Source organism: Ammospiza caudacuta, chromosome 15, assembly GCF_027887145.1.
Source record: "Ammospiza caudacuta isolate bAmmCau1 chromosome 15, bAmmCau1.pri, whole genome shotgun sequence".
NCBI lineage: Eukaryota > Metazoa > Chordata > Aves > Passeriformes > Passerellidae > Ammospiza > Ammospiza caudacuta.
In genome coordinates, this window is record NC_080607.1 from 3,083,270 (window position 1) to 3,152,794 (window position 69,525).

Genomic DNA, 69,525 nt, shown 5'->3' on the forward strand with positions numbered 1-69,525 from the left:
CTGCAGCGTCTTTTGTGGTCTACATCCTAGCAGAAAGCTTTTCCACTCTGTCTGGCAAGGAAAACATGCGCCAGCGCTGAAAACATCTCCCATCGTGTTCTGGACGTTGCACGGAGGTCTGCCAAGTGTTTGCATAAAGAAATGAAAAGTTGTCCAAAACAGCTTCCAATCGAATGTTCATGTGATTGGAAAAGTCAGGAAAGTGGTAAGGTACTGTTTTCTATCAGTTGGCAAGCTGGCGCACACAATCCCAGTGTTGTACAGCTTCCTTCTTCACCTTTCCGATGCTGCCGCTCTCTCCGGCTCCCGGAGCCGAAGAAGCGGCTTCTTCGCGCAAAGACGATTGTACCGCTCACAGAGCTCTCTTAGCGCCGCTTCTGCCGAATGAAGCCCGGGAGCGGCGCTTAACTCCGGAGAGCCTCGTACCATCTTCTTTAGCGTCTTTTGTGGTCTACATCCTAGCAGAAAGCTTTTCCACTCTGTCTGGCAAGGAAAACCTGCGCCAGCGCAGAAAACATCTCCCATCGTGTTCTGGACGTTGCACGGAGGTCTGCCAAGTGTTTGCATAAAGAAATGAAAAGTTGTCCAAAACAGCTTCCAATCGAATATTCATGTGATTGGAAACGTCAGGAAAGTGTAAGGTACTGTTTTCTATCAGTTGGCAAGCTGCGCACACAATCCCAGTGTTGTACAGCTTCCTTCTTCACCTTTCCGATGCTGCCGCTCTCTCCGGCTCCCGGAGCCGAAGAAGCGGCTTCTTCGCGCAAAGACGATTGTACCGCTCACAGTGCTCTCTTAGCGCGGCTTCTGCCGAAAGAAGCCCGGGAGCGGCGCTTAGCTCCGGAGAGCATCGTCCCTTCGTCTTTAGCGTCTTTTGTGGTCTACATCCTAGCAGAAAGCTTTTCCACTCTGTCTGGCAAGGAAAACATGCGCCAGCACAGAAAACATCTCCCATCGTGTTCTGGACGTTGCACGGAGGTCTGCCAAGTGTTTGAAAGAAACAAAGAAAAGTTGTCCAAAACAGCTTCCAATCGAATATTCATGTGATTGGAAACGTCAGGAAAGTGTAAGGTACTGTTTTCTATCAGTTGGAAAGCTGCGCACACAATCCCAGTGTTGTACAGCTTCCTTCTTCACCTTTCCGATGCTGCCGCTCTCTCCGGCTCCCGGAGCCGAAGAAGCGGCTTCTTCGCGCAAAGACGATTGTACCGCTCACAGTGCTCTCTTAGCGCCGCTTCTGCCGAAAGAAGCCCGGGAGCGGCGCTTAACTCCGGAGAGCATCGTCCCTTCGTCTTTAGCGTCTTTTGTGGTCGACATCCTAGCAGAAAGCTTTTCCACTCTGTCTGGCAAGGAAAACATGCGCCAGCACAGAAAACATCTCCCATCGTGTTCTGGACGTTGCACGGAGGTCTGCCAAGTGTTTGCATAAAGAAATGAAAAGTTGTCCAAAATAACTTCCTATCGAATGTTCATGTGATTGGAAAAGTCAGGAAAGTGGTAAGGTACTGTTTTCTATCAGTTGGCAAGCTGCGCACACAATCCCAGTGTTGTACAGCTTCCTTCTTCACCTTTCCGATGCTGCCGCTCTCTCCGGCTCCCGGAGCCGAAGAAGCGGCTTCTTCGCGCAAAGACGATTGTACCGCTCACAGTGCTCTCTTAGCGCGGCTTGTGCTGAAAGAAGCCCGGGAGCGGCGCTTAACTCCGGAGAGAATCGTCCCTTCGTCTTTAGCGTCTTTTGTGGTCTACATCCTAGCACAAAGCTTTTCCACTCTGTCTGGAAAGGAAAACCTGCGCCAGCACAGAAAACATCTCCCATCGTGTTCTGGACGTTGCACGGAGGTCTGCCAAGTGTTTGAAAGAAACAAAGAAAAGTTGTCCAAAACAGCTTCCAATCGAATATTCATGTGATTGGAAACGTCAGGAAAGTGTAAGGTACTGTTTTCTATCAGTTGGCAAGCTGCGCACACAATCCCAGTGTTGTACAGCTTCCTTCTTCACCTTTCCGATGCTGCCGCTCTCTCCGGCTCCCGGAGCCGAAGAAGCGGCTTCTTCGCGCAAAGACGATTGTACCGCTCACAGTGCTCTCTTAGCGCCGCTTCTGCCGAAAGAAGCCCGGGAGCGGCTCTTAGCTCCGGAGAGCCTCGTACCTTCGTCTTTAGCGTCTTTTGTGGTCTACATCCTAGCAGAAAGCTTTTCCACTCTGTCTGGCAAGGAAAACATGCGCCAGCACAGAAAACGTCTCCCATCGTGTTCTGGACGTTGCACGGAGGTCTGCCAAGTGTTTGCATAAAGAAATGAAAAGTTGTCCAAAATAACTTCCTATCGAATGTTCATGTGATTGGAAAAGTCAGGAAAGTGGTAAGGTACTGTTTTCTATCAGTTGGCAAGCTGCGCACACAATCCCAGTGTTGTACAGCTTCCTTCTTCACCTTTCCGATGCTGCCGCTCTCTCCGGCTCCCGGAGCCGAAGAAGCGGCTTCTTCGCGCAAACACGATTGTACCGCTCACAGTGCTCTCTTAGCGCGGCTTCTGCCGAAAGAAGCCCGGGAGCGGCGCTTAGCTCCGGAGAGCATCGTACCTTCGTCTTTAGCGTCTTTTGTGGTCTACATCCTAGCAGAAAGCTTTTCCACTCTGTCTGGCAAGGAAAACCTGCGCCAGCACAGAAAACATCTCCCATCGTGTTCTGGACGTTGCACGGAGGTCTGCCAAGTGTTTGCAAGAAACAAAGAAAAGTTGTCCAAAACAGCTTCCAATCGAATATTCATGTGATTGGAAAAGTCAGGAAAGTGGTAAGGTACTGTTTTCTATCAGTTGGCAAGCTGCGCACACAATCCCAGTGTTGTACAGCTTCCTTCTTCACCTTTCCGATGCTGCCGCTCTCTCCGGCTCCCGGAGCCGAAGAAGCGGCTTCTTCGCGCAAAGACGATTGTACCGCTCACAGTGCTCTCTTAGCGCGGCTTCTGCCGAAAGAAGCCCGGGAGCGGCGCTTAACTCCGGAGAGCATCGTCCCTTCGTCTTTAGCGTCTTTTGTGGTCTACATCCTAGCAGAAAGCTTTTCCACTATGTCTGGCAAGGAAAACATGCGCCAGCACAGAAAACATCTCCCATCGTGTTCTGGACGTTGTGCGGAGGTCTGCAAAGTGTTTGACAAGAAGAGAGGAAAAGTTGTCCAAAACAGCTTCCAATCGAATATTCATGTGATTGGAAAAGTCAGGAAAGTTGTAAGGTACTGTTTTCTATCAGTTGGCAAGCTGCGCACACAATCCCAGTGTTGTACAGCTTCCTTCTTCACCTTTCCGATGCTGCCGCTCTCTCCGGCTCCCGGAGCCGAAGAAGCGGCTTCTTCGCGCAAAGACGATTGTACCGCTCACAGTGCTCTCTTAGCGCGGCTTCTGCCGAAAGAAGCCCGGGAGCGGCGCTTAGCTCCGGAGAGCATCGTACCTTCGTCTTTAGCGTCTTTTGTGGTCTACATCCTAGCAGAAAGCTTTTCCACTCTGTCTGGCAAGGAAAACCTGCGCCAGCACAGAAAACATCTCCCATCGTGTTCTGGACGTTGCACGGAGGTCTGCCAAGTGTTTGCATAAAGAAAAAAAAAGTTGTCCAAAATAACTTCCTATCGAATGTTCATGTGATTGGAAAAGTCAGGAAAGTGGTAAGGTACTGTTTTCTATCAGTTGGCAAGCTGCGCACACAATCCCAGTGTTGTACAGCTTCCTTCTTCACCTTTCCGATGCTGCCGCTCTCTCCGGCTCCCGGAGCCGAAGAAGCGGCTTCTTCGCGCAAAGGCGATTGTACCACTCACAGTGCTCTCTTAGCGCGGCTTCTGCCGAAAGAAGCCCGGGAGCGGTGCTTAGCTCCGGAGAGGCTCGTACCTTCGTCTTTAGCGTCTTTTGTGGTCTACATCCTAGCAGAAAGCTTTTCCACTCTGTCTGGCAAGGAAAACATGCGCCAGCGCTGAAAACATCTCCCATCGTGTTCTGGACGTTGCACGGAGGTCTGCCAAGTGTTTGCATAAAGAAATGAAAAGTTGTCCAAAACAGCTTCCAATCGAATGTTCATGTGATTGGAAAAGTCAGGAAAGTGGTAAGGTACTGTTTTCTATCAGTTGGCAAGCTGCGCACACAATCCCAGTGTTGTACAGCTTCCTTCTTCACCTTTCCGATGCTGCCGCTCTCTCCGGCTCCCGGAGCCGAAGAAGCGGCTTCTTCGCGCAAAGACGATTGTACCGCTCACAGTGCTCTCTTAGCGCCGCTTCTGCCGAAAGAAGCCCGGGAGCGGTGCTTAGCTCCGGAGAGGCTCGTACCTTCGTCTGCAGCGTCTTTTGTGGTCTACATCCTAGCAGAAAGCTTTTCCACTCTGTCTGGCAAGGAAAACATGCGCCAGCGCTGAAAACATCTCCCATCGTGTTCTGGACGTTGTACGGAGGTCTGCCAAGTGTTTGCATAAAGAAATGAAAAGTTGTCCAAAACAGCTTCCAATCGAATGTTCATGTGATTGGAAAAGTCAGGAAAGTGGTAAGGTACTGTTTTCTATCAGTTGGCAAGCTGCGCACACAATCCCAGTGTTGTACAGCTTCCTTCTTCACCTTTCCGATGCTGCCGCTCTCTCCGGCTCCCGGAGCCGAAGAAGCGGCTTCTTCGCGCAAAGACGATTGTACCGCTCACAGTGCTCTCTTAGCGCCGCTTCTGCCGAAAGAAGCCCGGGAGCGGTGCTTAGCTCCGGAGAGCCTCGTCCCTTCGTCTTTAGTGTCTTTTGTGGTCTACATCCTAGCAGAAAGCTTTTCCACTCAGTCTGGCAAGGAAAACCTGCGCCAGCACAGAAAACATCTCCCATCGTGTTCTGGACGTTGCACGGAGGTCTGCCAAGTGTTTGCATAAAGAAATGAAAAGTTGTCCAAAATAACTTCCTATCGAATGTTCATGTGATTGGAAAAGTCAGGAAAGTGGTAAGGTACTGTTTTCTATCAGTTGGCAAGCTGCGCACACAATCCCAGTGTTGTACAGCTTCCTTCTTCACCTTTCCGATGCTGCCGCTCTCTCCGGCTCCCGGAGCCGAAGAAGCGGCTTCTTCGCGCAAAGACGATTGTACCGCTCACAGTGCTCTCTTAGCGCCGCTTCTGCCGAAAGAAGCCCGGGAGCGGCGCTTAGCTCCGGAGAGCATCGTACCTTCGTCTTTAGCGTCTTTTGTGGTCTACATCCTAGCAGAAAGCTTTTCCACTCAGTCTGGCAAGGAAAACATGCGCCAGCACAGAAAACATCTCCCATCGTGTTCTGGACGTTGCACGGAGGTCTGCCAAGTGTTTGACAAGAAGAAATGAAAAGTTGTCCAAAACAGCTTCCAATCGAATATTCATGTGATTGGAAAAGTCAGGAAAGTGGTAAGGTACTGTTTTCTATCAGTTGGCAAGCTGCGCACACAATCCCAGTGTTGTACAGCTTCCTTCTTCACCTTTCCGATGCTGCCGCTCTCTCCGGCTCCCGGAGCCGAAGAAGCGGCTTCTTCGCGCAAAGGCGATTGTACCGCTCACAGTGCTCTCTTAGCGCCGCTTCTGCCGAAAGAAGCCCGGGAGCGGCGCTTAGCTCCGGAGAGCCTCGTCCCTTCGTCTTTAGTGTCTTTTGTGGTCTACATCCTAGCAGAAAGCTTTTCCACTCAGTCTGGCAAGGAAAACCTGCGCCAGCACAGAAAACATCTCCCATCGTGTTCTGGACGTTGCACGGAGGTCTGCCAAGTGTTTGCATAAAGAAATGAAAAGTTGTCCAAAATAACTTCCTATCGAATGTTCATGTGATTGGAAAAGTCAGGAAAGTGGTAAGGTACTGTTTTCTATCAGTTGGCAAGCTGCGCACACAATCCCAGTGTTGTACAGCTTCCTTCTTCACCTTTCCGATGCTGCCGCTCTCTCCGGCTCCCGGAGCCGAAGAAGCGGCTTCTTCGCGCAAAGACGATTGTACCGCTCACAGTGCTCTCTTAGCGCCGCTTCTGCCGAAAGAAGCCCGGGAGCGGCGCTTAGCTCCGGAGAGCATCGTACCTTCGTCTTTAGCGTCTTTTGTGGTCTACATCCTAGCAGAAAGCTTTTCCACTCAGTCTGGCAAGGAAAACATGCGCCAGCACAGAAAACATCTCCCATCGTGTTCTGGACGTTGCACGGAGGTCTGCCAAGTGTTTGACAAGAAGAAATGAAAAGTTGTCCAAAACAGCTTCCAATCGAATATTCATGTGATTGGAAAAGTCAGGAAAGTGGTAAGGTACTGTTTTCTATCAGTTGGCAAGCTGCGCACACAATCCCAGTGTTGTACAGCTTCCTTCTTCACCTTTCCGATGCTGCCGCTCTCTCCGGCTCCCGGAGCCGAAGAAGCGGCTTCTTCGCGCAAAGGCGATTATACCGCTCACAGTGCTCTCTTAGCGCGGCTTCTGCCGAAAGAAGCCCGGGAGCGGTGCTTAGCTCCAGAGAGCCTCGTACCTTCGTCTTTAGCGTCTTTTGTGGTCTACATCCTAGCAGAAAGCTTTTCCACTCTGTCTGGCAAGGAAAACCTGCGCCAGCACAGAAAACATCTCCCATCGTGTTCTGGACGTTGCACGGAGGTCTGCCAAGTGTTTGCATAAAGAAATGAAAAGTTGTCCAAAATAACTTCCTATCGAATGTTCATGTGATTGGAAAAGTCAGGAAAGTGGTAAGGTACTGTTTTCTATCAGTTGGCAAGCTGCGCACACAATCCCAGTGTTGTACAGCTTCCTTCTTCACCTTTCCGATGCTGCCGCTCTCTCCGGCTCCCGGAGCCGAAGAAGCGGCTTCTTCGCGCAAAGACGATTGTACCGCTCACAGTGCTCTCTTAGCGCCGCTTCTGCCGAAAGAAGCCCGGGAGCGGCGCTTAGCTCCGGAGAGCATCGTACCTTCGTCTTTAGCGTCTTTTGTGGTCTACATCCTAGCAGAAAGCTTTTCCACTCTGTCTGGCAAGGAAAACATGCGCCAGCACAGAAAACATCTCCCATCGTGTTCTGGACGTTGTACGGAGGTCTGCCAAGTGTTTGACAAGAAGAGAGGAAAAGTTGTCCAAAACAGCTTCCAATCGAATATTCATGTGATTGGAAAAGTCAGGAAAGTTGTAAGGTACTGTTTTCTATCAGTTGGCAAGCTGCGCACACAATCCCAGTGTTGTACAGCTTCCTTCTTCACCTTTCCGATGCTGCCGCTCTCTCCGGCTCCCGGAGCCGAAGAAGCGGCTTCTTCGCGCAAAGACGATTGTACCGCTCACAGTGCTCTCTTAGCGCGGCTTCTGCCGAAAGAAGCCCGGGAGCGGCGCTTAGCTCCGGAGAGCATCGTACCTTCGTCTTTAGCGTCTTTTGTGGTCTACATCCTAGCAGAAAGCTTTTCCACTCTGTCTGGAAAGGAAAACCTGCGCCAGCACAGAAAACATCTCCCATCGTGTTCTGGACGTTGCACGGAGGTCTGCCAAGTGTTTGCATAAAGAAATGAAAAGTTGTCCAAAATAACTTCCTATCGAATGTTCATGTGATTGGAAAAGTCAGGAAAGTGGTAAGGTACTGTTTTCTATCAGTTGGCAAGCTGCGCACACAATCCCAGTGTTGTACAGCTTCCTTCTTCACCTTTCCGATGCTGCCGCTCTCTCCGGCTCCCGGAGCCGAAGAAGCGGCTTCTTCGCGCAAAGGCGATTGTACCGCTCACAGTGCTCTCTTAGCGCGGCTTCTGCCGAAAGAAGCCCGGGAGCGGTGCTTAGCTCCGGAGAGCCTCGTACCTTCGTCTTTAGCGTCTTTTGTGGTCTACATCCTAGCAGAAAGCTTTTCCACTCTGTCTGGCAAGGAAAACATGCGCCAGCACAGAAAACATCTCCCATCGTGTTCTGGACGTTGCACGGAGGTCTGCCAAGTGTTTGCATAAAGAAATGAAAAGTTGTCCAAAATAACTTCCTATCGAATGTTCATGTGATTGGAAAAGTCAGGAAAGTGGTAAGGTACTGTTTTCTATCAGTTAACAAGCTGCGCACACAATCCCAGTGTTGTACAGCTTCCTTCTTCACCTTTCCGATGCTGCCGCTCTCTCCGGCTCCCGGAGCCGAAGAAGCGGCTTCTTCGCGCAAAGACGATTGTACCGCTCACAGTGCTCTCTTAGCGCGGCTTCTGCCGAAAGAAGCCCGGGAGAGGCGCTTAGCTCCGGAGAGCATCGTCCCTTCGTCTTTAGCGTCTTTTGTGGTCTACATCCTAGCAGAAAGCTTTTCCACTCTGTCTGGCAAGGAAAACATGCGCCAGCACAGAAAACATCTCCCATCGTGTTCTGGACGTTGTACGGAGGTCTGCCAAGTGTTTGCATAAAGAAATGAAAAGTTGTCCAAAATAACTTCCTATCGAATGTTCATGTGATTGGAAAAGTCAGGAAAGTGGTAAGGTACTGTTTTCTATCAGTTGGCAAGCTGCGCACACAATCCCAGTGTTGTACAGCTTCCTTCTTCACCTTTCCGATGCTGCCGCTCTCTCCGGCTCCCGGAGCCGAAGAAGCGGCTTCTTCGCGCAAAGGCGATTGTACCGCTCACAGTGCTCTCTTAGCGCCGCTTCTGCCGAAAGAAGCCCGGGAGTGGTGCTTAGCTCCGGAGAGGCTCGTACCTTCGTCTGCAGCGTCTTTTGTGGTCTACATCCTAGCAGAAAGCTTTTCCACTCTGTCTGGCAAGGAAAACATGCGCCAGCGCTGAAAACATCTCCCATCGTGTTCTGGACGTTGCACGGAGGTCTGCCAAGTGTTTGCATAAAGAAATGAAAAGTTGTCCAAAACAGCTTCCAATCGAATGTTCATGTGATTGGAAAAGTCAGGAAAGTGGTAAGGTACTGTTTTCTATCAGTTGGCAAGCTGCGCACACAATCCCAGTGTTGTACAGCTTCCTTCTTCACCTTTCCGATGCTGCCGCTCTCTCCGGCTCCCGGAGCCGAAGAAGCGGCTTCTTCGCGCAAAGGCGATTGTACCGCTCACAGTGCTCTCTTAGCGCCGCTTCTGCCGAAAGAAGCCCGGGAGCGGCGCTTAGCTCCGGAGAGCCTCGTCCCTTCGTCTTTAGTGTCTTTTGTGGTCTACATCCTAGCAGAAAGCTTTTCCACTCAGTCTGGCAAGGAAAACATGCGCCAGCACAGAAAACATCTCCCATCGTGTTCTGGACGTTGCACGGAGGTCTGCCAAGTGTTTGCATAAAGAAATGAAAAGTTGTCCAAAATAACTTCCTATCGAATGTTCATGTGATTGGAAAAGTCAGGAAAGTGGTAAGGTACTGTTTTCTATCAGTTGGCAAGCTGCGCACACAATCCCAGTGTTGTACAGCTTCCTTCTTCACCTTTCCGATGCTGCCGCTCTCTCCGGCTCCCGGAGCCGAAGAAGCGGCTTCTTCGCGCAAAGACGATTGTACCGCTCACAGTGCTCTCTTAGCGCGGCTTCTGCCGAAAGAAGCCCGGGAGCGGTGCTTAGCTCCGGAGAGCCTCGTCCCTTCGTCTTTAGCGTCTTTTGTGGTCTACATCCTAGCAGAAAGCTTTTCCACTCTGTCTGGCAAGGAAAACCTGCGCCAGCGCAGAAAACATCTCCCATCGTGTTCTGGACGTTGCACGGAGGTCTGCCAAGTGTTTGCATAAAGAAATGAAAAGTTGTCCAAAATAACTTCCTATCGAATATTCATGTGATTGGAAAGGTCAGGAAAGTGTAAGGTACTGTTTTCTATCAGTTGGCAAGCTGCGCACACAATCCCAGTGTTGTACAGCTTCCTTCTTCACCTTTCCGATGCTGCCGCTCTCTCCGGCTCCCGGAGCCGAAGAAGCGGCTTCTTCGCGCAAAGACGATTGTACCGCTCACAGTGCTCTCTTAGCGCGGCTTCTGCCGAAAGAAGCCCTGGAGCGGCGCTTAGCTCCGGAGAGGTTCGTCCCTTCGTCTTTAGCGTCTTTTGTGGTCTACATCCTAGCAGAAAGCTTTTCCACTCTGTCTGGCAAGGAAAACATGCGCCAGCACAGAAAACATCTCCCATCGTGTTCTGGACGTTGCACGGAGGTCTGCCAAGTGTTTGAAAGAAACAAAGAAAAGTTGTCCAAAACACCTTCCAATCGAATATTCATGTGATTGGAAACGTCAGGAAAGTGTAAGGTACTGTTTTCTATCAGTTGGCAAGCTGCGCACACAATCCCAGTGTTGTACAGCTTCCTTCTTCACCTTTCCGATGCTGCCGCTCTCTCCGGCTCCCGGAGCCGAAGAAGCGGCTTCTTCGCGCAAAGGCGATTGTACCGCTCACAGTGCTCTCTTAGCGCCGCTTCTGCCGAAAGAAGCCCGGGAGCGGCGCTTAACTCCGGAGAGCATCGTCCCTTCGTCTTTAGCGTCTTTTGTGGTCGACATCCTAGCAGAAAGCTTTTCCACTCTGTCTGGCAAGGAAAACATGCGCCAGCACAGAAAACATCTCCCATCGTGTTCTGGACGTTGCACGGAGGTCTGCCAAGTGTTTGCATAAAGAAATGAAAAGTTGTTAAAAATAACTTCCTATCGAATGTTCATGTGATTGGAAAAGTCAGGAAAGTGGTAAGGTACTGTTTTCTATCAGTTGGCAAGCTGCGCACACAATCCCAGTGTTGTACAGCTTCCTTCTTCACCTTTCCGATGCTGCCGCTCTCTCCGGCTCCCGGAGCCGAAGAAGCGGCTTCTTCGCGCAAAGACGATTGTACCGCTCACAGTGCTCTCTTAGCGCGGCTTCTGCCGAAAGAAGCCCGGGAGCGGCGCTTAACTCCGGAGAGCATCGTCCCTTCGTCTTTAGCGTCTTTTGTGGTCTACATCCTAGCAGAAAGCTTTTCCACTCTGTCTGGAAAGGAAAACCTGCGCCAGCACAGAAAACATCTCCCATCGTGTTCTGGACGTTGCACGGAGGTCTGCCAAGTGTTTGCATAAAGAAATGAAAAGTTGTCCAAAATAACTTCCTATCGAATGTTCATGTGATTGGAAAAGTCAGGAAAGTGGTAAGGTACTGTTTTCTATCAGTTGGCAAGCTGCGCACACAATCCCAGTGTTGTACAGCTTCCTTCTTCACCTTTCCGATGCTGCCGCTCTCTCCGGCTCCCGGAGCCGAAGAAGCGGCTTCTTCGCGCAAAGACGATTGTACCGCTCACAGTGCTCTCTTAGCGCGGCTTGTGCTGAAAGAAGCCCGGGAGCGGCGCTTAACTCCGGAGAGCATCGTCCCTTCGTCTTTAGCGTCTTTTGTGGTCTACATCCTAGCAGAAAGCTTTTCCACTCTGTCTGGAAAGGAAAACCTGCGCCAGCACAGAAAACATCTCCCATCGTGTTCTGGACGTTGCACGGAGGTCTGCCAAGTGTTTGCATAAAGAAATGAAAAGTTGTCCAAAATAACTTCCTATCGAATGTTCATGTGATTGGAAAAGTCAGGAAAGTGGTAAGGTACTGTTTTCTATCAGTTGGCAAGCTGCGCACACAATCCCAGTGTTGTACAGCTTCCTTCTTCACCTTTCCGATGCTGCTGCTCTCTCCGGCTCCCGGAGCCGAAGAAGCGGCTTCTTCGCGCAAAGACGATTGTACCGCTCACAGTGCTCTCTTAGCGCGGCTTCTGCCGAAAGAAGCCCGGGAGCGGCGCTTAGCTCCGGAGAGCATCGTACCTTCGTCTTTAGCGTCTTTTGTGGTCTACATCCTAGCAGAAAGCTTTTCCACTCTGTCTGGCAAGGAAAACATGCGCCAGCACAGAAAACATCTCCCATCGTGTTCTGGACGTTGCACGGAGGTCTGCCAAGTGTTTGAAAGAAACAAAGAAAAGTTGTCCAAAACAGCTTCCAATCGAATATTCATGTGATTGGAAAAGTCAGGAAAGTGGTAAGGTACTGTTTTCTATCAGTTGGCAAGCTGCGCACACAATCCCAGTGTTGTACAGCTTCCTTCTTCACCTTTCCGATGCTGCCGCTCTCTCCGGCTCCCGGAGCCGAAGAAGCGGCTTCTTCGCGCAAAGACGATTGTACCGCTCACAGTGCTCTCTTAGCGCCGCTTCTGCCGAAAGAAGCCCGGGAGCGGTGCTTAGCTCCGGAGAGCATCGTCCCTTCGTCTTTAGTGTCTTTTGTGGTCTACATCCTAGCAGAAAGCTTTTCCACTCAGTCTGGCAAGGAAAACATGCGCCAGCACAGAAAACATCTCCCATCGTGTTCTGGACGTTGCACGGAGGTCTGCCAAGTGTTTGCATAAAGAAATGAAAAGTTGTCCAAAATAACTTCCTATCGAATGTTCATGTGATTGGAAAAGTCAGGAAAGTGGTAAGGTACTGTTTTCTATCAGTTAACAAGCTGCGCACACAATCCCAGTGTTGTACAGCTTCCTTCTTCACCTTTCCGATGCTGCCGCTCTCTCCGGCTCCCGGAGCCGAAGAAGCGGCTTCTTCGCGCAAAGACGATTGTACCGCTCACAGTGCTCTCTTAGCGCGGCTTCTGCCGAAAGAAGCCCGGGAGAGGCGCTTAGCGCCGGAGAGCATCGTCCCTTCCTCTTTAGCGTCTTTTGTGGTCTACATCCTAGCAGAAAGCTTTTCCACTCTGTCTGGCAAGGAAAACATGCGCCAGCACAGAAAACATCTCCCATCGTGTTCTGGACGTTGTACGGAGGTCTGCCAAGTGTTTGCATAAAGAAATGAAAAGTTGTCCAAAATAACTTCCTATCGAATGTTCATGTGATTGGAAAAGTCAGGAAAGTGGTAAGGTACTGTTTTCTATCAGTTGGCAAGCTGCGCACACAATCCCAGTGTTGTACAGCTTCCTTCTTCACCTTTCCGATGCTGCCGCTCTCTCCGGCTCCCGGAGCCGAAGAAGCGGCTTCTTCGCGCAAAGGCGATTGTACCGCTCACAGTGCTCTCTTAGCGCCGCTTCTGCCGAAAGAAGCCCGGGAGCGGTGCTTAGCTCCGGAGAGGCTCGTACCTTCGTCTGCAGCGTCTTTTGTGGTCTACATCCTAGCAGAAAGCTTTTCCACTCTGTCTGGCAAGGAAAACATGCGCCAGCGCTGAAAACATCTCCCATCGTGTTCTGGACGTTGCACGGAGGTCTGCCAAGTGTTTGCATAAAGAAATGAAAAGTTGTCCAAAACAGCTTCCAATCGAATGTTCATGTGATTGGAAAAGTCAGGAAAGTGGTAAGGTACTGTTTTCTATCAGTTGGCAAGCTGCGCACACAATCCCAGTGTTGTACAGCTTCCTTCTTCACCTTTCCGATGCTGCCGCTCTCTCCGGCTCCCGGAGCCGAAGAAGCGGCTTCTTCGCGCAAAGGCGATTGTACCGCTCACAGTGCTCTCTTAGCGCCGCTTCTGCCGAAAGAAGCCCGGGAGCGGTGCTTAGCTCCGGAGAGCCTCGTCCCTTCGTCTTTAGTGTCTTTTGTGGTCTACATCCTAGCAGAAAGCTTTTCCACTCAGTCTGGCAAGGAAAACATGCGCCAGCACAGAAAACATCTCCCATCGTGTTCTGGACGTTGCACGGAGGTCTGCCAAGTGTTTGCATAAAGAAATGAAAAGTTGTCCAAAATAACTTCCTATCGAATGTTCATGTGATTGGAAAAGTCAGGAAAGTGGTAAGGTACTGTTTTCTATCAGTTGGCAAGCTGCGCACACAATCCCAGTGTTGTACAGCTTCCTTCTTCACCTTTCCGATGCTGCCGCTCTCTCCGGCTCCCGGAGCCGAAGAAGCGGCTTCTTCGCGCAAAGACGATTGTACCGCTCACAGTGCTCTCTTAGCGCCGCTTTTGCCGAAAGAAGCCCGGGAGCGGCGCTTAGCTCCGGAGAGCATCGTACCTTCGTCTTTAGCGTCTTTTGTGGTCTACATCCTAGCAGAAAGCTTTTCCACTCTGTCTGGCAAGGAAAACATGCGCCAGCACAGAAAACATCTCCCATCGTGTTCTGGACGTTGCACGGAGGTCTGCCAAGTGTTTGACAAGAAGAAATGAAAAGTTGTCCAAAACAGCTTCCAATCGAATATTCATGTGATTGGAAAAGTCAGGAAAGTGGTAAGGTACTGTTTTCTATCAGTTGGCAAGCTGCGCACACAATCCCAGTGTTGTACAGCTTCCTTCTTCACCTTTCCGATGCTGCCGCTCTCTCCGGCTCCCGGAGCCGAAGAAGCGGCTTCTTCGCGCAAAGACGATTGTACCGCTCACAGTGCTCTCTTAGCGCCGCTTCTGCCGAATGAGGCCCGGGAGCGGCGCTTAACTCCGGAGAGCCTCTTACCTTCTTCTTTAGCGTCTTTTGTGGTCTACATCCTAGCAGAAAGCTTTTCCACTCTGTCTGGCAAGGAAAACCTGCGCCAGCGCAGAAAACATCTCCCATCGTGTTCTGGACGTTGTACGGAGGTCTGCCAAGTGTTTGCATAAAGAAATGAAAAGTTGTCCAAAACAGCTTCCAATCGAATATTCATGTGATTGGAAACGTCAGGAAAGTGTAAGGTACTGTTTTCTATCAGTTGGCAAGCTGCGCACACAATCCCAGTGTTGTACAGCTTCCTTCTTCACCTTTCCGATGCTGCCGCTCTCTCCGGCTCCCGGAGCCGAAGAAGCGGCTTCTTCGCGCAAAGACGATTGTACCGCTCACAGTGCTCTCTTAGCGCGGCTTCTGCCGAAAGAAGCCCGGGAGCGGTGCTTAGCTCCGGAGAGGCTCGTCCCTTCGTCTTTAGCGTCTTTTGTGGTCTACATCCTAGCAGAAAGCTTTTCCACTCTGTCTGGCAAGGAAAACCTGCGCCAGCGCAGAAAACATCTCCCATCGTGTTCTGGACGTTGCACGGAGGTCTGCCAAGTGTTTGCATAAAGAAATGAAAAGTTGTCCAAAATAACTTCCTATCGAATATTCATGTGATTGGAAAGGTCAGGAAAGTGTAAGGTACTGTTTTCTATCAGTTGGCAAGCTGCGCACACAATCCCAGTGTTGTACAGCTTCCTTCTTCACCTTTCCGATGCTGCCGCTCTCTCCGGCTCCCGGAGCCGAAGAAGCGGCTTCTTCGCGCAAAGACGATTGTACCGCTCACAGTGCTCTCTTAGCGCGGCTTCTGCCGAAAGAAGCCCGGGAGCGGCGCTTAGCTCCGGAGAGCATCGTAGCTTCGTCTTTAGCGTCTTTTGTGGTCTACATCCTAGCAGAAAGCTTTTCCACTCTGTCTGGCAAGGAAAACATGCGCCAGCACAGAAAACATCTCCCATCGTGTTCTGGACGTTGCACGGAGGTCTGCCAAGTGTTTGAAAGAAACAAAGAAAAGTTGTCCAAAACAGCTTCCAATCGAATATTCATGTGATTGGAAACGTCAGGAAAGTGTAAGGTACTGTTTTCTATCAGTTGGCAAGCTGCGCACACAATGCCAGTGTTGTACAGCTTCCTTCTTCACCTTTCCGATGCTGCCGCTCTCTCCGGCTCCCGGAGCCGAAGAAGCGGCTTCTTCGCGCAAAGGCGATTGTACCGCTCACAGTGCTCTCTTAGCGCCGCTTCTGCCGAAAGAAGCCCGGGAGCGGCGCTTAACTCCAGAGAGCATCGTCCCTTCATCTTTAGCGTCTTTTGTGGTCTACATCCTAGCAGAAAGCTTTTCCACTCTGTCTGGCAAGGAAAACATGCGCCAGCACAGAAAACATCTCCCATCGTGTTCTGGACGTTGCACGGAGGTCTGCCAAGTGTTTGAAAGAAACAAAGAAAAGTTGTCCAAAACAGCTTCCAATCGAATATTCATGTGATTGGAAAAGTCAGGAAAGTGGTAAGGTACTGTTTTCTATCAGTTGGCAAGCTGCGCACACAATCCCAGTGTTGTACAGCTTCCTTCTTCACCTTTCCGATGCTGCCGCTCTCTCCGGCTCCCGGAGCCGAAGAAGCGGCTTCTTCGCGCAAAGACGATTGTACCGCTCACAGTGCTCTCTTAGCGCCGCTTCTGCCGAAAGAAGCCCGGGAGCGGTGCTTAGCTCCGGAGAGCATCGTACCTTCGTCTTTAGCGTCTTTTGTGGTCTACATCCTAGCAGAAAGCTTTTCCACTCTGTCTGGCAAGGAAAACCTGCGCCAGCACAGAAAACATCTCCCATCGTGTTCTGGACGTTGCACGGAGGTCTGCCAAGTGTTTGCATAAAGAAATGAAAAGTTGTCCAAAATAACTTCCTATCGAATGTTCATGTGATTGGAAAAGTCAGGAAAGTGGTAAGGTACTGTTTTCTATCAGTTGGCAAGCTGCGCACACAATCCCAGTGTTGTACAGCTTCCTTCTTCACCTTTCCGATGCTGCCGCTCTCTCCGGCTCCCGGAGCCGAAGAAGCGGCTTCTTCGCGCAAAGACGATTGTACCGCTCACAGTGCTCTCTTAGCGCGGCTTCTGCCGAAAGAAGCCCGGGAGAGGCGCTTAGCTCCGGAGAGCCTCGTACCTTCGTCTTTAGCGTCTTTTGTGGTCTACATCCTAGCAGAAAGCTTTTCCACTCTGTCTGGCAAGGAAAACATGCGCCAGCACAGAAAACATCTCCCATCGTGTTCTGGACGTTGCACGGAGGTCTGCCAAGTGTTTGCATAAAGAAATGAAAAGTTGTCCAAAAGAACTTCCTATCGAATGTTCATGTGATTGGAAAAGTCAGGAAAGTGGTAAGGTACTGTTTTCTATCAGTTGGCAAGCTGCGCACACAATCCCAGTGTTGTACAGCTTCCTTCTTCACCTTTGCGATGCTGCCGCTCTCTCCGGCTCCCGGAGCCGAAGAAGCGGCTTCTTCGCGCAAAGACGATTGTACCGCTCACAGTGCTCTCTTAGCGCGGCTTCTGCCGAAAGAAGCCCGGGAGCGGCGCTTAACTCCGGAGAGCATCGTCCCTTCGTCTTTAGCGTCTTTTGTGGTCGACATCCTAGCAGAAAGCTTTTCCACTCTGTCTGGCAAGGAAAACCTGCGCCAGCGCAGAAATCATCTCCCATCGTGTTCTGGACGTTGCACGGAGGTCTGCCAAGTGTTTGACAAGAAGAGAGGAAAAGTTGTCCAAAACAGCTTCCAATCGAATATTCATGTGATTGGAAAAGTCAGGAAAGTGGTAAGGTACTGTTTTCTATCAGTTGGCAAGCTGCGCACACAATCCCAGTGTTGTACAGCTTCCTTCTTCACCTTTCCGATGCTGCCGCTCTCTCCGGCTCCCGGAGCCGAAGAAGCGGCTTCTTCGCGCAAAGACGATTGTACCGCTCACAGTGCTCTCTTAGCGCGGCTTCTGCCGAAAGAAGCCCGGGAGCGGCGCTTAGCTCCGGAGAGCATCGTACCTTCGTCTTTAGCGTCTTTTGTGGTCTAAATCCTAGCAGAAAGCTTTTCCACTCTGTCTGGCAAGGAAAACATGCGCCAGCACAGAAAACATCTCCCATCGTGTTCTGGACGTTGCACGGAGGTCTGCCAAGTGTTTGCATAAAGAAATGAAAAGTTGTCCAAAACAGCTTCCAATCGAATGTTCATGTGATTGGAAAAGTCAGGAAAGTGGTAAGGTACTGTTTTCTATCAGTTGGCAAGCTGCGCACACAATCCCAGTGTTGTACAGCTTCCTTCTTCACCTTTCCGATGCTGCCGCTCTCTCCGGCTCCCGGAGCCGAAGAAGCGGCTTCTTCGCGCAAAGGCGATTGTACCGCTCACAGTGCTCTCTTAGCGCCGCTTCTGCCGAAAGAAGCCCGGGAGCGGCGCTTAGCTCCGGAGAGCATCGTCCCTTCGTCTTTAGTGTCTTTTGTGGTCTACATCCTAGCAGAAAGCTTTTCCACTCTGTCTGGCAAGGAAAACCTGCGCCAGCACAGAAAACATCTCCCATCGTGTTCTGGACGTTGCACGGAGGTCTGCCAAGTGTTTGAAAGAAACAAAGAAAAGTTGTCCAAAACAGCTTCCAATCGAATATTCATGTGATTGGAAACGTCAGGAAAGTGTAAGGTACTGTTTTCTATCAGTTGGCAAGCTGCGCACACAATGCCAGTGTTGTACAGCTTCCTTCTTCACCTTTCCGATGCTGCCGCTCTCTCCGGCTCCCGGAGCCGAAGAAGCGGCTTCTTCGCGCAAAGGCGATTGTACCGCTCACAGTGCTCTCTTAGCGCCGCTTCTGCCGAAAGAAGCCCGGGAGCGGCGCTTAACTCCAGAGAGCATCGTCCCTTCATCTTTAGCGTCTTTTGTGGTCTACATCCTAGCAGAAAGCTTTTCCACTCTGTCTGGCAAGGAAAACATGCGCCAGCACAGAAAACATCTCCCATCGTGTTCTGGACGTTGCACGGAGGTCTGCCAAGTGTTTGAAAGAAACAAAGAAAAGTTGTCCAAAACAGCTTCCAATCGAATATTCATGTGATTGGAAAAGTCAGGAAAGTGGTAAGGTACTGTTTTCTATCAGTTGGCAAGCTGCGCACACAATCCCAGTGTTGTACAGCTTCCTTCTTCACCTTTCCGATGCTGCCGCTCTCTCCGGCTCCCGGAGCCGAAGAAGCGGCTTCTTCGCGCAAAGACGATTGTACCGCTCACAGTGCTCTCTTAGCGCCGCTTCTGCCGAAAGAAGCCCGGGAGCGGTGCTTAGCTCCGGAGAGCATCGTACCTTCGTCTTTAGCGTCTTTTGTGGTCTACATCCTAGCAGAAAGCTTTTCCACTCTGTCTGGCAAGGAAAACCTGCGCCAGCACAGAAAACATCTCCCATCGTGTTCTGGACGTTGCACGGAGGTCTGCCAAGTGTTTGCATAAAGAAATGAAAAGTTGTCCAAAATAACTTCCTATCGAATGTTCATGTGATTGGAAAAGTCAGGAAAGTGGTAAGGTACTGTTTTCTATCAGTTGGCAAGCTGCGCACACAATCCCAGTGTTGTACAGCTTCCTTCTTCACCTTTCCGATGCTGCCGCTCTCTCCGGCTCCCGGAGCCGAAGAAGCGGCTTCTTCGCGCAAAGACGATTGTACCGCTCACAGTGCTCTCTTAGCGCGGCTTCTGCCGAAAGAAGCCCGGGAGAGGCGCTTAGCTCCGGAGAGCCTCGTACCTTCGTCTTTAGCGTCTTTTGTGGTCTACATCCTAGCAGAAAGCTTTTCCACTCTGTCTGGCAAGGAAAACATGCGCCAGCACAGAAAACATCTCCCATCGTGTTCTGGACGTTGCACGGAGGTCTGCCAAGTGTTTGCATAAAGAAATGAAAAGTTGTCCAAAAGAACTTCCTATCGAATGTTCATGTGATTGGAAAAGTCAGGAAAGTGGTAAGGTACTGTTTTCTATCAGTTGGCAAGCTGCGCACACAATCCCAGTGTTGTACAGCTTCCTTCTTCACCTTTGCGATGCTGCCGCTCTCTCCGGCTCCCGGAGCCGAAGAAGCGGCTTCTTCGCGCAAAGACGATTGTACCGCTCACAGTGCTCTCTTAGCGCGGCTTCTGCCGAAAGAAGCCCGGGAGCGGCGCTTAACTCCGGAGAGCATCGTCCCTTCGTCTTTAGCGTCTTTTGTGGTCGACATCCTAGCAGAAAGCTTTTCCACTCTGTCTGGCAAGGAAAACCTGCGCCAGCGCAGAAATCATCTCCCATCGTGTTCTGGACGTTGCACGGAGGTCTGCCAAGTGTTTGACAAGAAGAGAGGAAAAGTTGTCCAAAACAGCTTCCAATCGAATATTCATGTGATTGGAAAAGTCAGGAAAGTGGTAAGGTACTGTTTTCTATCAGTTGGCAAGCTGCGCACACAATCCCAGTGTTGTACAGCTTCCTTCTTCACCTTTCCGATGCTGCCGCTCTCTCCGGCTCCCGGAGCCGAAGAAGCGGCTTCTTCGCGCAAAGACGATTGTACCGCTCACAGTGCTCTCTTAGCGCGGCTTCTGCCGAAAGAAGCCCGGGAGCGGCGCTTAGCTCCGGAGAGCATCGTACCTTCGTCTTTAGCGTCTTTTGTGGTCTAAATCCTAGCAGAAAGCTTTTCCACTCTGTCTGGCAAGGAAAACATGCGCCAGCACAGAAAACATCTCCCATCGTGTTCTGGACGTTGCACGGAGGTCTGCCAAGTGTTTGCATAAAGAAATGAAAAGTTGTCCAAAACAGCTTCCAATCGAATGTTCATGTGATTGGAAAAGTCAGGAAAGTGGTAAGGTACTGTTTTCTATCAGTTGGCAAGCTGCGCACACAATCCCAGTGTTGTACAGCTTCCTTCTTCACCTTTCCGATGCTGCCGCTCTCTCCGGCTCCCGGAGCCGAAGAAGCGGCTTCTTCGCGCAAAGGCGATTGTACCGCTCACAGTGCTCTCTTAGCGCCGCTTCTGCCGAAAGAAGCCCGGGAGCGGTGCTTAGCTCCGGAGAGCCTCGTCCCTTCGTCTTTAGTGTCTTTTGTGGTCTACATCCTAGCAGAAAGCTTTTCCACTCAGTCTGGCAAGGAAAACATGCGCCAGCACAGAAAACATCTCCCATCGTGTTCTGGACGTTGCACGGAGGTCTGCCAAGTGTTTGCATAAAGAAATGAAAAGTTGTCCAAAATAACTTCCTATCGAATGTTCATGTGATTGGAAAAGTCAGGAAAGTGGTAAGGTACTGTTTTCTATCAGTTGGCAAGCTGCGCACACAATCCCAGTGTTGTACAGCTTCCTTCTTCACCTTTCCGATGCTGCCGCTCTCTCCGGCTCCCGGAGCCGAAGAAGCGGCTTCTTCGCGCAAAGACGATTGTACCGCTCACAGTGCTCTCTTAGCGCCGCTTTTGCCGAAAGAAGCTCGGGAGCGGCGCTTAGCTCCGGAGAGCATCGTACCTTCGTCTTTAGCGTCTTTTGTGGTCTACATCCTAGCAGAAAGCTTTTCCACTCAGTCTGGCAAGGAAAACATGCGCCAGCACAGAAAACATCTCCCATCGTGTTCTGGACGTTGCACGGAGGTCTGCCAAGTGTTTGACAAGAAGAAATGAAAAGTTGTCCAAAACAGCTTCCAATCGAATATTCATGTGATTGGAAAAGTCAGGAAAGTGGTAAGGTACTGTTTTCTATCAGTTGGCAAGCTGCGCACACAATCCCAGTGTTGTACAGCTTCCTTCTTCACCTTTCCGATGCTGCCGCTCTCTCCGGCTCCCGGAGCCGAAGAAGCGGCTTCTTCGCGCAAAGACGATTGTACCGCTCACAGTGCTCTCTTAGCGCCGCTTCTGCCGAATGAGGCCCGGGAGCGGCGCTTAACTCCGGAGAGCCTCTTACCTTCTTCTTTAGCGTCTTTTGTGGTCTACATCCTAGCAGAAAGCTTTTCCACTCTGTCTGGCAAGGAAAACCTGCGCCAGCGCAGAAAACATCTCCCATCGTGTTCTGGACGTTGCACGGAGGTCTGCCAAGTGTTTGAAAGAAACAAAGAAAAGTTGTCCAAAACAGCTTCCAATCGAATATTCATGTGATTGGAAACGTCAGGAAAGTGTAAGGTACTGTTTTCTATCAGTTGGCAAGCTGCGCACACAATCCCAGTGTTGTACAGCTTCCTTCTTCACCTTTCCGATGCTGCCGCTCTCTCCGGCTCCCGGAGCCGAAGAAGCGGCTTCTTCGCGCAAAGACGATTGTACCGCTCACAGTGCTCTCTTAGCGCGGCTTCTGCCGAAAGAAGCCCGGGAGCGGTGCTTAGCTCCGGAGAGGCTCGTCCCTTCGTCTTTAGCGTCTTTTGTGGTCTACATCCTAGCAGAAAGCTTTTCCACTCTGTCTGGCAAGGAAAACCTGCGCCAGCGCAGAAAACATCTCCCATCGTGTTCTGGACGTTGCACGGAGGTCTGCCAAGTGTTTGCATAAAGAAATGAAAAGTTGTCCAAAATAACTTCCTATCGAATATTCATGTGATTGGAAAGGTCAGGAAAGTGTAAGGTACTGTTTTCTATCAGTTGGCAAGCTGCGCACACAATCCCAGTGTTGTACAGCTTCCTTCTTCACCTTTCCGATGCTGCCGCTCTCTCCGGCTCCCGGAGCCGAAGAAGCGGCTTCTTCGCGCAAAGACGATTGTACCGCTCACAGTGCTCTCTTAGCGCGGCTTCTGCCGAAAGAAGCCCGGGAGCGGCGCTTAGCTCCGGAGAGCATCGTACCTTCGTCTTTAGCGTCTTTTGTGGTCTACATCCTAGCAGAAAGCTTTTCCACTCTGTCTGGCAAGGAAAACATGCGCCAGCACAGAAAACATCTCCCATCGTGTTCTGGACGTTGCACGGAGGTCTGCCAAGTGTTTGAAAGAAACAAAGAAAAGTTGTCCAAAACAGCTTCCAATCGAATATTCATGTGATTGGAAACGTCAGGAAAGTGGTAAGGTACTGTTTTCTATCAGTTGGCAAGCTGCGCACACAATGCCAGTGTTGTACAGCTTCCTTCTTCACCTTTCCGATGCTGCCGCTCTCTCCGGCTCCCGGAGCCGAAGAAGCGGCTTCTTCGCGCAAAGGCGATTGTACCGCTCACAGTGCTCTCTTAGCGCGGCTTCTGCCGAAAGAAGCCCGGGAGCGGCGCTTAACTCCAGAGAGCATCGTCCCTTCATCTTTAGCGTCTTTTGTGGTCTACATCCTAGCAGAAAGCTTTTCCACTCTGTCTGGCAAGGAAAACATGCGCCAGCACAGAAAACATCTCCCATCGTGTTCTGGACGTTGCACGGAGGTCTGCCAAGTGTTTGAAAGAAACAAAGAAAAGTTGTCCAAAACAGCTTCCAATCGAATATTCATGTGATTGGAAAAGTCAGGAAAGTGGTAAGGTACTGTTTTCTATCAGTTGGCAAGCTGCGCACACAAGCCCAGTGTTGTACAGCTTCCTTCTTCACCTTTCCGATGCTGCCGCTCTCTCCGGCTCCCGGAGCCGAAGAAGCGGCTTCTTCGCGCAAAGACGATTGTACCGCTCACAGTGCTCTCTTAGCGCCGCTTCTGCCGAAAGAAGCCCGGGAGCGGTGCTTAGCTCCGGAGAGCATCGTACCTTCGTCTTTAGCGTCTTTTGTGGTCTACATCCTAGCAGAAAGCTTTTCCACTCTGTCTGGCAAGGAAAACCTGCGCCAGCACAGAAAACATCTCCCATCGTGTTCTGGACGTTGCACGGAGGTCTGCCAAGTGTTTGCATAAAGAAATGAAAAGTTGTCCAAAATAACTTCCTATCGAATGTTCATGTGATTGGAAAAGTCAGGAAAGTGGTAAGGTACTGTTTTCTATCAGTTGGCAAGCTGCGCACACAATCCCAGTGTTGTACAGCTTCCTTCTTCACCTTTCCGATGCTGCCGCTCTCTCCGGCTCCCGGAGCCGAAGAAGCGGCTTCTTCGCGCAAAGACGATTGTACCGCTCACAGTGCTCTCTTAGCGCGGCTTCTGCCGAAAGAAGCCCGGGAGCGGCGCTTAGCTCCGGAGAGCCTCGTACCTTCGTCTTTAGCGTCTTTTGTGGTCTACATCCTAGCAGAAAGCTTTTCCACTCTGTCTGGCAAGGAAAACATGCGCCAGCACAGAAAACATCTCCCATCGTGTTCTGGACGTTGCACGGAGGTCTGCCAAGTGTTTGCATAAAGAAATGAAAAGTTGTCCAAAAGAACTTCCTATCGAATGTTCATGTGATTGGAAAAGTCAGGAAAGTGGTAAGGTACTGTTTTCTATCAGTTGGCAAGCTGCGCACACAATCCCAGTGTTGTACAGCTTCCTTCTTCACCTTTGCGATGCTGCCGCTCTCTCCGGCTCCCGGAGCCGAAGAAGCGGCTTCTTCGCGCAAAGACGATTGTACCGCTCACAGTGCTCTCTTAGCGCGGCTTCTGCCGAAAGAAGCCCGGGAGCGGCGCTCAACTCCGGAGAGCATCGTCCCTTCGTCTTTAGCGTCTTTTGTGGTCGACATCCTAGCAGAAAGCTTTTCCACTCTGTCTGGCAAGGAAAACCTGCGCCAGCGCAGAAATCATCTCCCATCGTGTTCTGGACGTTGCACGGAGGTCTGCCAAGTGTTTGACAAGAAGAGAGGAAAAGTTGTCCAAAACAGCTTCCAATCGAATATTCATGTGATTGGAAAAGTCAGGAAAGTGGTAAGGTACTGTTTTCTATCAGTTGGCAAGCTGCGCACACAATCCCAGTGTTGTACAGCTTCCTTCTTCACCTTTCCGATGCTGCCGCTCTCTCCGGCTCCCGGAGCCGAAGAAGCGGCTTCTTCGCGCAAAGACGATTGTACCGCTCACAGTGCTCTCTTAGCGCGGCTTCTGCCGAAAGAAGCCCGGGAGCGGCGCTTAGCTCCGGAGAGCATCGTACCTTCGTCTTTAGCGTCTTTTGTGGTCTAAATCCTAGCAGAAAGCTTTTCCACTCTGTCTGGCAAGGAAAACATGCGCCAGCACAGAAAACATCTCCCATCGTGTTCTGGACGTTGCACGGAGGTCTGCCAAGTGTTTGCATAAAGAAATGAAAAGTTGTCCAAAATAACTTCCTATCGAATGTTCATGTGATTGGAAAAGTCAGGAAAGTGGTAAGGTACTGTTTTCTATCAGTTAACAAGCTGCGCACACAATCCCAGTGTTGTACAGCTTCCTTCTTCACCTTTCCGATGCTGCCGCTCTCTCCGGCTCCCGGAGCCGAAGAAGCGGCTTCTTCGCGCAAAGACGATTGTACCGCTCACAGTGCTCTCTTAGCGCGGCTTCTGCCGAAAGAAGCCCGGGAGAGGCGCTTAGCTCCGGAGAGCATCGTCCCTTCGTCTTTAGCGTCTTTTGTGGTCTACATCCTAGCAGAAAGCTTTTCCACTCTGTCTGGCAAGGAAAACATGCGCCAGCACAGAAAACATCTCCCATCGTGTTCTGGACGTTGTACGGAGGTCTGCCAAGTGTTTGCATAAAGAAATGAAAAGTTGTCCAAAATAACTTCCTATCGAATGTTCATGTGATTGGAAAAGTCAGGAAAGTGGTAAGGTACTGTTTTCTATCAGTTGGCAAGCTGCGCACACAATCCCAGTGTTGTACAGCTTCCTTCTTCACCTTTCCGATGCTGCCGCTCTCTCCGGCTCCCGGAGCCGAAGAAGCGGCTTCTTCGCGCAAAGGCGATTGTACCGCTCACAGTGCTCTCTTAGCGCCGCTTCTGCCGAAAGAAGCCTGGGAGCGGTGCTTAGCTCCGGAGAGGCTCGTACCTTCGTCTGCAGCGTCTTTTGTGGTCTACATCCTAGCAGAAAGCTTTTCCACTCTGTCTGGCAAGGAAAACATGCGCCAGCGCAGAAAACATCTCCCATCGTGTTCTGGACGTTGCACGGAGGTCTGCCAAGTGTTTGCATAAAGAAATGAAAAGTTGTCCAAAACAGCTTCCAATCGAATGTTCATGTGATTGGAAAAGTCAGGAAAGTGGTAAGGTACTGTTTTCTATCAGTTGGCAAGCTGCGCACACAATCCCAGTGTTGTACAGCTTCCTTCTTCACCTTTCCGATGCTGCCGCTCTCTCCGGCTCCCGGAGCCGAAGAAGCGGCTTCTTCGCGCAAAGGCGATTGTACCGCTCACAGTGCTCTCTTAGCGCCGCTTCTGCCGAAAGAAGCCCGGGAGCGGTGCTTAGCTCCGGAGAGCCTCGTCCCTTCGTCTTTAGTGTCTTTTGTGGTCTACATCCTAGCAGAAAGCTTTTCCACTCAGTCTGGCAAGGAAAACATGCGCCAGCACAGAAAACATCTCCCATCGTGTTCTGGACGTTGCACGGAGGTCTGCCAAGTGTTTGCATAAAGAAATGAAAAGTTGTCCAAAATAACTTCCTATCGAATGTTCATGTGATTGGAAAAGTCAGGAAAGTGGTAAGGTACTGTTTTCTATCAGTTGGCAAGCTGCGCACACAATCCCAGTGTTGTACAGCTTCCTTCTTCACCTTTCCGATGCTGCCGCTCTCTCCGGCTCCCGGAGCCGAAGAAGCGGCTTCTTCGCGCAAAGACGATTGTACCGCTCACAGTGCTCTCTTAGCGCGGCTTCTGCCGAAAGAAGCCCGGGAGCGGTGCTTAGCTCCGGAGAGCATCGTACCTTCGTCTTTAGCGTCTTTTGTGGTCTACATCCTAGCAGAAAGCTTTTCCACTCTGTCTGGCAAGGAAAACATGCGCCAGCACAGAAAACATCTCCCATCGTGTTCTGGACGTTGCACGGAGGTCTGCCAAGTGTTTGACAAGAAGAAATGAAAAGTTGTCCAAAACAGCTTCCAATCGAATATTCATGTGATTGGAAACGTCAGGAAAGTGTAAGGTACTGTTTTCTATCAGTTGGCAAGCTGCGCACACAATCCCAGTGTTGTACAGCTTCCTTCTTCACCTTTCCGATGCTGCCGCTCTCTCCGGCTCCCGGAGCCGAAGAAGCGGCTTCTTCGCGCAAAGACGATTGTACCGCTCACAGTGCTCTCTTAGCGCGGCTTCTGCCGAAAGAAGCCCGGGAGAGGCGCTTAGCTCCGGAGAGCCTCGTCCCTTCGTCTTTAGCGTCTTTTGTGGTCTACATCCTAGCAGAAAGCTTTTCCACTCTGTCTGGCAAGGAAAACATGCGCCAGCACAGAAAACATCTCCCATCGTGTTCTGGACGTTGCACGGAGGTCTGCCAAGTGTTTGCATAAAGAAATGAAAAGTTGTCCAAAAGAACTTCCTATCGAATGTTCATGTGATTGGAAAAGTCAGGAAAGTGGTAAGGTACTGTTTTCTATCAGTTGGCAAGCTGCGCACACAATCCCAGTGTTGTACAGCTTCCTTCTTCACCTTTGCGATGCTGCCGCTCTCTCCGGCTCCCGGAGCCGAAGAAGCGGCTTCTTCGCGCAAAGACGATTGTACCGCTCACAGTGCTCTCTTAGCGCGGCTTCTGCCGAAAGAAGCCCGGGAGCGGCGCTTAACTCCGGAGAGCATCGTCCCTTCGTCTTTAGCGTCTTTTGTGGTCGACATCCTAGCAGAAAGCTTTTCCACTCTGTCTGGCAAGGAAAACCTGCGCCAGCGCAGAAATCATCTCCCATCGTGTTCTGGACGTTGCACGGAGGTCTGCCAAGTGTTTGACAAGAAGAGAGGAAAAGTTGTCCAAAACAGCTTCCAATCGAATATTCATGTGATTGGAAAAGTCAGGAAAGTGGTAAGGTACTGTTTTCTATCAGTTGGCAAGCTGCGCACACAATCCCAGTGTTGTACAGCTTCCTTCTTCACCTTTCCGATGCTGCCGCTCTCTCCGGCTCCCGGAGCCGAAGAAGCGGCTTCTTCGCGCAAAGACGATTGTACCGCTCACAGTGCTCTCTTAGCGCGGCTTCTGCCGAAAGAAGCCCGGGAGCGGCGCTTAGCTCCGGAGAGCATCGTACCTTCGTCTTTAGCGTCTTTTGTGGTCTAAATCCTAGCAGAAAGCTTTTCCACTCTGTCTGGCAAGGAAAACATGCGCCAGCACAGAAAACATCTCCCATCGTGTTCTGGACGTTGCACGGAGGTCTGCCAAGTGTTTGCATAAAGAAATGAAAAGTTGTCCAAAACAGCTTCCAATCGAATGTTCATGTGATTGGAAAAGTCAGGAAAGTGGTAAGGTACTGTTTTCTATCAGTTGGCAAGCTGCGCACACAATCCCAGTGTTGTACAGCTTCCTTCTTCACCTTTCCGATGCTGCCGCTCTCTCCGGCTCCCGGAGCCGAAGAAGCGGCTTCTTCGCGCAAAGGCGATTGTACCGCTCACAGTGCTCTCTTAGCGCCGCTTCTGCCGAAAGAAGCCCGGGAGCGGTGCTTAGCTCCGGAGAGCCTCGTCCCTTCGTCTTTAGTGTCTTTTGTGGTCTACATCCTAGCAGAAAGCTTTTCCACTCAGTCTGGCAAGGAAAACATGCGCCAGCACAGAAAACATCTCCCATCGTGTTCTGGACGTTGCACGGAGGTCTGCCAAGTGTTTGCATAAAGAAATGAAAAGTTGTCCAAAATAACTTCCTATCGAATGTTCATGTGATTGGAAAAGTCAGGAAAGTGGTAAGGTACTGTTTTCTATCAGTTGGCAAGCTGCGCACACAATCCCAGTGTTGTACAGCTTCCTTCTTCACCTTTCCGATGCTGCCGCTCTCTCCGGCTCCCGGAGCCGAAGAAGCGGCTTCTTCGCGCAAAGACGATTGTACCGCTCACAGTGCTCTCTTAGCGCCGCTTTTGCCGAAAGAAGCTCGGGAGCGGCGCTTAGCTCCGGAGAGCATCGTACCTTCGTCTTTAGCGTCTTTTGTGGTCTACATCCTAGCAGAAAGCTTTTCCACTCAGTCTGGCAAGGAAAACATGCGCCAGCACAGAAAACATCTCCCATCGTGTTCTGGACGTTGCACGGAGGTCTGCCAAGTGTTTGACAAGAAGAAATGAAAAGTTGTCCAAAACAGCTTCCAATCGAATATTCATGTGATTGGAAAAGTCAGGAAAGTGGTAAGGTACTGTTTTCTATCAGTTGGCAAGCTGCGCACACAATCCCAGTGTTGTACAGCTTCCTTCTTCACCTTTCCGATGCTGCCGCTCTCTCCGGCTCCCGGAGCCGAAGAAGCGGCTTCTTCGCGCAAAGACGATTGTACCGCTCACAGTGCTCTCTTAGCGCCGCTTCTGCCGAATGAGGCCCGGGAGCGGCGCTTAACTCCGGAGAGCCTCTTACCTTCTTCTTTAGCGTCTTTTGTGGTCTACATCCTAGCAGAAAGCTTTTCCACTCTGTCTGGCAAGGAAAACCTGCGCCAGCGCAGAAAACATCTCCCATCGTGTTCTGGACGTTGCACGGAGGTCTGCCAAGTGTTTGAAAGAAACAAAGAAAAGTTGTCCAAAACAGCTTCCAATCGAATATTCATGTGATTGGAAACGTCAGGAAAGTGTAAGGTACTGTTTTCTATCAGTTGGCAAGCTGCGCACACAATCCCAGTGTTGTACAGCTTCCTTCTTCACCTTTCCGATGCTGCCGCTCTCTCCGGCTCCCGGAGCCGAAGAAGCGGCTTCTTCGCGCAAAGACGATTGTACCGCTCACAGTGCTCTCTTAGCGCGGCTTCTGCCGAAAGAAGCCCGGGAGCGGTGCTTAGCTCCGGAGAGGCTCGTCCCTTCGTCTTTAGCGTCTTTTGTGGTCTACATCCTAGCAGAAAGCTTTTCCACTCTGTCTGGCAAGGAAAACCTGCGCCAGCGCAGAAAACATCTCCCATCGTGTTCTGGACGTTGCACGGAGGTCTGCCAAGTGTTTGCATAAAGAAATGAAAAGTTGTCCAAAATAACTTCCTATCGAATATTCATGTGATTGGAAAGGTCAGGAAAGTGTAAGGTACTGTTTTCTATCAGTTGGCAAGCTGCGCACACAATCCCAGTGTTGTACAGCTTCCTTCTTCACCTTTCCGATGCTGCCGCTCTCTCCGGCTCCCGGAGCCGAAGAAGCGGCTTCTTCGCGCAAAGACGATTGTACCGCTCACAGTGCTCTCTTAGCGCGGCTTCTGCCGAAAGAAGCCCGGGAGCGGCGCTTAGCTCCGGAGAGCATCGTACCTTCGTCTTTAGCGTCTTTTGTGGTCTACATCCTAGCAGAAAGCTTTTCCACTCTGTCTGGCAAGGAAAACATGCGCCAGCACAGAAAACATCTCCCATCGTGTTCTGGACGTTGCACGGAGGTCTGCCAAGTGTTTGAAAGAAACAAAGAAAAGTTGTCCAAAACAGCTTCCAATCGAATATTCATGTGATTGGAAACGTCAGGAAAGTGGTAAGGTACTGTTTTCTATCAGTTGGCAAGCTGCGCACACAATGCCAGTGTTGTACAGCTTCCTTCTTCACCTTTCCGATGCTGCCGCTCTCTCCGGCTCCCGGAGCCGAAGAAGCGGCTTCTTCGCGCAAAGGCGATTGTACCGCTCACAGTGCTCTCTTAGCGCGGCTTCTGCCGAAAGAAGCCCGGGAGCGGCGCTTAACTCCAGAGAGCATCGTCCCTTCATCTTTAGCGTCTTTTGTGGTCTACATCCTAGCAGAAAGCTTTTCCACTCTGTCTGGCAAGGAAAACATGCGCCAGCACAGAAAACATCTCCCATCGTGTTCTGGACGTTGCACGGAGGTCTGCCAAGTGTTTGAAAGAAACAAAGAAAAGTTGTCCAAAACAGCTTCCAATCGAATATTCATGTGATTGGAAAAGTCAGGAAAGTGGTAAGGTACTGTTTTCTATCAGTTGGCAAGCTGCGCACACAAGCCCAGTGTTGTACAGCTTCCTTCTTCACCTTTCCGATGCTGCCGCTCTCTCCGGCTCCCGGAGCCGAAGAAGCGGCTTCTTCGCGCAAAGACGATTGTACCGCTCACAGTGCTCTCTTAGCGCCGCTTCTGCCGAAAGAAGCCCGGGAGCGGTGCTTAGCTCCGGAGAGCATCGTACCTTCGTCTTTAGCGTCTTTTGTGGTCTACATCCTAGCAGAAAGCTTTTCCACTCTGTCTGGCAAGGAAAACCTGCGCCAGCACAGAAAACATCTCCCATCGTGTTCTGGACGTTGCACGGAGGTCTGCCAAGTGTTTGCATAAAGAAATGAAAAGTTGTCCAAAATAACTTCCTATCGAATGTTCATGTGATTGGAAAAGTCAGGAAAGTGGTAAGGTACTGTTTTCTATCAGTTGGCAAGCTGCGCACACAATCCCAGTGTTGTACAGCTTCCTTCTTCACCTTTCCGATGCTGCCGCTCTCTCCGGCTCCCGGAGCCGAAGAAGCGGCTTCTTCGCGCAAAGACGATTGTACCGCTCACAGTGCTCTCTTAGCGCGGCTTCTGCCGAAAGAAGCCCGGGAGCGGCGCTTAGCTCCGGAGAGCCTCGTACCTTCGTCTTTAGCGTCTTTTGTGGTCTACATCCTAGCAGAAAGCTTTTCCACTCTGTCTGGCAAGGAAAACATGCGCCAGCACAGAAAACATCTCCCATCGTGTTCTGGACGTTGCACGGAGGTCTGCCAAGTGTTTGCATAAAGAAATGAAAAGTTGTCCAAAAGAACTTCCTATCGAATGTTCATGTGATTGGAAAAGTCAGGAAAGTGGTAAGGTACTGTTTTCTATCAGTTGGCAAGCTGCGCACACAATCCCAGTGTTGTACAGCTTCCTTCTTCACCTTTGCGATGCTGCCGCTCTCTCCGGCTCCCGGAGCCGAAGAAGCGGCTTCTTCGCGCAAAGACGATTGTACCGCTCACAGTGCTCTCTTAGCGCGGCTTCTGCCGAAAGAAGCCCGGGAGCGGCGCTCAACTCCGGAGAGCATCGTCCCTTCGTCTTTAGCGTCTTTTGTGGTCGACATCCTAGCAGAAAGCTTTTCCACTCTGTCTGGCAAGGAAAACCTGCGCCAGCGCAGAAATCATCTCCCATCGTGTTCTGGACGTTGCACGGAGGTCTGCCAAGTGTTTGACAAGAAGAGAGGAAAAGTTGTCCAAAACAGCTTCCAATCGAATATTCATGTGATTGGAAAAGTCAGGAAAGTGGTAAGGTACTGTTTTCTATCAGTTGGCAAGCTGCGCACACAATCCCAGTGTTGTACAGCTTCCTTCTTCACCTTTCCGATGCTGCCGCTCTCTCCGGCTCCCGGAGCCGAAGAAGCGGCTTCTTCGCGCAAAGACGATTGTACCGCTCACAGTGCTCTCTTAGCGCGGCTTCTGCCGAAAGAAGCCCGGGAGCGGCGCTTAGCTCCGGAGAGCATCGTACCTTCGTCTTTAGCGTCTTTTGTGGTCTAAATCCTAGCAGAAAGCTTTTCCACTCTGTCTGGCAAGGAAAACATGCGCCAGCACAGAAAACATCTCCCATCGTGTTCTGGACGTTGCACGGAGGTCTGCCAAGTGTTTGCATAAAGAAATGAAAAGTTGTCCAAAATAACTTCCTATCGAATGTTCATGTGATTGGAAAAGTCAGGAAAGTGGTAAGGTACTGTTTTCTATCAGTTAACAAGCTGCGCACACAATCCCAGTGTTGTACAGCTTCCTTCTTCACCTTTCCGATGCTGCCGCTCTCTCCGGCTCCCGGAGCCGAAGAAGCGGCTTCTTCGCGCAAAGACGATTGTACCGCTCACAGTGCTCTCTTAGCGCGGCTTCTGCCGAAAGAAGCCCGGGAGAGGCGCTTAGCTCCGGAGAGCATCGTCCCTTCGTCTTTAGCGTCTTTTGTGGTCTACATCCTAGCAGAAAGCTTTTCCACTCTGTCTGGCAAGGAAAACATGCGCCAGCACAGAAAACATCTCCCATCGTGTTCTGGACGTTGTACGGAGGTCTGCCAAGTGTTTGCATAAAGAAATGAAAAGTTGTCCAAAATAACTTCCTATCGAATGTTCATGTGATTGGAAAAGTCAGGAAAGTGGTAAGGTACTGTTTTCTATCAGTTGGCAAGCTGCGCACACAATCCCAGTGTTGTACAGCTTCCTTCTTCACCTTTCCGATGCTGCCGCTCTCTCCGGCTCCCGGAGCCGAAGAAGCGGCTTCTTCGCGCAAAGGCGATTGTACCGCTCACAGTGCTCTCTTAGCGCCGCTTCTGCCGAAAGAAGCCTGGGAGCGGTGCTTAGCTCCGGAGAGGCTCGTCCCTTCGTCTGCAGCGTCTTTTGTGGTCTACATCCTAGCAGAAAGCTTTTCCACTCTGTCTGGCAAGGAAAACATGCGCCAGCGCAGAAAACATCTCCCATCGTGTTCTGGACGTTGCACGGAGGTCTGCCAAGTGTTTGCATAAAGAAATGAAAAGTTGTCCAAAACAGCTTCCAATCGAATGTTCATGTGATTGGAAAAGTCAGGAAAGTGGTAAGGTACTGTTTTCTATCAGTTGGCAAGCTGCGCACACAATCCCAGTGTTGTACAGCTTCCTTCTTCACCTTTCCGATGCTGCCGCTCTCTCCGGCTCCCGGAGCCGAAGAAGCGGCTTCTTCGCGCAAAGGCGATTGTACCGCTCACAGTGCTCTCTTAGCGCCGCTTCTGCCGAAAGAAGCCCGGGAGCGGTGCTTAGCTCCGGAGAGCCTCGTCCCTTCGTCTTTAGTGTCTTTTGTGGTCTACATCCTAGCAGAAAGCTTTTCCACTCAGTCTGGCAAGGAAAACATGCGCCAGCACAGAAAACATCTCCCATCGTGTTCTGGACGTTGCACGGAGGTCTGCCAAGTGTTTGCATAAAGAAATGAAAAGTTGTCCAAAATAACTTCCTATCGAATGTTCATGTGATTGGAAAAGTCAGGAAAGTGGTAAGGTACTGTTTTCTATCAGTTGGCAAGCTGCGCACACAATCCCAGTGTTGTACAGCTTCCTTCTTCACCTTTCCGATGCTGCCGCTCTCTCCGGCTCCCGGAGCCGAAGAAGCGGCTTCTTCGCGCAAAGACGATTGTACCGCTCACAGTGCTCTCTTAGCGCGGCTTCTGCCGAAAGAAGCCCGGGAGCGGTGCTTAGCTCCGGAGAGCATCGTACCTTCGTCTTTAGCGTCTTTTGTGGTCTACATCCTAGCAGAAAGCTTTTCCACTCTGTCTGGCAAGGAAAACATGCGCCAGCACAGAAAACATCTCCCATCGTGTTCTGGACGTTGCACGGAGGTCTGCCAAGTGTTTGACAAGAAGAAATGAAAAGTTGTCCAAAACAGCTTCCAATCGAATATTCATGTGATTGGAAACGTCAGGAAAGTGTAAGGTACTGTTTTCTATCAGTTGGCAAGCTGCGCACACAATCCCAGTGTTGTACAGCTTCCTTCTTCACCTTTCCGATGCTGCCGCTCTCTCCGGCTCCCGGAGCCGAAGAAGCGGCTTCTTCGCGCAAAGACGATTGTACCGCTCACAGTGCTCTCTTAGCGCGGCTTCTGCCGAAAGAAGCCCGGGAGCGGTGCTTAGCTCCGGAGAGCCTCGTCCCTTCGTCTTTAGCGTCTTTTGTGGTCTACATCCTAGCAGAAAGCTTTTCCACTCTGTCTGGCAAGGAAAACCTGCGCCAGCGCAGAAAACATCTCCCATCGTGTTCTGGACGTTGCACGGAGGTCTGCCAAGTGTTTGCATAAAGAAATGAAAAGTTGTCCAAAATAACTTCCTATCGAATATTCATGTGATTGGAAAGGTCAGGAAAGTGTAAGGTACTGTTTTCTATCAGTTGGCAAGCTGCGCACACAATCCCAGTGTTGTACAGCTTCCTTCTTCACCTTTCCGATGCTGCCGCTCTCTCCGGCTCCCGGAGCCGAAGAAGCGGCTTCTTCGCGCAAAGACGATTGTACCACTCACAGTGCTCTCTTAGCGCGGCTTCTGCCGAAAGAAGCCCGGGAGCGGCGCTTAGCTCCGGAGAGCATCGTCCCTTCGTCTTTAGCGTCTTTTGTGGTCTACATCCTAGCAGAAAGTTTTCCACTCTGTCTGGCAAGGAAAACATGCGCCAGCACAGAAAACATCTCCCATCGTGTTCTGGACGTTGCACGGAGGTCTGCCAAGTGTTTGAAAGAAACAAAGAAAAGTTGTCCAAAACAGCTTCCAATCGAACATTCATGTGATTGGAAACGTCAAGAAAGTGTAAGGTACTGTTTTCTATCAGTTGGCAAGCTGCGCACACAATGCCAGTGTTGTACAGCTTCCTTCTTCACCTTTCCGATGCTGCCGCTCTCTCCGGCTCCCGGAGCCGAAGAAGCGGCTTCTTCGCGCAAAGGCGATTGTACCGCTCACAGTGCTCTCTTAGCGCGGCTTCTGCCGAAAGAAGCCCGGGAGCGGCGCTTAACTCCGGAGAGCATCGTCCCTTCGTCTTTAGCGTCTTTTGTGGTCGACATCCTAGCAGAAAGCTTTTCCACTCTGTCTGGCAAGGAAAACATGCGCCAGCACAGAAAACATCTCCCATCGTGTTCTGGACGTTGCACGGAGGTCTGCCAAGTGTTTGCATAAAGAAATGAAAAGTTGTCCAAAATAACTTCCTATCGAATGTTCATGTGATTGGAAAAGTCAGGAAAGTGGTAAGGTACTGTTTTCTATCAGTTGGCAAGCTGCGCACACAATCCCAGTGTTGTACAGCTTCCTTCTTCACCTTTCCGATGCTGCCGCTCTCTCCGGCTCCCGGAGCCGAAGAAGCAGCTTCTTCGCGCAAAGACGATTGTACCGCTCACAGTGCTCTCTTAGCGCGGCTTCTGCCGAAAGAAGCCCGGGAGCGGCGCTTAACTCCGGAGAGCATCGTCCCTTCGTCTTTAGCGTCTTTTGTGGTCTACATCCTAGCAGAAAGCTTTTCCACTCTGTCTGGAAAGGAAAACCTGCGCCAGCACAGAAAACATCTCCCATCGTGTTCTGGACGTTGCACGGAGGTCTGCCAAGTGTTTGCATAAAGAAATGAAAAGTTGTCCAAAATAATTTCCAATCGAATGTTCATGTGATTGGAAAAGTCAGGAAAGTGGTAAGGTACTGTTTTCTATCAGTTGGCAAGCTGCGCACACAATCCCAGTGTTGTACAGCTTCCTTCTTCACCTTTCCGATGCTGCCGCTCTCTCCGGCTCCCGGAGCCGAAGAAGCGGCTTCTTCGCGCAAAGACGATTGTACCGCTCACAGTGCTCTCTTAGCGCGGCTTCTGCCGAAAGAAGCCCGGGAGCGGCGCTTAGCTCCGGAGAGCATCGTCCCTTCGTCTTTAGCGTCTTTTGTGGTCTACATCCTAGCAGAAAGTTTTCCACTCTGTCTGGCAAGGAAAACATGCGCCAGCACAGAAAACATCTCCCATCGTGTTCTGGACGTTGCACGGAGGTCTGCCAAGTGTTTGAAAGAAACAAAGAAAAGTTGTCCAAAACAGCTTCCAATCGAACATTCATGTGATTGGAAACGTCAGGAAAGTGTAAGGTACTGTTTTCTATCAGTTGGCAAGCTGCGCACACAATGCCAGTGTTGTACAGCTTCCTTCTTCACCTTTCCGATGCTGCCGCTCTCTCCGGCTCCCGGAGCCGAAGAAGCGGCTTCTTCGCGCAAAGGCGATTGTACCGCTCACAGTGCTCTCTTAGCGCCGCTTCTGCCGAAAGAAGCCCGGGAGCGGCGCTTAACTCCGGAGAGCATCGTCCCTTCGTCTTTAGCGTCTTTTGTGGTCGACATCCTAGCAGAAAGCTTTTCCACTCTGTCTGGCAAGGAAAACATGCGCCAGCACAGAAAACATCTCCCATCGTGTTCTGGACGTTGCACGGAGGTCTGCCAAGTGTTTGCATAAAGAAATGAAAAGTTGTCCAAAATAACTTCCTATCGAATGTTCATGTGATTGGAAAAGTCAGGAAAGTGGTAAGGTACTGTTTTCTATCAGTTGGCAAGCTGCGCACACAATCCCAGTGTTGTACAGCTTCCTTCTTCACCTTTCCGATGCTGCCGCTCTCTCCGGCTCCCGGAGCCGAAGAAGCGGCTTCTTCGCGCAAAGACGATTGTACCGCTCACAGTGCTCTCTTAGCGCGGCTTCTGCCGAAAGAAGCCCGGGAGCGGCGCTTAACTCCGGAGAGCATCGTCCCTTCGTCTTTAGCGTCTTTTGTGGTCTACATCCTAGCAGAAAGCTTTTCCACTCTGTCTGGAAAGGAAAACCTGCGCCAGCACAGAAAACATCTCCCATCGTGTTCTGGACGTTGCACGGAGGTCTGCCAAGTGTTTGCATAAAGAAATGAAAAGTTGTCCAAAATAATTTCCAATCGAATGTTCATGTGATTGGAAAAGTCAGGAAAGTGGTAAGGTACTGTTTTCTATCAGTTGGCAAGCTGCGCACACAATCCCAGTGTTGTACAGCTTCCTTCTTCACCTTTCCGATGCTGCCGCTCTCTCCGGCTCCCGGAGCCGAAGAAGCGGCTTCTTCGCGCAAAGACGATTGTACCGCTCACAGTGCTCTCTTAGCGCCGCTTCTGCCGAAAGAAGCCCGGGAGCGGTGCTTACTCCGGAGAGCCTCGTCCCTTCGTCTTTAGTGTCTTTTGTGGTCTACATCCTAGCAGAAAGCTTTTCCACTCAGTCTGGCAAGGAAAACATGCGCCAGCACAGAAAACATCTCCCATCGTGTTCTGGACGTTGCACGGAGGTCTGCCAAGTGTTTGCATAAAGAAATGAAAAGTTGTCCAAAATAACTTCCTATCGAATGTTCATGTGATTGGAAAAGTCAGGAAAGTGGTAAGGTACTGTTTTCTATCAGTTGGCAAGCTGCGCACACAAGCCCAGTGTTGTACAGCTTCCTTCTTCACCTTTCCGATGCTGCCGCTCTCTCCGGCTCCCGGAGCCGAAGAAGCGGCTTCTTCGCGCAAAGACGATTGTACCGCTCACAGTGCTCTCTTAGCGCCGCTTCTGCCGAAAGAAGCCCGGGAGCGGTGCTTAGCTCCGGAGAGCATCGTACCTTCGTCTTTAGCGTCTTTTGTGGTCTACATCCTAGCAGAAAGCTTTTCCACTCTGTCTGGCAAGGAAAACATGCGCCAGCACAGAAAACATCTCCCATCGTGTTCTGGACGTTGCACGGAGGTCTGCCAAGTGTTTGACAAGAAGAAATGAAAAGTTGTCCAAAACAGCTTCCAATCGAATATTCATGTGATTGGAAACGTCAGGAAAGTGTAAGGTACTGTTTTCTATCAGTTGGCAAGCTGCGCACACAATCCCAGTGTTGTACAGCTTCCTTCTTCACCTTTCCGATGCTGCCGCTCTCTCCGGCTCCCGGAGCCGAAGAAGCGGCTTCTTCGCGCAAAGACGATTGTACCGCTCACAGTGCTCTCTTAGCGCGGCTTCTGCCGAAAGAAGCCCGGGAGCGGTGCTTAGCTCCGGAGAGCCTCGTCCCTTCGTCTTTAGCGTCTTTTGTGGTCTACATCCTAGCAGAAAGCTTTTCCACTCTGTCTGGCAAGGAAAACCTGCGCCAGCGCAGAAAACATCTCCCATCGTGTTGTGGACGTTGCACGGAGGTCTGCCAAGTGTTTGCATAAAGAAATGAAAAGTTGTCCAAAATAACTTCCTATAGAATATTCATGTGATTGGAAAGGTCAGGAAAGTGTAAGGTACTGTTTTCTATCAGTTGGCAAGCTGCGCACACAATCCCAGTGTTGTACAGCTTCCTTCTTCACCTTTCCGATGCTGCCGCTCTCTCCGGCTCCCGGAGCCGAAGAAGCGGCTTCTTCGCGCAAAGACGATTGTACCGCTCACAGTGCTCTCTTAGCGCGGCTTCTGCCGAAAGAAGCCCGGGAGCGGCGCTTAGCTCCGGAGAGCATCGTCCCTTCGTCTTTAGCGTCTTTTGTGGTCTACATCCTAGCAGAAAGCTTTTCCACTCTGTCTGGCAAGGAAAACCTGCGCCAGCGCAGAAAACATCTCCCATCGTGTTGTGGACGTTGCACGGAGGTCTGCCAAGTGTTTGCATAAAGAAATGAAAAGTTGTCCAAAATAACTTCCTATCGAATATTCATGTGATTGGAAAGGTCAGGAAAGTGTAAGGTACTGTTTTCTATCAGTTGGCAAGCTGCGCACACAATCCCAGTGTTGTACAGCTTCCTTCTTCACCTTTCCGATGCTGCCGCTCTCTCCGGCTCCCGGAGCCGAAGAAGCGGCTTCTTCGCGCAAAGACGATTGTACCGCTCACAGTGCTCTCTTAGCGCGGCTTCTGCCGAAAGAAGCCCGGGAGCGGCGCTTAGCTCCGGAGAGCATCGTCCCTTCGTCTTTAGCGTCTTTTGTGGTCTACATCCTAGCAGAAAGCTTTTCCACTCTGTCTGGCAAGGAAAACATGCGCCAGCACAGAAAACATCTCCCATCGTGTTCTGGACGTTGCACGGAGGTCTGCCAAGTGTTTGAAAGAAACAAAGAAAAGTTGTCCAAAACAGCTTCCAATCGAATGTTCATGTGATTGGAAACGTCAGGAAAGTGTAAGGTACTGTTTTCTATCAGTTGGCAAGCTGCGCACACAATGCCAGTGTTGTACAGCTTCCTTCTTCACCTTTCCGATGCTGCCGCTCTCTCCGGCTCCCGGAGCCGAAGAAGCGGCTTCTTCGCGCAAAGGCGATTGTACCGCTCACAGTGCTCTCTTAGCGCCGCTTCTGCCGAAAGAAGCCCGGGAGCGGCGCTTAACTCCGGAGAGCATCGTCCCTTCGTCTTTAGCGTCTTTTGTGGTCGACATCCTAGCAGAAAGCTTTTCCACTCTGTCTGGCAAGGAAAACATGCGCCAGCGCAGAAAACATCTCCCATCGTGTTCTGGACGTTGCACGGAGGTCTGCCAAGTGTTTGCATAAAGAAATGAAAAGTTGTCCAAAATAACTTCCTATCGAATGTTCATGTGATTGGAAAAGTCAGGAAAGTGGTAAGGTACTGTTTTCTATCAGTTGGCAAGCTGCGCACACAATCCCAGTGTTGTACAGCTTCCTTCTTCACCTTTCCGATGCTGCCGCTCTCTCCGGCTCCCGGAGCCGAAGAAGCGGCTTCTTCGCGCAAAGACGATTGTACCGCTCACAGTGCTCTCTTAGCGCGGCTTCTGCCGAAAGAAGCCCGGGAGCGGCGCTTAGCTCCGGAGAGCATCGTCCCTTCGTCTTTAGCGTCTTTTGTGGTCTACATCCTAGCAGAAAGCTTTTCCACTCTGTCTGGAAAGGAAAACCTGCGCCAGCACAGAAAACATCTCCCATCGTGTTCTGGACGTTGCACGGAGGTCTGCCAAGTGTTTGCATAAAGAAATGAAAAGTTGTCCAAAATAATTTCCTATCGAATGTTCATGTGATTGGAAAAGTCAGGAAAGTGGTAAGGTACTGTTTTCTATCAGTTGGCAAGCTGCGCACACAATCCCAGTGTTGTACAGCTTCCTTCTTCACCTTTCCGATGCTGCCGCTCTCTCCGGCTCCCGGAGCCGAAGAAGCGGCTTCTTCGCGCAAAGACGATTGTACCGCTCACAGTGCTCTCTTAGCGCGGCTTCTGCCGAAAGAAGCCCGGGAGCGGCGCTTAACTCCGGAGAGCATCGTCCCTTCGTCTTTAGCGTCTTTTGTGGTCTACATCCTAGCAGAAAGCTTTTCCACTCTGTCTGGAAAGGAAAACCTGCGCCAGCACAGAAAACATCTCCCATCGTGTTCTGGACGTTGCACGGAGGTCTGCCAAGTGTTTGCATAAAGAAATGAAAAGTTGTCCAAAATAACTTCCTATCGAATGTTCATGTGATTGGAAAAGTCAGGAAAGTGGTAAGGTACTGTTTTCTATCAGTTGGCAAGCTGCGCACACAATCCCAGTGTTGTACAGCTTCCTTCTTCACCTTTCCGATGCTGCCGCTCTCTCCGGCTCCCGGAGCCGAAGAAGCGGCTTCTTCGCGCAAAGACGATTGTACCGCTCACAGTGCTCTCTTAGCGCGGCTTCTGCCGAAAGAAGCCCGGGAGCGGCGCTTAGCTCCGGAGAGCATCGTACCTTCGTCTTTAGCGTCTTTTGTGGTCTACATCCTAGCAGAAAGCTTTTCCACTCAGTCTGGCAAGGAAAACATGCGCCAGCACAGAAAACATCTCCCATCGTGTTCTGGACGTTGCACGGAGGTCTGCCAAGTGTTTGAAAGAAACAAAGAAAAGTTGTCCAAAACAGCTTCCAATCGAATATTCATGTGATTGGAAAAGTCAGGAAAGTGGTAAGGTACTGTTTTCTATCAGTTGGCAAGCTGCGCACACAATCCCAGTGTTGTACAGCTTCCTTCTTCACCTTTCCGATGCTGCCGCTCTCTCCGGCTCCCGGAGCCGAAGAAGCGGCTTCTTCGCGCAAAGACGATTGTACCGCTCACAGTGCTCTCTTAGCGCCGCTTCTGCTGAAAGAAGCCCGGGAGCGGTGCTTAGCTCCGGAGAGCCTCGTCCCTTCGTCTTTAGTGTCTTTTGTGGTCTACATCCTAGCAGAAAGCTTTTCCACTCAGTCTGGCAAGGAAAACATGCGCCAGCACAGAAAACATCTCCCATCGTGTTCTGGACGTTGCACGGAGGTCTGCCAAGTGTTTGCATAAAGAAATGAAAAGTTGTCCAAAATAACTTCCTATCGAATGTTCATGTGATTGGAAAAGTCAGGAAAGTGGTAAGGTACTGTTTTCTATCAGTTAACAAGCTGCGCACACAATCCCAGTGTTGTACAGCTTCCTTCTTCACCTTTCCGATGCTGCCGCTCTCTCCGGCTCCCGGAGCCGAAGAAGCGGCTTCTTCGCGCAAAGGCGATTGTACCGCTCACAGTGCTCTCTTAGCGCCGCTTCTGCCGAAAGAAGCCCGGGAGCGGTGCTTAGCTCCGGAGAGCCTCGTCCCTTCGTCTTTAGTGTCTTTTGTGGTCTACATCCTAGCAGAAAGCTTTTCCACTCTGTCTGGAAAGGAAAACCTGCGCCAGCACAGAAAACATCTCCCATCGTGTTCTGGACGTTGCACGGAGGTCTGCCAAGTGTTTGCATAAAGAAATGAAAAGTTGTCCAAAATAACTTCCTATCGAATGTTCATGTGATTGGAAAAGTCAGGAAAGTGGTAAGGTACTGTTTTCTATCAGTTGGCAAGCTGCGCACACAAGCCCAGTGTTGTACAGCTTCCTTCTTCACCTTTCCGATGCTGCCGCTCTCTCCGGCTCCCGGAGCCGAAGAAGCGGCTTCTTCGCGCAAAGGCGATTGTACCGCTCACAGTGCTCTCTTAGCGCCGCTTCTGCCGAAAGAAGCCCGGGAGCGGTGCTTAGCTCCGGAGAGCCTCGTACCTTCGTCTTTAGCATCTTTTGTGGTCTACATCCTAGCAGAAAGCTTTTCCACTCTGTCTGGCAAGGAAAACATGCGCCAGCACAGAAAACATCTCCCATCGTGTTCTGGACGTTGCACGGAGGTCTGCCAAGTGTTTGCATAAAGAAATGAAAAGTTGTCCAAAACAGCTTCCAATCGAATGTTCATGTGATTGGAAAAGTCAGGAAAGTGGTAAGGTACTGTTTTCTATCAGTTGGCAAGCTGCGCACACAATCCCAGTGTTGTACAGCTTCCTTCTTCACCTTTCCGATGCTGCCGCTCTCTCCGGCTCCCGGAGCCGAAGAAGCGGCTTCTTCGCGCAAAGACGATTGTACCGCTCACAGTGCTCTCTTAGCGCCGCTTCTGCCGAAAGAAGCCCGGGAGCGGTGCTTAGCTCTGGAGAGCCTCGTCCCTTCGTCTTTAGTGTCTTTTGTGGTCTACATCCTAGCAGAAAGCTTTTCCACTCAGTCTGGCAAGGAAAACATGCGCCAGCACAGAAAACATCTCCCATCGTGTTCTGGACGTTGCACGGAGGTCTGCCAAGTGTTTGCATAAAGAAATGAAAAGTTGTCCAAAATAACTTCCTATCGAATGTTCATGTGATTGGAAAAGTCAGGAAAGTGGTAAGGTACTGTTTTCTATCAGTTAACAAGCTGCGCACACAATCCCAGTGTTGTACAGCTTCCTTCTTCACCTTTCCGATGCTGCCGCTCTCTCCGGCTCCCGGAGCCGAAGAAGCGGCTTCTTCGCGCAAAGACGATTGTACCGCTCACAGTGCTCTCTTAGCGCGGCTTCTGCCGAAAGAAGCCCGGGAGAGGCGCTTAGCTCCGGAGAGCATCGTCCCTTCGTCTTTAGCGTCTTTTGTGGTCTACATCCTAGCAGAAAGCTTTTCCACTCTGTCTGGCAAGGAAAACATGCGCCAGCACAGAAAACATCTCCCATCGTGTTCTGGACGTTGTACGGAGGTCTGCCAAGTGTTTGCATAAAGAAATGAAAAGTTGTCCAAAATAACTTCCTATCGAATGTTCATGTGATTGGAAAAGTCAGGAAAGTGGTAAGGTACTGTTTTCTATCAGTTGGCAAGCTGCGCACACAATCCCAGTGTTGTACAGCTTCCTTCTTCACCTTTCCGATGCTGCCGCTCTCTCCGGCTCCCGGAGCCGAAGAAGCGGCTTCTTCGCGCAAAGGCGATTGTACCGCTCACAGTGCTCTCTTAGCGCCGCTTCTGCCGAAAGAAGCCCGGGAGCGGTGCTTAGCTCCGGAGAGGCTCGTACCTTCGTCTGCAGCGTCTTTTGTGGTCTACATCCTAGCAGAAAGCTTTTCCACTCTGTCTGGCAAGGAAAACATGCGCCAGCACAGAAAACATCTCCCATCGTGTTCTGGACGTTGCACGGAGGTCTGCCAAGTGTTTGCATAAAGAAATGAAAAGTTGTCCAAAATAACTTCCTATCGAATGTTCATGTGATTGGAAAAGTCAGGAAAGTGGTAAGGTACTGTTTTCTATCAGTTGGCAAGCTGCGCACACAATCCCAGTGTTGTACAGCTTCCTTCTTCACCTTTCCGATGCTGCCGCTCTCTCCGGCTCCCGGAGCCGAAGAAGCGGCTTCTTCGCGCAAAGACGATTGTACCGCTCACAGTGCTCTCTTAGCGCGGCTTCTGCCGAAAGAAGCCCGGGAGCGGCGCTTTACTCCGGAGAGCATCGTCCCTTCGTCTTTAGCGTCTTTTGTGGTCGACATCCTAGCAGAAAGCTTTTCCACTCTGTCTGGCAAGGAAAACCTGCGCCAGCGCAGAAATCATCTCCCATCGTGTTCTGGACGTTGCACGGTGGTCTGCCAAGTGTTTGACAAGAAGAGAGGAAAAGTTGTCCAAAACAGCTTCCAATCGAATATTCATGTGATTGGAAAAGTCAGGAAAGTTGTAAGGTACTGTTTTCTATCAGTTGGCAAGCTGCGCACACAATCCCAGTGTTGTACAGCTTCCTTCTTCACCTTTCCGATGCTGCCGCTCTCTCCGGCTCCCGGAGCCGAAGAAGCGGCTTCTTCGCGCAAAGACGATTGTACCGCTCACAGTGCTCTCTTAGCGCGGCTTCTGCCAAAAGAAGCCCGGGAGCGGCGCTTAGCTCCGGAGAGCATCGTACCTTCGTCTTTAGCGTCTTTTGTGGTCTACATCCTAGCAGAAAGCTTTTCCACTCTGTCTGGAAAGGAAAACCTGCGCCAGCACAGAAAACATCTCCCATCGTGTTCTGGACGTTGCACGGAGGTCTGCCAAGTGTTTGCATAAAGAAATGAAAAGTTGTCCAAAATAACTTCCTATCGAATGTTCATGTGATTGGAAAAGTCAGGAAAGTGGTAAGGTACTGTTTTCTATCAGTTGGCAAGCTGCGCACACAAGCCCAGTGTTGTACAGCTTCCTTCTTCACCTTTCCGATGCTGCCGCTCTCTCCGGCTCCCGGAGCCGAAGAAGCGGCTTCTTCGCGCAAAGGCGATTGTACCGCTCACAGTGCTCTCTTAGCGCCGCTTCTGCCGAAAGAAGCCCGGGAGCGGTGCTTAGCTCCGGAGAGCCTCGTACCTTCGTCTTTAGCGTCTTTTGTGGTCTACATCCTAGCAGAAAGCTTTTCCACTCTGTCTGGCAAGGAAAACATGCGCCAGCACAGAAAACATCTCCCATCGTGTTCTGGACGTTGCACGGAGGTCTGCCAAGTGTTTGCATAAAGAAATGAAAAGTTGTCCAAAACAGCTTCCAATCGAATGTTCATGTGATTGGAAAAGTCAGGAAAGTGGTAAGGTACTGTTTTCTATCAGTTGGCAAGCTGCGCACACAATCCCAGTGTTGTACAGCTTCCTTCTTCACCTTTCCGATGCTGCCGCTCTCTCCGGCTCCCGGAGCCGAAGAAGCGGCTTCTTCGCGCAAAGACGATTGTACCGCTCACAGTGCTCTCTTAGCGCCGCTTCTGCCGAAAGAAGCCCGGGAGCGGTGCTTAGCTCTGGAGAGCCTCGTCCCTTCGTCTTTAGTGTCTTTTGTGGTCTACATCCTAGCAGAAAGCTTTTCCACTCAGTCTGGCAAGGAAAACATGCGCCAGCACAGAAAACATCTCCCATCGTGTTCTGGACGTTGCACGGAGGTCTGCCAAGTGTTTGCATAAAGAAATGAAAAGTTGTCCAAAATAACTTCCTATCGAATGTTCATGTGATTGGAAAAGTCAGGAAAGTGGTAAGGTACTGTTTTCTATCAGTTAACAAGCTGCGCACACAATCCCAGTGTTGTACAGCTTCCTTCTTCACCTTTCCGATGCTGCCGCTCTCTCCGGCTCCCGGAGCCGAAGAAGCGGCTTCTTCGCGCAAAGACGATTGTACCGCTCACAGTGCTCTCTTAGCGCGGCTTCTGCCGAAAGAAGCCCGGGAGAGGCGCTTAGCTCCGGAGAGCATCGTCCCTTCGTCTTTAGCGTCTTTTGTGGTCTACATCCTAGCAGAAAGCTTTTCCACTCTGTCTGGCAAGGAAAACATGCGCCAGCACAGAAAACATCTCCCATCGTGTTCTGGACGTTGTACGGAGGTCTGCCAAGTGTTTGCATAAAGAAATGAAAAGTTGTCCAAAATAACTTCCTATCGAATGTTCATGTGATTGGAAAAGTCAGGAAAGTGGTAAGGTACTGTTTTCTATCAGTTGGCAAGCTGCGCACACAATCCCAGTGTTGTACAGCTTCCTTCTTCACCTTTCCGATGCTGCCGCTCTCTCCGGCTCCCGGAGCCGAAGAAGCGGCTTCTTCGCGCAAAGGCGATTGTACCGCTCACAGTGCTCTCTTAGCGCCGCTTCTGCCGAAAGAAGCCCGGGAGCGGTGCTTAGCTCCGGAGAGGCTCGTACCTTCGTCTGCAGCGTCTTTTGTGGTCTACATCCTAGCAGAAAGCTTTTCCACTCTGTCTGGCAAGGAAAACATGCGCCAGCGCAGAAAACATCTCCCATCGTGTTCTGGACGTTGCACGGAGGTCTGCCAAGTGTTTGCATAAAGAAATGAAAAGTTGTCCAAAACAGCTTCCAATCGAATGTTCATGTGATTGGAAAAGTCAGGAAAGTGGTAAGGTACTGTTTTCTATCAGTTGGCAAGCTGCGCACACAATCCCAGTGTTGTACAGCTTCCTTCTTCACCTTTCCGATGCTGCCGCTCTCTCCGGCTCCCGGAGCCGAAGAAGCGGCTTCTTCGCGCAAAGGCGATTGTACCGCTCACAGTGCTCTCTTAGCGCCGCTTCTGCCGAAAGAAGCCCGGGAGCGGTGCTTAGCTCCGGAGAGCCTCGTCCCTTCGTCTTTAGTGTCTTTTGTGGTCTACATCCTAGCAGAAAGCTTTTCCACTCAGTCTGGCAAGGAAAACATGCGCCAGCACAGAAAACATCTCCCATCGTGTTCTGGACGTTGCACGGAGGTCTGCCAAGTGTTTGCATAAAGAAATGAAAAGTTGTCCAAAATAACTTCCTATCGAATGTTCATGTGATTGGAAAAGTCAGGAAAGTGGTAAGGTACTGTTTTCTATCAGTTGGCAAGCTGCGCACACAATCCCAGTGTTGTACAGCTTCCTTCTTCACCTTTCCGATGCTGCCGCTCTCTCCGGCTCCCGGAGCCGAAGAAGCGGCTTCTTCGCGCAAAGACGATTGTACCGCTCACAGTGCTCTCTTAGCGCCGCTTCTGCCGAAAGAAGCCCGGGAGCGGCGCTTAGCTCCGGAGAGCATCGTACCTTCGTCTTTAGCGTCTTTTGTGGTCTACATCCTAGCAGAAAGCTTTTCCACTCTGTCTGGCAAGGAAAACATGCGCCAGCACAGAAAACATCTCCCATCGTGTTCTGGACGTTGCACGGAGGTCTGCCAAGTGTTTGACAAGAAGAAATGAAAAGTTGTCCAAAACAGCTTCCAATCGAATATTCATGTGATTGGAAACGTCAGGAAAGTGTAAGGTACTGTTTTCTATCAGTTGGCAAGCTGCGCACACAATCCCAGTGTTGTACAGCTTCCTTCTTCACCTTTCCGATGCTGCCGCTCTCTCCGGCTCCCGGAGCCGAAGAAGCGGCTTCTTCGCGCAAAGACGATTGTACCGCTCACAGTGCTCTCTTAGCGCGGCTTCTGCCGAAAGAAGCCCGGGAGCGGTGCTTAGCTCCGGAGAGCCTCGTCCCTTCGTCTTTAGCGTCTTTTGTGGTCTACATCCTAGCAGAAAGCTTTTCCACTCTGTCTGGCAAGGAAAACCTGCGCCAGCGCAGAAAACATCTCCCATCGTGTTCTGGACGTTGCACGGAGGTCTGCCAAGTGTTTGCATAAAGAAATGAAAAGTTGTCCAAAATAACTTCCTATCGAATATTCATGTGATTGGAAAGGTCAGGAAAGTGTAAGGTACTGTTTTCTATCAGTTGGCAAGCTGCGCACACAATCCCAGTGTTGTACAGCTTCCTTCTTCACCTTTCCGATGCTGCCGCTCTCTCCGGCTCCCGGAGCCGAAGAAGCGGCTTCTTCGCGCAAAGACGATTGTACCGCTCACAGTGCTCTCTTAGCGCGGCTTCTGCCGAAAGAAGCCCGGGAGCGGCGCTTAGCTCCGGAGAGCATCGTCCCTTCGTCTTTAGCGTCTTTTGTGGTCTACATCCTAGCAGAAAGTTTTCCACTCTGTCTGGCAAGGAAAACATGCGCCAGCACAGAAAACATCTCCCATCGTGTTCTGGACGTTGCACGGAGGTCTGCCAAGTGTTTGAAAGAAACAAAGAAAAGTTGTCCAAAACAGCTTCCAATCGAACATTCATGTGATTGGAAACGTCAGGAAAGTGTAAGGTACTGTTTTCTATCAGTTGGCAAGCTGCGCACACAATGCCAGTGTTGTACAGCTTCCTTCTTCACCTTTCCGATGCTGCCGCTCTCTCCGGCTCCCGGAGCCGAAGAAGCGGCTTCTTCGCGCAAAGGCGATTGTACCGCTCACAGTGCTCTCTTAGCGCCGCTTCTGCCGAAAGAAGCCCGGGAGCGGCGCTTAACTCCGGAGAGCATCGTCCCTTCGTCTTTAGCGTCTTTTGTGGTCGACATCCTAGCAGAAAGCTTTTCCACTCTGTCTGGCAAGGAAAACATGCGCCAGCACAGAAAACATCTCCCATCGTGTTCTGGACGTTGCACGGAGGTCTGCCAAGTGTTTGCATAAAGAAATGAAAAGTTGTCCAAAATAACTTCCTATCGAATGTTCATGTGATTGGAAAAGTCAGGAAAGTGGTAAGGTACTGTTTTCTATCAGTTGGCAAGCTGCGCACACAATCCCAGTGTTGTACAGCTTCCTTCTTCACCTTTCCGATGCTGCCGCTCTCTCCGGCTCCCGGAGCCGAAGAAGCGGCTTCTTCGCGCAAAGACGATTGTACCGCTCACAGTGCTCTCTTAGCGCCGCTTCTGCCGAAAGAAGCCCGGGAGCGGCGCTTAACTCCGGAGAGCATCGTCCCTTCGTCTTTAGCGTCTCTTGTGGTCTACATCCTAGCAGAAAGCTTTTCCACTCTGTCTGGAAAGGAAAACCTGCGCCAGCACAGAAAACATCTCCCATCGTGTTCTGGACGTTGCACGGAGGTCTGCCAAGTGTTTGCATAAAGAAATGAAAAGTTGTCCAAAATAATTTCCAATCGAATGTTCATGTGATTGGAAAAGTCAGGAAAGTGGTAAGGTACTGTTTTCTATCAGTTGGCAAGCTGCGCACACAATCCCAGTGTTGTACAGCTTCCTTCTTCACCTTTCCGATGCTGCCGCTCTCTCCGGCTCCCGGAGCCGAAGAAGCGGCTTCTTCGCGCAAAGACGATTGTACCGCTCACAGTGCTCTCTTAGCGCGGCTTCTGCCGAAAGAGGCCCGGGAGCGGCGCTTAGCTCCGGAGAGGCTCGTCCCTTCGTCTTTAGCGTCTTTTGTGGTCTACATCCTAGCAGAAAGCTTTTCCACTCAGTCTGGCAAGGAAAACATGCGCCAGCACAGAAAACATCTCCCATCGTGTTCTGGACGTTGCACGGAGGTCTGCCAAGTGTTTGCATAAAGAAATGAAAAGTTGTCCAAAATAACTTCCTATCGAATGTTCATGTGATTGGAAAAGTCAGGAAAGTGGTAAGGTACTGTTTTCTATCAGTTGGCAAGCTGCGCACACAAGCCCAGTGTTGTACAGCTTCCTTCTTCACCTTTCCGATGCTGCCGCTCTCTCCGGCTCCCGGAGCCGAAGAAGCGGCTTCTTCGCGCAAAGACGATTGTACCGCTCACAGTGCTCTCTTAGCGCCGCTTCTGCCGAAAGAAGCCCGGGAGCGGCTCTTAGCTCCGGAGAGCCTCGTACCTTCGTCTTTAGCGTCTTTTGTGGTCTACATCCTAGCAGAAAGCTTTTCCACTCTGTCTGGCAAGGAAAACCTGCGCCAGCACAGAAAACATCTCCCATCGTGTTCTGGACTTTGTACGGAGGTCTGCCAAGTGTTTGCATAAAGAAATGAAAAGTTGTCCAAAATAACTTCCTATCGAATGTTCATGTGATTGGAAAAGTCAGGAAAGTGGTAAGGTACTGTTTTCTATCAGTTGGCAAGCTGCGCACACAATCCCAGTGTTGTACAGCTTCCTTCTTCACCTTTCCGATGCTGCCGCTCTCTCCGGCTCCCGGAGCCGAAGAAGCGGCTTCTTCGCGCAAAGGCGATTGTACCGCTCACAGTGCTCTCTTAGCGCCGCTTCTGCCGAAAGAAGCCCGGGAGCGGCGCTTAGCTCCGGAGAGCATCGTACCTTCGTCTTTAGCGTCTTTTGTGGTCTACATCCTAGCAGAAAGCTTTTCCACTCTGTCTGGCAAGGAAAACATGCGCCAGCACAGAAAACATCTCCCATCGTGTTCTGGACGTTGCACGGAGGTCTGCCAAGTGTTTGAAAGAAACAAAGAAAAGTTGTCCAAAACAGCTTCCAATCGAATATTCATGTGATTGGAAAAGTCAGGAAAGTGGTAAGGTACTGTTTTCTATCAGTTGGCAAGCTGCGCACACAATCCCAGTGTTGTACAGCTTCCTTCTTCACCTTTCCGATGCTGCCGCTCTCTCCGGCTCCCGGAGCCGAAGGAGCGGCTTCTTCGCGCAAAGGCGATTGTACCGCTCACAGTGCTCTCTTAGCGCCGCTTCTGCCGAAAGAAGCCCGGGAGCGGCGCTTAGCTCCGGAGAGCATCGTCCCTTCGTCTTTAGCGTCTTTTGTGGTCTACATCCTAGCAGAAAGCTTTTCCACTCTGTCTGGCAAGGAAAACATGCGCCAGCACAGAAAACATCCCCCAAGGTGTTCTGGACGTTGTACGGAGGTCTGCCAAGTGTTTGAAAGAAACAAAGAAAAGTTGTCCAAAACAGCTTCCAATCGAATATTCATGTGATTGGAAACGTCAGGAAAGTGGTAAGGTACTGTTTTCTATCAGTTAACAAGCTGCGCACACAATCCCAGTGTTGTACAGCTTCCTTCTTCACCTTTCCGATGCTGCCGCTCTCTCCGGCTCCCGGAGCCGAAGAAGCGGCTTCTTCGCGCAAAGACGATTGTACCGCTCACAGTGCTCTCTTAGCGCGGCTTCTGCCGAAAGAAGCCCGGGAGAGGCGCTTAGCTCCGGAGAGCATCGTCCCTTCGTCTTTAGCGTCTTTTGTGGTCTACATCCTAGCAGAAAGCTTTTCCACTCTGTCTGGCAAGGAAAACATGCGCCAGCACAGAAAACATCCCCCAAGGTGTTCTGGACGTTGTACGGAGGTCTGCCAAGTGTTTGACAAGAAGAAATGAAAAGTTGTCCAAAACAGCTTCCAATCGAATATTCATGTGATTGGAAAAGTCAGGAAAGTGGTAAGGTACTGTTTTCTATCAGTTGGCAAGCTGCGCACACAATCCCAGTGTTGTACAGCTTCCTTCTTCACCTTTCCGATGCTGCCGCTCTCTCCGGCTCCCGGAGCCGAAGAAGCGGCTTCTTCGCGCAAAGACGATTGTACCGGTCACAGTGCTCTCTTAGCGCCGCTTCTGCCGAAAGAAGCCCGGGAGCGGCGCTTAACTCCGGAGAGCATCGTACCTTCGTCTTTAGCGTCTTTTGTGGTCTACATCCTAGCAGAAAGCTTTTCCACTCTGTCTGGCAAGGAAAACCTGCGCCAGCACAGAAAACATCTCCCATCGTGTTCTGGACGTTGTACGGAAGTCTGCCAAGTGTTTGACAAGAAGAGAAGAAAAGTTGTCCAAAACAGCTTCCAATCGAATATTCATGTGATTGGAAAAGTCAGGAAAGTTGTAAGGTACTGTTTTCTATCAGTTGGCAAGCTGCGCACACAATCCCAGTGTTGTACAGCTTCCTTCTTCACCTTTCCGATGCTGCCGCTCTCTCCGGCTCCCGGAGCCGAAGAAGCGGCTTCTTCGCGCAAAGACGATTGTACCGCTCACAGTGCTCTCTTAGCGCGGCTTCTGCCGAAAGAAGCCCGGGAGCGGCGCTTAGCTCCGGAGAGCATCGTACCTTCGTCTTTAGCGTCTTTTGTGGTCTACATCCTAGCAGAAAGCTTTTCCACTCTGTCTGGCAAGGAAAACATGCGCCAGCACAGAAAACATCTCCCATCGTGTTCTGGACGTTGCACGGAGGTCTGCCAAGTGTTTGCATAAAGAAAAGAAAAGTTGTCCAAAATAACTTCCTATCGAATGTTCATGTGATTGGAAAAGTCAGGAAAGTGGTAAGGTACTGTTTTCTATCAGTTGGCAAGCTGCGCACACAATCCCAGTGTTGTACAGCTTCCTTCTTCACCTTTCCGATGCTGCCGCTCTCTCCGGCTCCCGGAGCCGAAGAAGCGGCTTCTTCGCGCAAAGGCGATTGTACCGCTCACAGTGCTCTCTTAGCGCCGCTTCTGCCGAAAGAAGCCCGGGAGCGGTGCTTAGCTCCGGAGAGGCTCGTACCTTCGTCTGCAGCGTCTTTTGTGGTCTACATCCTAGCAGAAAGCTTTTCCACTCTGTCTGGCAAGGAAAACATGCGCCAGCGCTGAAAATATCTCCCATCGTGTTCTGGACGTTGCACGGAGGTCTGCCAAGTGTTTGCATAAAGAAATGAAAAGTTGTCCAAAACAGCTTCCAATCGAATGTTCATGTGATTGGAAAAGTCAGGAAAGTGGTAAGGTACTGTTTTCTATCAGTTGGCAAGCTGCGCACACAATCCCAGTGTTGTACAGCTTCCTTCTTCACCTTTCCGATGCTGCCGCTCTCTCCGGCTCCCGGAGCCGAAGAAGCGGCTTCTTCGCGCAAAGACGATTGTACCGCTCACAGTGCTCTCTTAGCGCCGCTTCTGCCGAAAGAAGCCCGGGAGCGGTGCTTAGCTCCGGAGAGCATCGTCCCTTCGTCTTTAGCGTCTTTTGTGGTCTACATCCTAGCAGAAAGCTTTTCCACTCTGTCTGGCAAGGAAAACCTGCGGAACACAGAAAACATCTCCCATCGTGTTCTGGACGTTGCACGGAGGTCTGCCAAGTGTTTGCATAAAGAAATGAATAGTTGTCCAAAATAACTTCCTATCGAATGTTCATGTGATTGGAAAAGTCAGGAAAGTGGTAAGGTACTGTTTTCTATCAGTTGGCAAGCTGCGCACACAATCCCAGTGTTGTACAGCTTCCTTCTTCACCTTTCCGATGCTGCCGCTCTCTCCGGCTCCCGGAGCCGAAGAAGCGGCTTCTTCGCGCAAAGACGATTGTACCGCTCACAGTGCTCTCTTAGCGCGGCTTCTGCCGAAAGAAGCCCGGGAGCGGCGCTTAGCTCCGGAGAGCATCGTACCTTCGTCTTTAGCGTCTTTTGTGGTCTACATCCTAGCAGAAAGCTTTTCCACTCTGTCTGGCAAGGAAAACATGCGCCAGCGCAGAAAACATCTCCCATCGTGTTCTGGACGTTGTACGGAGGTCTGCCAAGTGTTTGACAAGAAGAGAGGAAAAGATGTCCAAAACAGCATCCAATCGAATATTCATGTGATTGGAAACGTCAGGAAAGTGTAAGGTACTGTTTTCTATCAGTTGGCAAGCTGGCGCACACAATCCCAGTGTTGTACAGCTTCCTTCTTCACCTTTCCGATGCTGCCGCTCTCTCCGGCTCCCGGAGCCGAAGAAGCGGCTTCTTCGCGCAAAGACGATTGTACCGCTCACAGTGCTCTCTTAGCGCCGCTTCTCCCGAATGAAGCCCGGGAGCGGCGCTTAACTCCGGAGAGCCTCGTACCTTCGTCTTTAGCGTCTTTTGTGGTCTACATCCTAGCAGAAAGCTTTTCCACTCAGTCTGGCAAGGAAAACCTGCGCCAGCGCAGTAAACATCTCCCATCGTGTTCTGGACGTTGCACGGAGGTCTGCCAAGTGTTTGCATAAAGAAATGAAAAGTTGTCCAAAATAAATTCCTATCGAATGTTCATGTGATTGGAAAGGTCAGGAAAGTGTAAGGTACTGTTTTCTATCAGTTGGCAAGCTGCGCACACAATCCCAGTGTTGTACAGCTTCCTTCTTCACATTTCCGATGCTGCCGCTCTCTCCGGCTCCCGGAGCCGAAGAAGCGGCTTCTTCGCGCAAAGACGATTGTACCGCTCACAGTGCTCTCTTAGCGCCGCTTCTGCCGAAAGAAGCCCGGGAGCGGCGCTTAGCTCCGGAGAGCATCGTACCTTCGTCTTTAGCGTCTTTTGTGGTCTACATCCTAGCAGAAAGCTTTTCCACTCTGTCTGGCAAGGAAAACATGCGCCAGCACAGAAAACATCTCCCATCGTGTTCTGGACGTTGTACGGAGGTCTGCCAAGTGTTTGACAAGAAGAGAGGAAAAGTTGTCCAAAACAGCTTCCAATCGAATATTCATGAGATTGGAAACGTCAGGAAAGTGGTAAGGTACTGTTTTCTATCAGTTGGCAAGCTGCGCACACAATCCCAGTGTTGTACAGCTTCCTTCTTCACCTTTCCGATGCTGCCGCTCTCTCCGGCTCCCGGAGCCGAAGAAGCGGCTTCTTCGCGCAAAGACGATTGTACCGCTCACAGTGCTCTCTTAGCGCCGCTTCTGCCGAATGAGGCCCGGGAGCGGCGCTTAACTCCGGAGAGCCTCTTACCTTCTTCTTTAGCGTCTTTTGTGGTCTACATCCTAGCAGAAAGCTTTTCCACTCTGTCTGGCAAGGAAAACCTGCGCCAGCACAGAAAACATCTCCCATCGTGTTCTGGACGTTGCACGGAGGTCTGCCAAGTGTTTGCATAAAGAAATGAAAAGTTGTCCAAAATAACTTCCTATCGAATGTTCATGTGATTGGAAAAGTCAGGAAAGTGGTAAGGTACTGTTTTCTATCAGTTGGCAAGCTGCGCACACAATCCCAGTGTTGTACAGCTTCCTTCTTCACCTTTCCGATGCTGCCACTCTCTCCGGCTCCTGGAGCCGAAGAAGCGGCTTCTTCGCGCAAAGACGATTGTACCGCTCACAGTGCTCTCTTAGCGCGGCTTCTGCCGAAAGAAGCCCGGGAGCGGCGCTTAACTCCGGAGAGCCTCTTACCTTCTTCTTTAGCGTCTTTTGTGGTCTACATCCTAGCAAAAGGCTTTTCCACTCAGTCTGGCAAGGAAAACCTGCGCCAGCGCAGAAAACATCTCCCATCGTGTTCTGGACGTTGCACGGAGGTCTGCCAAGTGTTTGCATAAAGAAATGAAAAGTTGTCCAAAATAACTTCCTATCGAATGTTCATGTGATTGGAAAAGTCAGGAAAGTGGTAAGGTACTGTTTTCTATCAGTTGGCAAGCTGCGCACACAATCCCAGTGTTGTACAGCTTCCTTCTTCACCTTTCCGATGCTGCCGCTCTCTCCGGCTCCCGGAGCCGAAGAAGCGGCTTCTTCGCGCAAAGACGATTGTACCGCTCACAGTGCTCTCTTAGCGCGGCTTCTGCCGAAAGAAGCCCGGGAGCGGTGCTTAGCTCCGGAGAGCATCGTACCTTCGTCTTTAGCGTCTTTTGTGGTCTACATCCTAGCAGAAAGCTTTTCCACTCTGTCTGGCAAGGAAAACATGCGCCAGCACAGAAAACATCTCCCATCGTGTTCTGGACGTTGCACGGAGGTCTGCCAAGTGTTTGCATAAAGAAATGAAAAGTTGTCCAAAATAACTTCCTATCGAATGTTCATGTGATTGGAAAAGTCAGGAAAGTGGTAAGGTACTGTTTTCTATCAGTTGGCAAGCTGCGCACACAAGCCCAGTGTTGTACAGCTTCCTTCTTCACCTTTCCGATGCTGCCGCTCTCTCCGGCTCCCGGAGCCGAAGAAGCGGCTTCTTCGCGCAAAGACGATTGTACCGCTCACAGTGCTCTCTTAGCGCGGCTTCTGCCGAAAGAAGCCCGGGAGCGGCGCTTAGCTCCGGAGAGCATCGTACCTTCGTCTTTAGCGTCTTTTGTGGTCTACATCCTAGCGGAAAGCTTTTCCACTCTGTCTGGCAAGGAAAACATGCGCCAGCGCAGAAAACATCTCCCATCGTTTTCTGGACGTTGTACGGAGGTCTGCCAAGTGTTTGCATAAAGAAATGAAAAGTTGTCCAAAATAACTTCCTATCGAATGTTCATGTGATTGGAAAAGTCAGGAAAGTGGTAAGGTACTGTTTTCTATCAGTTGGCAAGCTGCGCACACAATGCCAGTGTTGTACAGCTTCCTTCTTCACCTTTCCGATGCTGCCGCTCTCTCCGGCTCCCGGAGCCGAAGAAGCGGCTTCTTCGCGCAAAGGCGATTGTACCGCTCACAGTGCTCTCTTAGCGCCGCTTCTGCCGAAAGAAGCCCGGGAGCGGCGCTTAGCTCCGGAGAGCATCGTACCTTCGTCTTTAGCGTCTTTTGTGGTCTACATCCTAGCAGAAAGCTTTTCCACTCTGTCTGGCAAGGAAAACATGCGCCAGCACAGAAAACATCTCCCATCGTGTTCTGGACGTTGCACGGAGGTCTGCCAAGTGTTTGAAAGAAACAAAGAAAAGTTGTCCAAAACAGCTTCCAATCGAATATTCATGTGATTGGAAAAGTCAGGAAAGTGGTAAGGTACTGTTTTCTATCAGTTGGCAAGCTGCGCACACAATCCCAGTGTTGTACAGCTTCCTTCTTCACCTTTCCGATGCTGCCGCTCTCTCCGGCTCCCGGAGCCGAAGGAGCGGCTTCTTCGCGCAAAGGCGATTGTACCGCTCACAGTGCTCTCTTAGCGCCGCTTCTGCCGAAAGAAGCCCGGGAGCGGCGCTTAGCTCCGGAGAGCATCGTCCCTTCGTCTTTAGCGTCTTTTGTGGTCTACATCCTAGCAGAAAGCTTTTCCACTCTGTCTGGCAAGGAAAACATGCGCCAGCACAGAAAACATCCCCCAAGGTGTTCTGGACGTTGTACGGAGGTCTGCCAAGTGTTTGAAAGAAACAAAGAAAAGTTGTCCAAAACAGCTTCCAATCGAATATTCATGTGATTGGAAACGTCAGGAAAGTGGTAAGGTACTGTTTTCTATCAGTTAACAAGCTGCGCACACAATCCCAGTGTTGTACAGCTTCCTTCTTCACCTTTCCGATGCTGCCGCTCTCTCCGGCTCCCGGAGCCGAAGAAGCGGCTTCTTCGCGCAAAGACGATTGTACCGCTCACAGTGCTCTCTTAGCGCGGCTTCTGCCGAAAGAAGCCCGGGAGAGGCGCTTAGCTCCGGAGAGCATCGTCCCTTCGTCTTTAGCGTCTTTTGTGGTCTACATCCTAGCAGAAAGCTTTTCCACTCTGTCTGGCAAGGAAAACATGCGCCAGCACAGAAAACATCCCCCAAGGTGTTCTGGACGTTGTACGGAGGTCTGCCAAGTGTTTGACAAGAAGAGAAGAAAAGTTGTCCAAAACAGCTTCCAATCGAATATTCATGTGATTGGAAAAGTCAGGAAAGTGGTAAGGTACTGTTTTCTATCAGTTGGCAAGCTGCGCACACAATCCCAGTGTTGTACAGCTTCCTTCTTCACCTTTCCGATGCTGCCGCTCTCTCCGGCTCCCGGAGCCGAAGAAGCGGCTTCTTCGCGCAAAGACGATTGTACCGGTCACAGTGCTCTCTTAGCGCCGCTTCTGCCGAAAGAAGCCCGGGAGCGGCGCTTAACTCCGGAGAGCATCGTACCTTCGTCTTTAGCGTCTTTTGTGGTCTACATCCTAGCAGAAAGCTTTTCCACTCTGTCTGGCAAGGAAAACCTGCGCCAGCACAGAAAACATCTCCCATCGTGTTCTGGACGTTGTACGGAAGTCTGCCAAGTGTTTGACAAGAAGAGAAGAAAAGTTGTCCAAAACAGCTTCCAATCGAATATTCATGTGATTGGAAAAGTCAGGAAAGTTGTAAGGTACTGTTTTCTATCAGTTGGCAAGCTGCGCACACAATCCCAGTGTTGTACAGCTTCCTTCTTCACCTTTCCGATGCTGCCGCTCTCTCCGGCTCCCGGAGCCGAAGAAGCGGCTTCTTCGCGCAAAGACGATTGTACCGCTCACAGTGCTCTCTTAGCGCCGCTTCTGCCGAAAGAAGCCCGGGAGCGGCGCTTAGCTCCGGAGAGCATCGTACCTTCGTCTTTAGCGTCTTTTGTGGTCTACATCCTAGCAGAAAGCTTTTCCACTCTGTCTGGCAAGGAAAACATGCGCCAGCACAGAAAACATCTCCCATCGTGTTCTGGACGTTGCACGGAGGTCTGCCAAGTGTTTGCATAAAGAAAAGAAAAGTTGTCCAAAATAACTTCCTATCGAATGTTCATGTGATTGGAAAAGTCAGGAAAGTGGTAAGGTACTGTTTTCTATCAGTTGGCAAGCTGCGCACACAATCCCAGTGTTGTACAGCTTCCTTCTTCACCTTTCCGATGCTGCCGCTCTCTCCGGCTCCCGGAGCCGAAGAAGCGGCTTCTTCGCGCAAAGGCGATTGTACCGCTCACAGTGCTCTCTTAGCGCCGCTTCTGCCGAAAGAAGCCCGGGAGCGGTGCTTAGCTCCGGAGAGGCTCGTACCTTCGTCTGCAGCGTCTTTTGTGGTCTACATCCTAGCAGAAAGCTTTTCCACTCTGTCTGGCAAGGAAAACATGCGCCAGCGCTGAAAATATCTCCCATCGTGTTCTGGACGTTGCACGGAGGTCTGCCAAGTGTTTGCATAAAGAAATGAAAAGTTGTCCAAAACAGCTTCCAATCGAATGTTCATGTGATTGGAAAAGTCAGGAAAGTGGTAAGGTACTGTTTTCTATCAGTTGGCAAGCTGCGCACACAATCCCAGTGTTGTACAGCTTCCTTCTTCACCTTTCCGATGCTGCCGCTCTCTCCGGCTCCCGGAGCCGAAGAAGCGGCTTCTTCGCGCAAAGACGATTGTACCGCTCACAGTGCTCTCTTAGCGCCGCTTCTGCCGAAAGAAGCCCGGGAGCGGTGCTTAGCTCCGGAGAGCATCGTCCCTTCGTCTTTAGCGTCTTTTGTGGTCTACATCCTAGCAGAAAGCTTTTCCACTCTGTCTGGCAAGGAAAACCTGCGGAACACAGAAAACATCTCCCATCGTGTTCTGGACGTTGCACGGAGGTCTGCCAAGTGTTTGCATAAAGAAATGAATAGTTGTCCAAAATAACTTCCTATCGAATGTTCATGTGATTGGAAAAGTCAGGAAAGTGGTAAGGTACTGTTTTCTATCAGTTGGCAAGCTGCGCACACAATCCCAGTGTTGTACAGCTTCCTTCTTCACCTTTCCGATGCTGCCGCTCTCTCCGGCTCCCGGAGCCGAAGAAGCGGCTTCTTCGCGCAAAGACGATTGTACCGCTCACAGTGCTCTCTTAGCGCGGCTTCTGCCGAAAGAAGCCCGGGAGCGGCGCTTAGCTCCGGAGAGCATCGTACCTTCGTCTTTAGCGTCTTTTGTGGTCTACATCCTAGCAGAAAGCTTTTCCACTCTGTCTGGCAAGGAAAACCTGCGCCAGCACAGAAAACATCTCCCATCGTGTTCTGGACGTTGTACGGAAGTCTGCCAAGTGTTTGACAAGAAGAGAAGAAAAGTTGTCCAAAACAGCTTCCAATCGAATATTCATGTGATTGGAAAAGTCAGGAAAGTTGTAAGGTACTGTTTTCTATCAGTTGGCAAGCTGCGCACACAATCCCAGTGTTGTACAGCTTCCTTCTTCACCTTTCCGATGCTGCCGCTCTCTCCGGCTCCCGGAGCCGAAGAAGCGGCTTCTTCGCGCAAAGACGATTGTACCGCTCACAGTGCTCTCTTAGCGCCGCTTCTGCCGAAAGAAGCCCGGGAGCGGCGCTTAGCTCCGGAGAGCATCGTACCTTCGTCTTTAGCGTCTTTTGTGGTCTACATCCTAGCAGAAAGCTTTTCCACTCTGTCTGGCAAGGAAAACATGCGCCAGCACAGAAAACATCTCCCATCGTGTTCTGGACGTTGCACGGAGGTCTGCCAAGTGTTTGCATAAAGAAAAGAAAAGTTGTCCAAAATAACTTCCTATCGAATGTTCATGTGATTGGAAAAGTCAGGAAAGTGGTAAGGTACTGTTTTCTATCAGTTGGCAAGCTGCGCACACAATCCCAGTGTTGTACAGCTTCCTTCTTCACCTTTCCGATGCTGCCGCTCTCTCCGGCTCCCGGAGCCGAAGAAGCGGCTTCTTCGCGCAAAGGCGATTGTACCGCTCACAGTGCTCTCTTAGCGCCGCTTCTGCCGAAAGAAGCCCGGGAGCGGTGCTTAGCTCCGGAGAGGCTCGTACCTTCGTCTGCAGCGTCTTTTGTGGTCTACATCCTAGCAGAAAGCTTTTCCACTCTGTCTGGCAAGGAAAACATGCGCCAGCGCTGAAAATATCTCCCATCGTGTTCTGGACGTTGCACGGAGGTCTGCCAAGTGTTTGCATAAAGAAATGAAAAGTTGTCCAAAACAGCTTCCAATCGAATGTTCATGTGATTGGAAAAGTCAGGAAAGTGGTAAGGTACTGTTTTCTATCAGTTGGCAAGCTGCGCACACAATCCCAGTGTTGTACAGCTTCCTTCTTCACCTTTCCGATGCTGCCGCTCTCTCCGGCTCCCGGAGCCGAAGAAGCGGCTTCTTCGCGCAAAGACGATTGTACCGCTCACAGTGCTCTCTTAGCGCCGCTTCTGCCGAAAGAAGCCCGGGAGCGGTGCTTAGCTCCGGAGAGCATCGTCCCTTCGTCTTTAGCGTCTTTTGTGGTCTACATCCTAGCAGAAAGCTTTTCCACTCTGTCTGGCAAGGAAAACCTGCGGAACACAGAAAACATCTCCCATCGTGTTCTGGACGTTGCACGGAGGTCTGCCAAGTGTTTGCATAAAGAAATGAATAGTTGTCCAAAATAACTTCCTATCGAATGTTCATGTGATTGGAAAAGTCAGGAAAGTGGTAAGGTACTGTTTTCTATCAGTTGGCAAGCTGCGCACACAATCCCAGTGTTGTACAGCTTCCTTCTTCACCTTTCCGATGCTGCCGCTCTCTCCGGCTCCCGGAGCCGAAGAAGCGGCTTCTTCGCGCAAAGACGATTGTACCGCTCACAGTGCTCTCTTAGCGCGGCTTCTGCCGAAAGAAGCCCGGGAGCGGCGCTTAGCTCCGGAGAGCATCGTACCTTCGTCTTTAGCGTCTTTTGTGGTCTACATCCTAGCAGAAAGCTTTTCCACTCTGTCTGGCAAGGAAAACATGCGCCAGCGCAGAAAACATCTCCCATCGTGTTCTGGACGTTGTACGGAGGTCTGCCAAGTGTTTGACAAGAAGAGAGGAAAAGATGTCCAAAACAGCATCCAATCGAATATTCATGTGATTGGAAACGTCAGGAAAGTGTAAGGTACTGTTTTCTATCAGTTGGCAAGCTGGCGCACACAATCCCAGTGTTGTACAGCTTCCTTCTTCACCTTTCCGATGCTGCCGCTCTCTCCGGCTCCAGGAGCCGAAGAAGCGGCTTCTTCGCGCAAAGACGATTGTACCGCTCACAGTGCTCTCTTAGCGCCGCTTCTCCCGAATGAAGCCCGGGAGCGGCGCTTAACTCCGGAGAGCCTCGTACCTTCGTCTTTAGCGTCTTTTGTGGTCTACATCCTAGCAGAAAGCTTTTCCACTCAGTCTGGCAAGGAAAACCTGCGCCAGCGCAGTAAACATCTCCCATCGTGTTCTGGACGTTGCACGGAGGTCTGCCAAGTGTTTGCATAAAGAAATGAAAAGTTGTCCAAAATAAATTCCTATCGAATGTTCATGTGATTGGAAAGGTCAGGAAAGTGTAAGGTACTGTTTTCTATCAGTTGGCAAGCTGCGCACACAATCCCAGTGTTGTACAGCTTCCTTCTTCACCTTTCCGATGCTGCCGCTCTCTCCGGCTCCCGGAGCCGAAGAAGCGGCTTCTTCGCGCAAAGACGATTGTACCGCTCACAGTGCTCTCTTAGCGCCGCTTCTGCCGAAAGAAGCCCGGGAGCGGCGCTTAGCTCCGGAGAGCATCGTACCTTCGTCTTTAGCGTCTTTTGTGGTCTACATCCTAGCAGAAAGCTTTTCCACTCTGTCTGGCAAGGAAAACATGCGCCAGCACAGAAAACATCTCCCATCGTGTTCTGGACGTTGTACGGAGGTCTGCCAAGTGTTTGACAAGAAGAGAGGAAAAGTTGTCCAAAACAGCTTCCAATCGAATATTCATGAGATTGGAAACGTCAGGAAAGTGGTAAGGTACTGTTTTCTATCAGTTGGCAAGCTGCGCACACAATCCCAGTGTTGTACAGCTTCCTTCTTCACCTTTCCGATGCTGCCGCTCTCTCCGGCTCCCGGAGCCGAAGAAGCGGCTTCTTCGCGCAAAGACGATTGTACCGCTCACAGTGCTCTCTTAGCGCCGCTTCTGCCGAATGAGGCCCGGGAGCGGCGCTTAACTCCGGAGAGCCTCTTACCTTCTTCTTTAGCGTCTTTTGTGGTCTACATCCTAGCAGAAAGCTTTTCCACTCTGTCTGGCAAGGAAAACCTGCGCCAGCACAGAAAACATCTCCCATCGTGTTCTGGACGTTGTATGGAGGTCTGCCAAGTGTTTGAAAGAAACAAAGAAAAGTTGTCCAAAACAGCTTCCAATCGAATATTCATGTGATTGGAAACGTCAGGAAAGTGTAAGGTACTGTTTTCTATCAGTTGGCAAGCTGCGCACACAATCCCAGTGTTGTACAGCTTCCTTCTTCACCTTTCCGATGCTGCCGCTCTCTCCGGCTCCCGGAGCCGAAGAAGCGGCTTCTTCGCGCAAAGACGATTGTACCGCTCACAGTGCTCTCTTAGCGCGGCTTCTGCCGAAAGAAGCCCGGGAGCGGCGCTTAGCTCCGGAGAGCATCGTACCTTCGTCTTTAGCGTCTTTTGTGGTCTACATCCTAGCAGAAAGCTTTTCCACTCTGTCTGGCAAGGAAAACCTGCGCCAGCACAGAAAACATCTCCCATCGTGTTCTGGACGTTGCACGGAGGTCTGCCAAGTGTTTGCATAAAGAAATGAAAAGTTGTCCAAAATAACTTCCTATCGAATGTTCATGTGATTGGAAAAGTCAGGAAAGTGGTAAGGTACTGTTTTCTATCAGTTGGCAAGCTGCGCACACAATCCCAGTGTTGTACAGCTTCCTTCTTCACCTTTCCGATGCTGCCACTCTCTCCGGCTCCTGGAGCCGAAGAAGCGGCTTCTTCGCGCAAAGACGATTGTACCGCTCACAGTGCTCTCTTAGCGCCGCTTCTGCCGAAAGAAGCCCGGGAGCGGCGCTTAACTCCGGAGAGCCTCTTACCTTCTTCTTTAGCGTCTTTTGTGGTCTACATCCTAGCAAAAGGCTTTTCCACTCAGTCTGGCAAGGAAAACCTGCGCCAGCGCAGAAAACATCTCCCATCGTGTTCTGGACGTTGCACGGAGGTCTGCCAAGTGTTTGCATAAAGAAATGAAAAGTTGTCCAAAATAACTTCCTATCGAATGTTCATGTGATTGGAAAAGTCAGGAAAGTGGTAAGGTACTGTTTTCTATCAGTTGGCAAGCTGCGCACACAATCCCAGTGTTGTACAGCTTCCTTCTTCACCTTTCCGATGCTGCCGCTCTCTCCGGCTCCCGGAGCCGAAGAAGCGGCTTCTTCGCGCAAAGACGATTGTACCGCTCACAGTGCTCTCTTAGCGCGGCTTCTGCCGAAAGAAGCCCGGGAGCGGTGCTTAGCTCCGGAGAGCATCGTACCTTCGTCTTTAGCGTCTTTTGTGGTCTACATCCTAGCAGAAAGCTTTTCCACTCTGTCTGGCAAGGAAAACATGCGCCAGCACAGAAAACATCTCCCATCGTGTTCTGGACGTTGCACGGAGGTCTGCCAAGTGTTTGCATAAAGAAATGAAAAGTTGTCCAAAATAACTTCCTATCGAATGTTCATGTGATTGGAAAAGTCAGGAAAGTGGTAAGGTACTGTTTTCTATCAGTTGGCAAGCTGCGCACACAAGCCCAGTGTTGTACAGCTTCCTTCTTCACCTTTCCGATGCTGCCGCTCTCTCCGGCTCCCGGAGCCGAAGAAGCGGCTTCTTCGCGCAAAGACGATTGTACCGCTCACAGTGCTCTCTTAGCGCGGCTTCTGCCGAAAGAAGCCCGGGAGCGGCGCTTAGCTCCGGAGAGCATCGTACCTTCGTCTTTAGCGTCTTTTGTGGTCTACATCCTAGCGGAAAGCTTTTCCACTCTGTCTGGCAAGGAAAACATGCGCCAGCGCAGAAAACATCTCCCATCGTTTTCTGGACGTTGTACGGAGGTCTGCCAAGTGTTTGACAAGAAGAGAGGAAAAGTTGTCCAAAACAGCTTCCAATCGAATATTCATGTGATTGGAAAAGTCAGGAAAGTGGTAAGGTACTGTTTTCTATCAGTTGGCAAGCTGCGCACACAATCCCAGTGTTGTACAGCTTCCTTCTTCACCTTTCCGATGCTGCCGCTCTCTCCGGCTCCCGGAGCCGAAGAAGCGGCTTCTTCGCGCAAAGACGATTGTACCGCTCACAGTGCTTTCTTAGCGCGGCTTCTGCCGAAAGAAGCCCGGGAGCGGCGCTTAGCTCCGGAGAGCATCGTACCTTCGTCTTTAGCGTCTTTTGTGGTCTAAATCCTAGCAGAAAGCTTTTCCACTCTGTCTGGCAAGGAAAACATGCGCCAGCACAGAAAACATCTCCCATCGTGTTCTGGACGTTGCACGGAGGTCTGCCAAGTGTTTGCATAAAGAAAAAAAAAGTTGTCCAAAATAACTTCCTATCGAATGTTCATGTGATTGGAAAAGTCAGGAAAGTGGTAAGGTACTGTTTTCTATCAGTTGGCAAGCTGCGCACACAATCCCAGTGTTGTACAGCTTCCTTCTTCACCTTTCCGAAGCTGCCGCTCTCTCCGGCTCCCGGAGCCGAAGAAGCGGCTTCTTCGCGCAAAGACGATTGTACCGCTCACAGTGCTCTCTTAGCGCCGCTTCTGCCGAAAGAAGCCCGGGAGCGGCGCTTAGCTCCGGAGAGCATCGTCCCTTCTTCTTTAGCGTCTTTTGTGGTCTACATCCTAGCAGAAAGCTTTTCCACTCTGTCTGGCAAGGAAAACATGCGCCAGCACAGAAAACATCTCCCATCGTGTTCTGGACGTTGTACGGAGGTCTGCCAAGTGTTTGACAAGAAGAGAGGAAAAGTTGTCCAAAACAGCTTCCAATCGAATATTCATGTGATTGGAAACGTCAGGAAAGTGGTTAGGTACTGTTTTCTATCAGTTGGCAAGCTGCGCACACAATCCCAGTGTTGTACAGCTTCCTTCTTCACCTTTCCGATGCTGCCGCTCTCTCCGGCTCCCGGAGCCGAAGAAGCGGCTTCTTCGCGCAAAGACGATTGTACCGCTCACAGTGCTCTCTTAGCGCCGCTTCTGCCGAAAGAAGCCCGGGAGCGGTGCTTAGCTCCGGAGAGCCTCGTACCTTCGTCTTTAGCGTCTTTTGTGGTCTACATCCTAGCAGAAAGCTTTTCCACTCTGTCTGGCAAGGATAACCTGCGCCAGCACAGAAAACATCTCCCATCGTGTTCTGGACGTTGTACGGAGGTCTGCCAAGTGTTTGCATAAAGAAATGACAAGTTGTCCAAAATAACTTCCTATCGAATGTTCATGTGATTGGAAAAGTCAGGAAAGTGGTAAGGTACTGTTTTCTATCAGTTGGCAAGCTGCGCACACAATCCCAGTGTTGTACAGCTTCCTTCTTCACCTTTCCGATGCTGCCGCTCTCTCCGGCTCCCGGAGCCGAAGAAGCGGCTTCTTCGCGCAAAGACGATTGTACCGGTCACAGTGCTCTCTTAGCGCGGCTTCTGCCGAAAGAAGCCCGGGAGCGGCGCTTAGCTCCGGAGAGCCTCGTACCTTCGTCTTTAGCGTCTTTTGTGGTCTACATCCTAGCAGAAAGCTTTTCCACTCTGTCTGGCAAGGAAAACATGCGCCAGCGCAGAAAACATCTCCCATCGTTTTCTGGACGTTGTACGGAGGTCTGCCAAGTGTTTGACAAGAAGAGAGGAAAAGTTGTCCAAAACAGCTTCCAATCGAATATTCATGTGATTGGAAACGTCAGGAAAGTGGTAAGGTACTGTTTTCTATCAGTTGGCAAGCTGCGCACACAATCCCAGTGTTGTACAGCTTCCTTCTTCACCTTTCCGATGCTGCCGCTCTCTCCGGCTCCCGGAGCCGAAGAAGCGGCTTCTTCGCGCAAAGACGATTGTACCGCTCACAGTGCTCTCTTAGCGCCGCTTCTGCCGAAAGAAGCCCGGGAGCGGCTCTTAGCTCCGGAGAGCATCGTACCTTCGTCTTTAGCGTCTTTTGTGGTCTACATCCTAGCAGAAAGCTTTTCCACTCTGTCTGGCAAGGAAAACATGCGCCAGCACAGAAAACATCTCCCATCGTGTTCTGGACGTTGCACGGAGGTCTGCCAAGTGTTTGCATAAAGAAATGAAAAGTTGTCCAAAATAACTTCCTATCGAATGTTCATGTGATTGGAAAAGTCAGGAAAGTGGTAAGGTACTGTTTTCTATCAGTTGGCAAGCTGCGCACACAATCCCAGTGTTGTACAGCTTCCTTCTTCACCTTTCCGATGCTGCCGCTCTCTCCGGCTCCCGGAGCCGAAGAAGCGGCTTCTTCGCGCAAAGGCGATTGTACCGCTCACAGTGCTCTCTTAGAGCCGCTTCTGCCGAAAGAAGCCCGGGAGCGGCGCTTAGCTCCGGAGAGCATCGTACCTTCGTCTTTAGCGTCTTTTGTGGTCTACATCCTAGCAGAAAGCTTTTCCACTCTGTCTGGCAAGGAAAACCTGCGCCAGCACAGAAAACATCTCCCATCGTGTTCTGGACGTTGCACGGAGGTCTGCCAAGTGTTTGAAAGAAACAAAGAAAAGTTGTCCAAAACAGCTTCCAATCGAATATTCATGTGATTGGAAAAGTCAGGAAAGTGGTAAGGTACTGTTTTCTATCAGTTGGCAAGCTGCGCACACAATCCCAGTGTTGTACAGCTTCCTTCTTCACCTTTCCGATGCTGCCGCTCTCTCCGGCTCCCGGAGCCGAAGAAGCGGCTTCTTCGCGCAAAGGCGATTGTACCGCTCACAGTGCTCTCTTAGCGCCGCTTCTGCCGAAAGAAGCCCGGGAGCGGCGCTTAGCTCCGGAGAGCATCGTCCCTTCGTCTTTAGCGTCTTTTGTGGTCTACATCCTAGCAGAAAGCTTTTCCACTCTGTCTGGCAAGGAAAACATGCGCCAGCACAGAAAACATCCCCCATCGTGTTCTGGACGTTGTACGGAGGTCTGCCAAGTGTTTGACAAGAAGAGAGGAAAAGTTGTCCAAAACAGCTTCCAATCGAATATTCATGTGATTGGAAACGTCAGGAAAGTGGTAAGGTACTGTTTTCTATCAGTTGGCAAGCTGCGCACACAATCCCAGTGTTGTACAGCTTCCTTCTTCACCTTTCCGATGCTGCCGCTCTCTCCGGCTCCCGGAGCCGAAGAAGCGGCTTCTTCGCGCAAAGACGATTGTACCGCTCACAGTGCTCTCTTAGCGCGGCTTCTGCCGAAAGAAGCCCAGGAGCGGTGCTTAACTCCGGAGAGCCTTGTACCTTCGTCTTTAGCGTCTTTTGTGGTCTACATCCTAGCAGAAAGCTTTTCCACTCTGTCTGGCAAGGATAACCTGCGCCAGCACAGAAAACATCTCCCATCGTGTTCTGGACGTTGTACGGAGGTCTGCCAAGTGTTTGCATAAAGAAATGAAAAGTTGTCCAAAATAACTTCCTATCGAATGTTCATGTGATTGGAAAAGTCAGGAAAGTGGTAAGGTACTGTTTTCTATCAGTTGGCAAGCTGCGCACACAATCCCAGTGTTGTACAGCTTCCTTCTTCACCTTTCCGATGCTGCCGCTCTCTCCGGCTCCCGGAGCCGAAGAAGCGGCTTCTTCGCGCAAAGACGATTGTACCGCTCACAGTGCTCTCTTAGCGCCGCTTCTGCCGAAAGAAGCCCGGGAGCGGCGCTTAGCTCCGGAGAGCATCGTACCTTCGTCTTTAGCGTCTTTTGTGGTCTACATCCTAGCAGAAAGCTTTTCCACTCTGTCTGGCAAGGAAAACATGCGCCAGCGCAGAAAACATCTCCCATCGTGTTCTGGACGTTGTACGGAGGTCTGCCAAGTGTTTGACAAGAAGAGAGGAAAAGTTGTCCAAAACAGCTTCCAATCGAATATTCATGTGATTGGAAAAGTCAGGAAAGTGGTAAGGTACTGTTTTCTATCAGTTGGCAAGCTGCGCACACAATCCCAGTGTTGTACAGCTTCCTTCTTCACCTTTCCGATGCTGCCGCTCTCTCCGGCTCCCGGAGCCGAAGAAGCGGCTTCTTCGCGCAAAGACGATTGTACCGCTCACAGTGCTCTCTTAGCGCCGCTTCTGCCGAAAGAAGCCCGGGAGCGGCTCTTAGCTCCGGAGAGCATCGTACCTTCGTCTTTAGCGTCTTTTGTGGTCTACATCCTAGCAGAAAGCTTTTCCACTCTGTCTGGCAAGGAAAACATGCGCCAGCACAGAAAACATCTCCCATCGTGTTCTGGAGTTGTACGGAGGTCTGCCAAGTGTTTGCATAAAGAAATGAAAAGTTGTCCAAAATAACTTCCTATCGAATGTTCATGTGATTGGAAAAGTCAGGAAAGTGGTAAGGTACTGTTTTCTATCAGTTGGCAAGCTGCGCACACAATCCCAGTGTTGTACAGCTTCCTTCTTCACCTTTCCGATGCTGCCGCTCTCTCCGGCTCCCGGAGCCGAAGAAGCGGCTTCTTCGCGCAAAGGCGATTGTACCGCTCACAGTGCTCTCTTAGCGCCGCTTCTGCCGAAAGAAGCCCGGGAGCGGCGCTTAGCTCCGGAGAGCATCGTCCCTTCGTCTTTAGCGTCTTTTGTGGTCTACATCCTAGCAGAAAGCTTTTCCACTCTGTCTGGCAAGGAAAACCTGCGCCAGCCCAGAAAACATCCCCCATCGTGTTCTGGACGTTGCACGGAGGTCTGCCAAGTGTTTGAAAGAAACAAAGAAAAGTTGTCCAAAACAGCTTCCAATCGAATGTTCATGTGATTGGAAAAGTCAGGAAAGTGGTAAGGTACTGTTTTCTATCAGTTGGCAAGCTGCGCACACAATCCCAGTGTTGTACAGCTTCCTTCTTCACCTTTCCGATGCTGCCGCTCTCTCCGGCTCCCGGAGCCGAAGCAGCGGCTTCTTCGCGCAAAGACGATTGTACCGCTCACAGTGCTCTCTTAGCGCGGCTTCTGCCGAAAGAAGCCCGGGAGCGGCGCTTAGCTCCGGAGAGCATCGTACCTTCGTCTTTAGCGTCTTTTGTGGTCTACATCCTAGCAGAAAGCTTTTCCACTCTGTCTGGCAAGGAAAACATGCGCCAGCACAGAAAACATCTCCCATCGTGTTCTGGACGTTGTACGGAGGTCTGCCAAGTGTTTGACAAGAAGAGAGGAAAAGATGTCCAAAACAGCATCCAATCGAATATTCATGTGATTGGAAACGTCAGGAAAGTGTAAGGTACTGTTTTCTATCAGTTGGCAAGCTGGCGCACACAATCCCAGTGTTGTACAGCTTCCTTCTTCACCTTTCCGATGCTGCCGCTCTCTCCGGCTCCCGGAGCCGAAGAAGCGGCTTCTTCGCGCAAAGACGATTGTACCGCTCACAGTGCTCTCTTAGCGCCGCTTCTGCCGAATGAAGCCCGGGTGCGGCGCTTAACTCCGGAGAGCCTCGTACCATCTTCTTTAGCGTCTTTTGTGGTCTACATCCTAGCAGAAAGCTTTTCCACTCAGTCTGGCAAGGAAAGCCTGCGCCAGCGCAGAAAACATCTCCCATCGTGTTCTGGACGTTGCACGGAGGTCTGCCAAGTGTTTGCATAAAGAAATGAAAAGTTGTCCAAAATAACTTCCTATCGAATGTTCATGTGATTGGAAAGGTCAGGAAAGTGTTAGGTACTGTTTTCTATCAGTTGGCAAGCTGCGCACACAATCCCAGTGTTGTACAGCTTCCTTCTTCACCTTTCCGATGCTGCCGCTCTCTCCGGCTCCCGGAGCCGAAGAAGCGGCTTCTTCGCGCAAAGACGATTGTACCGCTCACAGTGCTCTCTTAGCGCGGCTTCTGCCGAAAGAAGCCCGGGAGCGGCGCTTAGCTCCGGAGAGCATCGTACCTTCGTCTTTAGCGTCTTTTGTGGTCTACATCCTAGCAGAAAGCTTTTCCACTCTGTCTGGCAAGGAAAACATGCGCCAGCACAGAAAACATCTCCCATCGTGTTCTGGACGTTGCACGGAGGTCTGCCAAGTGTTTGAAAGAAACAAAGAAAAGTTGTCCAAAACAGCTTCCAATCGAATATTCATGTGATTGGAAACGTCAGGAAAGTGTAAGGTACTGTTTTCTATCAGTTGGCAAGCTGCGCACACAATCCCAGTGTTGTACAGCTTCCTTCTTCACCTTTCCGATGCTGCCGCTCTCTCCGGCTCCCGGAGCCGAAGAAGCGGCTTCTTCGCGCAAAGACGATTGTACCGCTCACAGTGCTCTCTTAGCGCGGCTTCTGCCGAAAGAAGCCCGGGAGCGGCGCTTAGCTCCGGAGAGCATCGTACCTTCGTCTTTAGCGTCTTTTGTGGTCTACATCCTAGCAGAAAGCTTTTCCACTCTGTCTGGCAAGGAAAACATGCGCCAGCACAGAAAACATCTCCCATCGTGTTCTGGACGTTGCACGGAGGTCTGCCAAGTGTTTGCATAAAG